At 37.9% G+C, this 72089-nt stretch overlaps 3 protein-coding genes across 3 annotated transcripts; 2 read left to right on the forward strand and 1 right to left on the reverse strand.

Moving 5' to 3' along the window:
* Window positions 1–16118: 16118 nt before the first annotated feature.
* LOC115921044 (protein shortage in chiasmata 1 ortholog-like) lies at window positions 16119–18850 on the forward strand. Its single transcript, XM_030978063.1, has 4 exons — window positions 16119–16391; window positions 16818–16964; window positions 18345–18805; window positions 18847–18850. The coding sequence occupies exons 1-4, from the start codon at window positions 16257–16259 to the stop codon at window positions 18848–18850; spliced, it is 747 nt and encodes a 248-aa protein (XP_030833923.1). The 5' UTR covers window positions 16119–16256.
* On the forward strand, window positions 18794–20694 carry LOC115921048. The gene is made up of 3 exons (XM_030978067.1): window positions 18794–19227; window positions 19605–19840; window positions 20146–20694. Exons 1-3 carry the CDS (start codon window positions 18855–18857, stop codon window positions 20422–20424), a joined length of 888 nt encoding a protein of 295 aa, XP_030833927.1. The 5' UTR covers window positions 18794–18854; the 3' UTR covers window positions 20425–20694.
* A 2497-nt stretch (window positions 20695–23191) lies between these two features.
* LOC584338 (splicing regulatory glutamine/lysine-rich protein 1) lies at window positions 23192–39486 on the reverse strand. The gene is given in 12 exon segments (XM_030978074.1): window positions 23192–24344; window positions 25033–25266; window positions 26252–26323; window positions 27516–27831; window positions 29517–29549; window positions 31205–31335; window positions 32212–32390; window positions 34051–34215; window positions 36002–36064; window positions 36067–36155; window positions 36861–36994; window positions 39217–39486. Coding segments are annotated over 12 exon segments (1911 nt in total). The 5' UTR covers window positions 39363–39486; the 3' UTR covers window positions 23192–23995.
* Window positions 39487–72089: the final 32603 nt, after the last annotated feature.

Here is a 72089-nt window from a genome sequence, read left to right on the forward strand (position 1 = left end):
TAGTTTCCCCACAATGAATGTCCATATATGCCATTAGATGGATCTTGACCCCCATATCCCTTTGAAAGGGGCGTAGGGGCAAATATTGTGATAATTTGAATTATCACAACTTTCGTGCCGAAATTGTAAGGGCCGGGGTGGTTCAGCATTTTGGAGGAAAATATTATTTTTTTTGAATAGGTTAGTTTCCCCACAATGACTGTCCATACATGCCATTAGATAGATCTTGACCCCAATATCCCTATGAAAGGGGCTTTGGGGCAAATATTGTGATAATTTGAATTATCACAACTTTCGTGCCGAAATTGTAAGGGCCGGGGTGGTTCAGCATTTTGGAGGAAAATATTATTTTTTTTTAATAGGCTAGTTTCCCCACAATGAATGTACATAAATGCAATTAGATGGATCCTGACCCCCATATCCCTTTGAAAGGGGCGTAGGGGCAAATATTGTAAAAATTTGAATTATCACAACTTTCAGGCCGAAATTAGAAGGTCCGGGGTGGTTCAGCATTTTGGAGGAAAATATTTTTTGTTGTTGTTGATAGGTTAGTTTCCCCACAATGAATGTCCATACTTGCCATTAGTTGGGTCTTGACCCCCATATCCCTTTGAAAGGGGCGTAGGGGCAAATATTGTGATAATTTGAATAAACACCAATTTCAGGCCGAAATGGTAAGGGCCGGGGTGGTTCAGGATTTTGGAGGAAAATATATATATTTTTTAATAGGCTAGTTTCCCCACAATGATTGTACCTACATGCAATTAAATCGATTCTGACCCCCATATCCCTTTGAAAGGGGCGTAGTGGCAAATATTGTAAAAATTTGAATTATCACAACTCTCGTGCCGAAATTGTAAGGGCCGGGGTGGTTCAGCATTTTGGAGGAAAATATTATTTTTTTTTAATAGGCTAGTTTCCCCACAATGAATGTACATTCATGCCATTAGATGGATCCTGACCCCCATATCCCTTTGAAAGGGGCGTAGGGGCAAATATTGTGATAATTTGAATAAACACTAATTTCAGCCGAAATGGTAAGGTCCGGGGTGGTTCAGGATTTTGGAGGAAAATATATATTTTTTTTAATACGCTAGTTTCCCCACAATGATTGTACCTTCATGCAATTAAATCGATTCTGACCCCCATATCCCTTTGAAAGGGGCGTAGTGGCAAATATTGTAAAAATTTGAATTATCACAACTTTCGGGCCGAAATTGTAAGGGCCGGGGTGGTTCAGCATTTTGAAGGAAAAATTATATTTTTTGATTAGGCTAGTTACCCCACAATGAATGTAGATACATGCCATTAGATGGATCCTGACCCCCATATCCCTTTGAAAGGGGCGTAGGGGCAAATATTGTGATAATTTGAATAAACACCAATTTCAGGCCGAAATGGTAAGGGCCGGGGTGGTTCAGCATTTTGGAGGGAAATATTATTTTTTTTGAATACGTTAGTTTCCCCACAATGAATGTACATACATGCCATTAGATGGATCCTGACCCCTAATCTCTGTGAAAGGGGCGTAGGGGCAAATATTGTGATAATTTGAATAAACACCAAATTCAGGCCAAAATGGTAAGGGCCGGGGTGGTTCAGCATTTTAGAGGAAAATATTATATTTTTTGATTAGGCTAGTTTCCCCACAATGAATGTACATAAATGCAATTAGATGGATCCTGACCCCCATATCCCTTTGAAAGGGGCGTAGGGGCAAATATTGTAAAAATTTGAATTATCACAACTTTCAGGCCGAAATTAGAAGGTCCGGGGTGGTTCAGCATTTTGGAGGAAAATATATATATTTTTTTTTTGATAGGTTAGTTTCCCCACAATGAATGTCCATACTTGCCATTAGATGGGTCTTGACCCCCATATCCCTTTGAAAGGGGCGTAGGGGCAAATATTGTGATAATTTGAATAAACACCAATTTCAGGCCGAAATGGTAAGGGCCGGGGTGGTTCAGGATTTTGGAGGAAAATATATATATTTTTTAATAGGCTAGTTTCCCCACAATGATTGTACCTACATGCAATTAAATCGATTCTGACCCCCATATCCCTTTGAAAGGGGCGTAGTGGCAAATATTGTAAAAATTTGAATTATCACAACTTTTGGGCCGAAATATTAAGGGCCGGGGTGGTTCAGCATTTTGAAGGAAAAAATTATATTTTTTTAATTGGCTAGTTACCCCACAATGAATGTAGATACATGCCATTAGATGGATCCTGACCCCCATATCCCTTTGAAAGGGGCGTAGGGGCAAATATTGTAAAAATTTGAATTATCACAACTTGGGCCGAAATGGTAAGGGCCGGGTGGTTCAGCATTTTAGAGGGAAATATTATTTTTTTTGAATAGGTTAGTTTCCCCACATTGAATGTACATACATGCCATTAGATGGATCCTGACCCCTAATCTCTGTGAAAGGGGCGTAGGGGCAAATATTGTGATAATTTGAATAAACACCAATTTCAGGCCGAAATGGTAAGGGCCAGGGTGGTTCAGGATTTTGGAGGAAAATATATATTTTTTTTAATAGGCTAGTTTCCCCACAATGATTGTACCTACATGCAATTAAATCGATTCTGACCCCCATATCCCTTTGAAAGGGGCGTAGTGGCAAATATTGTAAAATTTGAATTATCACAACTTTCGGGCCGAAATTGTAAGGGCCGGGGTGGTTCAGCATTTTGAAGGAAAAAATTATATTTTTTGATTAGGCTAGTTACCCCACATTGAATGTACATACATGCCATTAGATGGATCCTGACCCCCATATCCCTTTGAAAGGGGCGTAGGGGCAAATATTGTAAAAATTTGAATTATCACAACTTTCGGGCCGAAATGGTAAGGGCCGGGGTGGTTCAGCATTTTGGAGGAAAATATTATTTTTTTTGAATAGGTTAGTTTCCCCACAATGACTGTCCATACATGCCATTAGATAGATCTTGACCCCAATATCCCTATGAAAGGGGCTTTGGGGCAAATATTGTGATAATTTGAATTATCACAACTTTCGTGCCGAAATTGTAAGGGCCGGGGTGGTTCAGCATTTTGGAGGAAAATATTTTTTTTTTTTAATAGGCTAGTTTCCCCACAATGAATGTACATAAATGCAATTAGATGGATCCTGACCCCCATATCCCTTTGAAAGGGGCGTAGGGGCAAATATTGTAAAAATTTGAATTATCACAACTTTCAGGCCGAAATTAGAAGGTCCGGGGTGGTTCAGCATTTTGGAGGAAAATATTTTTTTTTTTTTGTTGATAGGTTAGTTTCCCCACAATGAATGTCCATACTTGCCATTAGTTGGGTCTTGACCCCCATATCCCTTTGAAAGGGGCGTAGGGGCAAATATTGTGATAATTTGAATAAACACCAATTTCAGGCCGAAATGGTAAGGGCCGGGGTGGTTCAGGATTTTGGAGGAAAATATATATATTTTTTAATAGGCTAGTTTCCCCACAATGATTGTACCTACATGCAATTAAATCGATTCTGACCCCCATATCCCTTTGAAAGGGGCGTAGGGGCAAATATTGTAAAAATTTGAATTATCACAACTTTCGGGCCGAAATTGTAAGGGCCGGGGTGGTTCAGCATTTTGGAGGAAAATATTATTTTTTTTGAATAGGTTAGTTTCCCCACAATGAATGTCCATACATGCCATTAGATGGATCCTGACCCCTAATCTCTGTGAAAGGGGCGTAGGGGCAAATATTGTGATAATTTGAATAAACACTAATTTCAGGCCGAAATGGTAAGGTCCGGGGTGGTTCAGGATTTTGGAGGAAAATATATATTTTTTTAATACGCTAGTTTCCCCACAATGATTGTACCTTCATGCAATTAAATCGATTCTGACCCCCATATCCCTTTGAAAGGGGCGTAGTGGCAAATATTGTAAAAATTTGAATTATCACAACTTTCGGGCCGAAATTGTAAGGGCCGGGGTGGTTCAGCATTTTGAAGGAAAAATTATATTTTTTGATTAGGCTAGTTACCCCACAATGAATGTAGATACATGCCATTAGATGGATCCTGACCCCCATATCCCTTTGAAAGGGGCGTAGGGGCAAATATTGTGATAATTTGAATAAACACCAATTTCAGGCCGAAATGGTAAGGTCCGGGGTGGTCCAGGATTTTGGAGGAAAATATATATTTTTTTTAATACGCTAGTTTCCCCACAATGATTGTACCTACATGCAATTAAATCGATTCTGACCCCCATATCCCTTTGAAAGGGGCGTAGTGGCAAATATTGTAAAAATTTGAATTATCACAACTTTCGGGCCGAAATTGTAAGGGCCGGGGTGGTTCAGCATTTTGAAGGAAAAATTATATTTTTTGATTAGGCTAGTTACCCCACAATGAATGTAGATACATGCCATTAGATGGATCCTGACCCCCATATCCCTTTGAAAGGGGCGTAGGGGCAAATATTGTGATAATTTGAATTATCACAACTTTCGTGCCGAAATTGTAAGGGCCGGGGTGGTTCAGCATTTTGGAGGAAAATATTATTTTTTTTGAATAGGCTAGTTTCCCCACAATGAATGTACATAAATGCAATTAGATGGATCCTGACCCCCATATCCCTTTGAAAGGGGCGTAGGGGCAAATATTGTAAAAATTTGAATTATCACAACTTTCAGGCCGAAATTAGAAGGTCCGGGGTGGTTCAGCATTTTGGAGGAAAATTTTTTTTTTTTTTTTGGATAGGTTAGTTTCCCCACAATGAATGTCCATACTTGCCATTAGATGGGTCTTGACCCCCATATCCCTTTGAAAGGGGCGTAGGGGCAAATATTGTGATAATTTGAATAAACACCAATATCAGGCCGAAATGGTAAGGGCCGGGGTGGTTCAGGATTTTGGAGGAAAATATATATATTTTTTAATAGGCTAGTTTCCCCACAATGATTGTACCTACATGCAATTAAATCGATTCTGACCCCCATATCCCTTTGAAAGGGGCGTAGTGGCAAATATTGTAAAAATTTGAATTATCACAACTTTCGGGCCGAAATATTAAGGGCCGGGGTGGTTCAGCATTTTGAAGGAAAAAATTATATTTTTTTAATTGGCTAGTTACCCCACAATGAATGTAGATACATGCCATTAGATGGATCCTGACCCCCATATCCCTTTGAAAGGGGCGTAGGGGCAAATATTGTAAAAATTTGAATTATCACAACTTTCGGGCCGAAATGGTAAGGGCCGGGGTGGTTCAGCATTTTGGAGGGAAATATTATTTTTTTTGAATAGGTTAGTTTCCCCACAATGAATGTACATACTTGCCATTAGATGGATCCTGACCCCTAATCTCTGTGAAAGGGGCGTAGGGGCAAATATTGTGATAATTTGAATAAACACCAAATTCAGGCCAAAATGGTAAGGGCCGGGGTGGTTCAGCATTTTAGAGGAAAATATTATATTTTTTGATTAGGCTAGTTTCCCCACAATGAATGTACATAAATGCAATTAGATGGATCCTGACCCCCATATCCCTTTGAAAGGGGCGTAGGGGCAAATATTGTGATAATTTGAATAAACACCAATTTCAGGCCGAAATGGTAAGGTCCGGGGTGGTTCAGGATTTTGGAGGAAAATATTATTTTTTTTGAATAGGTTAGTTTCCCCACAATGAATGTCCATACATGCCATTAGATGGATCCTGACCCCTAATCTCTGTGAAAGGGGCGTAGGGGCAAATATTGTGATAATTTGAATAAACACCAATTTCAGGCCGAAATGGTAAGGGCCGGGGTGGTTCAGGATTTTGGAGGAAAATATATATTTTTTTAATAGGCTGGTCTCCCCACAATGAATGTACATACCTGCCATTAGATGGATCCTGACCCCCATATCCCTTTGGAAGGGGCGTAGGGGCAAATATTGTGATAATTTGAATAAACACCAATTTCAGGCCGAAATGGTAAGGGCCGGGGTGGTTCAGCATTTTGAAGTAAAATATATATTTTTTTTAATAGGCTAGTTTCCCCACAATGAATGTTCCTACATGCAATTAAATCGATTCTGACCCCCATATCCCTTTTGAAATGGGCGTAGTGGCAAATATTGTAAAAATTTGAATTATCACAACTTTCGTGCCGAAATTGTAAGGGCCGGGGTGGTTCAGCATTTTGGAGGAAAATATTTTTTTTTTTTATTAGGCTAGTTACCCCACAATGAATGTACATACATGCCATTAGATGAATCCTGACCCCCATATCCCTTTGAAAGGGGCGTAGGGGCAAATATTGTGATAATTTGAATAAACACCAATATCAGGCCGAAATGGTAAGGGCCGGGGTGGTTCAGGATTTTGGAGTAAAATATATATTTTTTTTAATAGGCTAGTTTCCCCACAATGAATGTTCCTAAATGCAATTAAATCGATTCTGACCCCCATATCCCTTTGAAAGGGGCGTAGTGGCAAATATTGTAAAAATTTGAATTATCACAACTTTTGGCCGAAATATTTTTTTAATTGGCTAGTTACCCCACAATGAATGTAGATACATGCCATTAGATGGATCCTGACCCCCATATCCCTTTGAAAGGGGCGTAAGGGCAAATATGGTAATGGTAAGGGCCGGGGTGGTTCAGCATTTTGGAGGAAAATATTATATATTTTTTTAATAGGCTAGTTTCCCCAAAATGAATGTACATAAATGCCATTAAATGGATCCTGACCCCCATATCCCTTTGAAAGGGGCGTAGGGGCAAATATTGTAAAAATTTGAATTATCACAACTTTCAGGCAGAAATTAGAAGGTCCGGGGTGGTTCAGCATTTTGGAGGAAAATTTTTCATTTTTTTAATAGGTTAGTTTCCCCACAATGAATGTCCATATATGCCATTAGATGGATCTTGACCCCCATATCCCTTTGAAAGGGGCGTAGGGGCAAATATTGTGATAATTTGAATTATCACAACTTTCGTGCCGAAATTGTAAGGGCCGGGGTGGTTCAGCATTTTGGAGGAAAATATTATTTTTTTTGAATAGGTTAGTTTCCCCACAATGACTGTCCATACATGCCATTAGATAGATCTTGACCCCAATATCCCTATGAAAGGGGCTTTGGGGCAAATATTGTGATAATTTGAATTATCACAACTTTCGTGCCGAAATTGTAAGGGCCGGGGTGGTTCAGCATTTTGGAGGAAAATATTATTTTTTTTTAATAGGCTAGTTTCCCCACAATGAATGTACATTCATGCCATTAGATGGATCCTGACCCCCATATCCCTTTGAAAGGGGCGTAGGGGCAAATATTGTAAAAATTTGAATTATCACAACTTTCGGGCCGAAATTGTAAGGGCCGGGGTGGTTCAGCATTTTGAAGGAAAAAATTATATTTTTTGATTAGGCTAGTTACCCCACAATGAATGTACATACATGCCATTAGATGGATCCTGACCCCCATATCCCTTTGAAAGGGGCGTAGGGGCAAATATTGTGATAATTTGAATAAACACCAATTTCAGGCCGAAATGGTAAGGTCCGGGGTGGTTCAGGATTTTGGAGGAAAATATATATTTTTTTTAATACGCTAGTTTCCCCACAATGAATGTACATAAATGCAATTAGATGGATCCTGACCCCCATATCCCTTTGGTATACCCCTTTGGTAGGGGCAAATATTGTAAAAATTTGAATTATCACAACTTTCAGGCCGAAATTAGAAGGGCCGGGGTGGTTCAGCATTTTGAAGGAAAAAATTATATTTTTTGATTAGGCTAGTTTCCCCACAATGATTGTACCTACATGCAATTAAATCGATTCTGACCCCCATATCCCTTTGAAAGGGGCGTAGTGGCAAATATTGTAAAAATTTGAATTATCACAACTTTCGGGCCGAAATTGTAAGGGCCGGGGTGGTTCAGCATTTTGAAGGAAAAAATTATATTTTTTGATTAGGCTAGTTACCCCACAATGAATGTAGATACATGCCATTAGATGGATCCTGACCCCCATATCCCTTTGAAAGGGGCGTAGGGGCAAATATTGTGATAATTTGAATAAACACCAATTTCAGGCCGAAATGGTAAGGTCCGGGGTGGTTCAAGATTTTGGAGGAAAATATATTTTTTTTAATACGCTAGTTTCCCCACAATGATTGTACCTACATGCAATTAAATCGATTCTGACCCCCATATCCCTTTGAAAGGGGCGTAGTGGCAAATATTGTAAAAATTTGAATTATCACAACTTTCGGGCCGAAATTGTAAGGGCCGGGGTGGTTCAGCATTTTGGAGGAAAATAATTTTTTTTTTAATAGGTTAGTTTCCCCACAATGAATGTCCATATATGCCATTAGATGGATCTTGACCCCCATATCCCTTTGAAAGGGGCGTAGGGGCAAATATTGTGATAATTTGAATTATCACAACTTTCGTGCCGAAATTGTAAGGGCCGGGGTGGTTCAGCATTTTGGAGGAAAATATTATTTTTTTTGAATAGGTTAGTTTCCCCACAATGACTGTCCATACATGCCATTAGATAGATCTTGACCCCAATATCCCTATGAAAGGGGCTTTGGGGCAAATATTGTGATAATTTGAATTATCACAACTTTCGTGCCGAAATTGTAAGGGCCGGGGTGGTTCAGCATTTTGGAGGAAAATATTATTTTTTTTTAATAGGCTAGTTTCCCCACAATGAATGTACATAAATGCAATTAGATGGATCCTGACCCCCATATCCCTTTGAAAGGGGCGTAGGGGCAAATATTGTAAAAATTTGAATTATCACAACTTTCAGGCCGAAATTAGAAGGTCCGGGGTGGTTCAGCATTTTGGAGGAAAATATTTTTTTTTGTTGTTGATAGGTTAGTTTCCCCACAATGAATGTCCATACTTGCCATTAGTTGGGTCTTGACCCCCATATCCCTTTGAAAGGGGCGTAGGGGCAAATATTGTGATAATTTGAATAAACACCAATTTCAGGCCGAAATGGTAAGGGCCGGGGTGGTTCAGGATTTTGGAGGAAAATATATATATTTTTTTAATAGGCTAGTTTCCCCACAATGATTGTACCTACATGCAATTAATCGATTCTGACCCCCATATCCCTTTGAAAGGGGCGTAGTGGCAAATATTGTAAAAATTTGAATTATCACAACTCTCGTGCCGAAATTGTAAGGGCCGGGGTGGTTCAGCATTTTGGAGGAAAATATTATTTTTTTTTAATAGGCTAGTTTCCCCACAATGAATGTACATTCATGCCATTAGATGGATCCTGACCCCCATATCCCTTTGAAAGGGGCGTAGGGGCAAATATTGTGATAATTTGAATAAACACTAATTTCAGGCCGAAATGGTAAGGTCCGGGGTGGTTCAGGATTTTGGAGGAAAATATATATTTTTTTTAATACGCTAGTTTCCCCACAATGATTGTACCTTCATGCAATTAAATCGATTCTGACCCCCATATCCCTTTGAAAGGGGCGTAGTGGCAAATATTGTAAAAATTTGAATTATCACAACTTTCGGGCCGAAATTGTAAGGGCCGGGGTGGTTCAGCATTTTGAAGGAAAAAATTATATTTTTTGATTAGGCTAGTTACCCCACAATGAATGTAGATCCATGCCATTAGATGGATCCTGACCCCCATATCCCTTTGAAAGGGGCGTAGGGGCAAATATTGTGATAATTTGAATAAACACCAATTTCAGGCCGAAATGGTAAGGGCCGGGGTGGTTCAGCATTTTGGAGGGAAATATTATTTTTTTTGAATACGTTAGTTTCCCCACAATGAATGTACATACATGCCATTAGATGGATCCTGACCCCTAATCTCTGTGAAAGGGGCGTAGGGGCAAATATTGTGATAATTTGAATAAACACCAAATTCAGGCCAAAATGGTAAGGGCCGGGGTGGTTCAGCATTTTAGAGGAAAATATTATATTTTTTGATTAGGCTAGTTTCCCCACAATGAATGTACATAAATGCAATTAGATGGATCCTGACCCCCATATCCCTTTGAAAGGGGCGTAGGGGCAAATATTGTAAAAATTTGAATTATCACAACTTTCAGGCCGAAATTAGAAGGTCCGGGGTGGTTCAGCATTTTGGAGGAAAATATATATATTTTTTTTTGATAGGTTAGTTTCCCCACAATGAATGTCCATACTTGCCATTAGATGGGTCTTGACCCCCATATCCCTTTGAAAGGGGCGTAGGGGCAAATATTGTGATAATTTGAATAAACACCAATTTCAGGCCGAAATGGTAAGGGCCGGGGTGGTTCAGGATTTTGGAGGAAAATATATATATTTTTTAATAGGCTAGTTTCCCCACAATGATTGTACCTACATGCAATTAAATCGATTCTGACCCCCATATCCCTTTGAAAGGGGCGTAGTGGCAAATATTGTAAAAATTTGAATTATCACAACTTTTGGGCCGAAATATTAAGGGCCGGGGTGGTTCAGCATTTTGAAGGAAAAAATTATATTTTTTTAATTGGCTAGTTACCCCACAATGAATGTAGATACATGCCATTAGATGGATCCTGACCCCCATATCCCTTTGAAAGGGGCGTAGGGGCAAATATTGTAAAAATTTGAATTATCACAACTTGGGCCGAAATGGTAAGGGCCGGGGTGGTTCAGCATTTTAGAGGGAAATATTATTTTTTTTGAATAGGTTAGTTTCCCCACATTGAATGTACATACATGCCATTAGATGGATCCTGACCCCTAATCTCTGTGAAAGGGGCGTAGGGGCAAATATTGTGATAATTTGAATAAACACCAATTTCAGGCCGAAATGGTAAGGGCCAGGGTGGTTCAGGATTTTGGAGGAAAATATATATTTTTTTTAATAGGCTAGTTTCCCCACAATGATTGTACCTACATGCAATTAATCGATTCTGACCCCCATATCCCTTTGAAAGGGGCGTAGTGGCAAATATTGTAAAAATTTGAATTATCACAACTTTCGGGCCGAAATTGTAAGGGCCGGGGTGGTTCAGCATTTTGAAGGAAAAAATTATATTTTTTGATTAGGCTAGTTACCCCACATTGAATGTACATACATGCCATTAGATGGATCCTGACCCCCATATCCCTTTGAAAGGGGCGTAGGGGCAAATATTGTAAAAATTTGAATTATCACAACTTTCGGGCCGAAATGGTAAGGGCCGGGGTGGTTCAGCATTTTGGAGGAAAATATTATTTTTTTTGAATAGGTTAGTTTCCCCACAATGAATGTCCATACATGCCATTAGATGGATCCTGACCCCTAATCTCTGTGAAAGGGGCGTAGGGGCAAATATTGTGATAATTTGAATAAACACTAATTTCAGGCCGAAATGGTAAGGTCCGGGGTGGTTCAGGATTTTGGAGGAAAATATATATATTTTTTAATAGGCTAGTTGCCCCACAATGATTGTACCTACATACAACTAAATCGATTCTGACCCCCATATCCCTTTGAAAGGGGCGTAGTGGCAAATATTGTAAAAATTTGAATTATCACAACTTACGGGCCGAAATTGTAAGGGCCGGGGTGGTTCAGCATTTTGAAGGAAAAATTATATTTTTTGATTAGGCTAGTTACCCCACATTGAATGTACATACATGCCATTAGATGGATCCTGACCCCCATATCCCTTTGAAAGGGGCGTAGGGGCAAATATTGTGATAATTTGAATAAACACCAAATTCAGGCCAAAATGGTAAGGGCCGGGGTGGTTAAGCATTTTAGAGGAAAATATTATATTTTTTGATTAGGCTAGTTTCCCCACAATGAATATACATACATGCCATTAGATGGATCTTGACCCCCATATCCCTTTGAAAGGGGCGTAGGGGCAAATATTGTGATAATTTGAATAAACACCATTTTCAGGCCGAAATTGTAAGGGCCGGGGTGGTTCAGCATTTTGGAGGAAAATATTATATTTTTTTAATAGGTGAGTTTCCCCACAATGAATGTCCATACGTGCCATTAGATGGATCTTGACCCCCATATCCCTTTGAAAGGGGCGTAGGGGCAAATATTGTGATAATTTGAATTATCACAACTTTCGTGCCGAAATTGTAAGGGCCGGGGTGGTTCAGCATTTTGGAGGAAAATATTTTTTTTTTGAATAGGTTAGTTTCCCCACAATGAATGTCCATACTTGCCATTAGATGGATCCTGACCCCTAATCCCTTTGAAAGGGGCGTAGGGGCAAATATTGTAAAATTTGAATTATCACAACTTTCGGGCCGAAATGGTAAGGGCCGGGGTGGTTCAGCATTTTGGAGGGAAATATTATTTTTTTTGAATAGGTTAGTTTCCCCACAATGAATGTCCATACATGCCATTAGATGGATCCTGACCCCTAATCTCTGCGAAAGGGGCGTAGGGGCAAATATTGTGATAATTTGAATAAACACCAATTTCAGGCCAAAATGGTAAGGGCCGGGGTGGTTCAGCATTTTAGAGGAAAATATTATATTTTTTTTAATAGGCTAGTTTCCCCACAATGATTGTACGTACATGCAATTAAATCGATTCTGACCCCCATATCCCTTTGAAAGGGGCGTAGTGGCAAATATTGTAAAAATTTGAATTATCACAACTTTCGGGCCGAAATATTAAGGGCCGGGGTGGTTCAGCATTTTGAAGGAAAAAGTTATATATTTTTAATTGGCTAGTTACTCCACAATGAATGTCCATACATGCCATTAGATGGATCCTGACCCCCATATCCCTTTGAAAGGGGCGTAGGGGCAAATATTGTAAAAATTTGAATTATCACAACTTTCGGGCCGAAATTAGAAGGTCCGAGGTGGTTCAGCATTTTGGAGGAAAATATATATTTTTTTTTAATAGGCTAGTTTCCCCGCAATGAATGTACATACGTGCCATTAGATGGATCCTGACCCCCATATCCCTTTGAAAGGGGCGTAGGGGCAAATATTGTAAAAATTTGAATTATCACAACTTTCGGGCCGAAATTGTAAGGGCCGGGGTGGTTCAGCATTTTTAAGGAAAAAATTATATTTTTTGATTAGGCTAGTTACCACACATTGAATGTACATACATGCCATTAGATAAATCCTGACCCCCCATATCCCTTTGAAAGGGGTGTAGGGGCAAATATTGTGATAATTTGAATAAACACCAATTTCAGGCCGAAATGGTAAGGGCCGGGGTGGTTCAGCATTTTGGAGAAAAATATTATATTTTTTTAATAGGCTAGTTTCCCCACAATGAATGTACATAAATGTCATTAGATGGATCCTAACCCCCATATCCCTTTGAAAGGGGCGTAGGGGCAAATATTGTGATAATTTGAAGAAACACCAATTTCAGGCCGAAATGGTAAGGGCCGGGGTGGTTCAGCATTTTGGAGGAAAATATTATATTTTTTTAATAGGCTAGTTTCCCCACAATGAATGTACATACATGCCATTAGATGGATCCTGACCCCCATATCCCTTTGAAAGGGGCGTAGGGGCAAATATTGTAAAAATTTGAATTATCACAACTTTCGGGCTGAAATTAGAAGGTCCGGGGTGGTTCAGCATTTTGGAGGAAAATATATATTTTTTTTAATAGGTTAATTCCCCACAATGAATGTCCATACATGCCATGAGATGGATCTTGACCCCTATATCCCTTTGATAGGGGCGTAGGGGCAAATATTGTGATAATTTGAATAAACACCAATTTCAGGCCGAAATATTAAGGGCCGGGGTGGTTCAGGAATTTGGAGGAACATATATTTTCATGCCTAGTATTTATCACCATAGGAAGACGATCTAATTAGATTTTGGAGTACGTAGGTCAAAGGTCACAGGTCACAGAGGTCAACTTATGAAATTCCTTGTATTGAGTTTGTTAGCGCGATATCTCAAGAACCACTTGAGATTTAAACTTCAAACTTAGTGATAGTGTGTATCACTATAGGTAAACAATCTGATTACATTTTGGAGCACGTAGGTCAAAGGTCAAGGGTCATAGAGGTCAACTTATGAAATTCCATACATTGAGATTGTTATCATGATATCTCAAGAACCACTGGAGATGTAAAAACTTCAAACTTAAGGATAGTATGTATCACCATAGGAAGACGATCTGAGTAGATTTTGGAGCACGTAGGTCAAAGGTCAAGGGTCACAGAGGTCAACTTATGAAATTCCATACATTGAGATTGTTATCATAATATCTCAAGAACCACTGGAGATTTAAACTTCAAACTTAATGATAGTGTGTATCACCATAGGAAGACAATCTGATTAGATTTTGGAGCACGTAGGTCAAAGGTCAAGGGTCACAGAGGTCAACTTATGAAATTCCATACATTGAGATCGTTATCGCGATATCTCAAGAACCACTGGAGAATTTTCACTTCAAACTTAATGATAGTATGTATCACCATATCATAATATCTCAAGAACCACTGGAGATTTAAACTTCAAACTTAATGATAGTGTGTATATCACCATAGGAAGACAATCTGATTAGATTTTGGAGCACGTAGGTCAAAGGTCAAGGGTCACAGAGGTCAACTTATGAAATTCCATACATTGAGATCGTTATCGTGATATCTCAAGAACCACTGGAGAATTTTCACTTCAAACTTAATGATAGTATGTATCACCATATCATAATATCTCAAGAACCACTGGAGATTTAAACTTCAAACTTAATGATAGTGTGTATCACCATAGGAAGACAATCTGATTAGATTTTGGAGCACGTAGGTCAAAGGTCAAGGGTCACAGAGGTCAACTTATGAAATTCCATACATTGAGATTGTTATCATGATATCTCAAGAACCACTGGAGATTTAAACTCCAAACTTGTTTAAATTGCTCTATGGCGGAGGCATCATTTTCGACTGCGCGCAGTCAAAATTCTATCTAGTTTTTATTATGCACCAACTCGAGTTCTACTTTTTTCATTATTGAACTATTATATGCCGTAGTACATTCTATATCTTTATTTCTTATTTTTTCCCCCTGTTTTAGTGTAAATATGACAATATTAGACTCTGAACTCTTGCCATGTTTGTATTTGTATTTGTATTTGTATTTATTAACATTTATTTCCTTCTTAACAGCACATTATAAAACACAATGTATGTATACATGATATATGTAACAATTATTTCAACATACCGGTAGAGTATACAGTAAATAATTCAGATACGGAAGGAGGCGAAAACCCGGAAAGCATAGCTTGAGTTGGGAACGCCCATAATAAATTAACACAGTTACCGAAAGAACATTATAGATATTATTATGAAAATTACATTGTATATAACAGAACGTTGATAGGAAAGAAAAAATAGTGAAAGGAAGAGAGGAGAGAATTAAGTATAGGAAGGCATGTTCACTTATAAAGAGAAAGTTACATCAATTGGGCTGTACATGTGTCTGCGATTACATCATAAAGATAACGAAGTACAATTGTAAAATAGACAGCGGGTACATATCATTAAAAACAAGCAAAATCATCAAACAGACAACAGCTTTATCCGACAGCATTGTCCTGGGAATATACAGATGGTACTAGCAACAAGTTATCAAAATAAATAAATAATCGGTTTGTGTATCTGAATTGAGAATCTTGTTTCTCATTTCCTCAATTTGTGTTCATTGTGGTTTTTTTTGGCAGATATGCTCTTGGCGGTCATGTGGTAGTAAATACTTGCAAGCTACAGGCAGCCCTATCACAATTCACAGCCAAGTCACATGATTTTGGAGTGAAGGTAACAAATACACTTTCCTAATTAAAGCAATGCTTAAATGTAGTTGTATTATACTATGTGTCGTTTTGATGAAGCCAGGGATGAAGAAGAGAGTCTTGAATACATGTTTGAGAGGGGGGAGAGAGAATGAGAGAGACATATATAAAGGGAATATAAAAGGAAAGAGAGCGAGGGAGGGGTAGAGAGAGAGAGATGGAGAGAGAGAGAGAGATTGTGATGATGATGATGTTGATACAGTTGATTGAAAAAGTTTCTTTGATTAAAGGAAGACATAGCCATACCAACCAACAAACATTAAAGATATACAGTAGAACCCAATTAATTGTTTTCTAACTCTTCTGTACATTCTATTCCTAGTATCTTAGAAGGCATCAGCAAAAGTGTGACACCATAATGACTGGCTCACCAGGCCCAGACTTTCTCTTAATTTGACAAACTCACTGTAGCAAGGTTAATATACCCACATTTGTCCACTGAATTGATATTTGACTGTGCCCTAGCTATGCAATTTTTCTTTACAGGTGATGTATTCTAATGACAGTATCTGCACAGCCTCTACCATCAACGGGATATGTGACATTTCTAGGAAGGCCTCTGAATCAGTATGGCACAATGATGACTGGCTCACTAGGCCTTGGCTGACCGAGAGACTGAGCAAGGTTGGTGACATGATTCATATTTGTCAGCTTACGTTTATACCAAAATAATTCTCTTGAGCTTGAATTGAAGACCATCATGTGGAAAGTAAAATTCTCAATCTGTTGAATATTGTCATTGTTAATAAGAGGTTTTTACTCATGCAATCATCTTCTACTATTGATCAGCTGCAGGAAGATAATTGATTTGTTTATAGGGGATTGTAATTGAGGTGTTTTTTACCTGTTATTATTATGAGTCATAATGCTCTAGTCTATTTTAGAAGCTTGCTAGTATCTTTGCTGATTTATAACTTGATATACTGTGTGGAACCAGGAAGGGTTAACCTGTAAACTGGCGTTACCTCCCCAAAATGTCTCCATATTAGTAAATTCTTTCAGTTACAAAATTTGTTGCCAATGTTTTAAAAATACTAAACTTTCTTTCAGCATGAGAAATTCTTGACGGGATTTCCATGTGTGAACTCCTTCAGTGCTCAAGTCATGCTCACAGCTGCTCCTCTACCAGTGCTGCTTTCAGCTCCGCTCACATATCTCTCAAAGCTCTGTCCATGGATTCCAACACGAATCATCGCGGTAAGATGCTAACTAACAAAGACTGTCTGACAAATGCAGTGGCACTTTCAATAGCATTACATGGTATTTTAACGATTCTGTTTAGGAGATGATGTACTTTCCACAGAATTTGCCTTTTTATGCCTCCGTTACGAAGTAGCTGGAGGCATTATGTTTTCGGGTTGTCCGTCCGTCCGTACGTCCCATTCTCGTGATTGCGTTATCTGAAGAACCGATTGATGGATTCCTGCCAAACTTTGGTCATGTATGTATCTTGCAGAGCCAATGAACTGATTAGATTTTGGGGTCACGAGGTCAAAGGTCAAAGGTCACAGGGCTCATTATGTATGCAAAAACAGCTCGTGATCGCGTTATCTCAAGAACCGATCGATGGATTCCTGCCAAACTTTGGTCATGTATGTATCTTGCAGAGCCGATGAACCGATTAGATTTTGGGGTCATGAGGTCAAATGTCAAAGGTCACAGGGCTTATTATGTATGCAAAAACAGCTCGTGATCGCGTTATCTCAAGAACCAATTGATGGATTCCTGCCAAACTTAGGTCATGTATGTTACTTGCAGAGCCGATGAACTGATTAGATTTTGGGGTCTTGGTCAAGGTCAAAGGTCATGCTGCTCATTATGTATGCAAAAAATAGCTTGTGATCGCATTATCATTAGAACAGATTGAAGGATTCCTGCCAAACTTAGATCATGTATGTATCTTGCAGAGCCAATGAACTGAGTAGATTCTTGGGTCATGAGGTCAAAGGTCAAATGTCATGGGCTCATTATGTATGCAAAAATAGCTTGTGAACGCATTCTCATTAGAACTGACAAATGGATTACTATTTGACTCAGGACATCTTGCAGAGCCAATGAACTGAGTACATTTTAGGGTCATGAGGTCAAAGATCAAAGGGTCATATATGTATATGAGAAATTGCTTTTTGGTTTGTAAACTTGCTCTATGACAGAGGCATCATTTTCGACTGCGCGCAGTCGAAGTTCCATCTAGTTTGTGGGGTGACAGGATCACTACATTATATTTTACTACCATATCTTTTGCTAAATCGTCAAAATAATGATCATGTCTTTATAATCAAAATGCTGGGATTATGATGAATGTTTATGCAACAATCATATATTCTTTGAATGTTTTAGTGCACGCATGATATTTGTACTGAACTGTACTAATAAATTGAACTTCATGCTAACCTCACTTAGAATTGCAATTCATTCCTATGGTACCTTTTGTTGCTTGCTTCTAAAATATGTTTATTTCATTCAAGATGTAAAGAAACCTTCATTCTAGAACAAAAGTCTATGAGCCATGAAAAAAAGGTTTTGTCATGAAGAGAGTATAACCTTGTGTCTCCCTGTTTCCATCCCTGCCCATAGCATTTCCACAAGCTTGTTCATGATGAGAGTCCTTTGTGCGATCGTCCTTCTAAAGTCCACCTGACACAGAAGAGAGAAGAGTCAAGGCCTAACCAAGCCGAGTCCATCTCGCGGAACAGATCTGTGATTGATGAAGGAAGCAGGAAGGCCATTGCAGATGAAGGAGCAACAAGAGCTCAGGAAGATGCATATGATACGGGATCCTCCGACTTGTACCCTCAACAGCGTGGGAGAAGAAACAAGTGGAGCATGCTGCAGAGTGAACGTGAGAACATAGACAAAGATGAACAGAGGCAGCTGCGTCAGGATCTTCCTGTTACGATCAAATCTGAACCGGTGGATGATTACCCTGTCTATGACCTTGACGGCGAAGAGTTATATCCTCTAGAACGTTGCATTCCTGATGACCTGAAGACACCACTGGAACTGCTTGCATCAGGGGACTCTATCAGGAAGAACCAGCCTGGCTTATCAAGGTATCATTCAGAGGAGTTTGATGCAGATGATGCAATGGCTACCAATGTGGATCACCATCCTACAAGAGATCTCTTACTCCACTTTGACAAGAATAGATCAGGTCGAAGGGACCTTTCCGACCTCCTGTCGTATTCATTCACAGGCAAGTCTGGTAGCGCCCCATTGCCGGCAAGAGACTGGACCATGGAGGAAGCAATGCAACCAAGGCAGCATTCCAGCATTAGGGCTAGTGCCAGACAGGCCTACTCAGGCATAGATGCTCTTCTTCCAAGTCAGCTTCAAGATCTTCGGCGTCAGGAGTGGGATGTAGAGCAGCGTTTGACCAACAAAGAAATGAAAAGTGATTATTCTAAGAAGGAACAAATTCGTCTCTCTGGTCAGTCAGCAAGTGTACCAGCACAAAGAAGTAAGTTCTCTACATGTTGAAGCTCATAATAGACCTAGACATTTTCTCTCTTTGATACGTCGGGGAAATGCATTCAAGCCTCCATACAAATTATTTGATGAACATTGATATTCTTAATCAACTTACTTTATTTTTGTTTTGTTAATCTTTCAATTCCTACAATAGCTTTTCTTATCATATAAATCTATTTTTAAGCTCTTCACAGTTAGCTGTGATTGAAGCCATACTTAAGCTTTATAGTCTTCCATTGCATTTCATTCTTAAGACCCCAATGAGTGAGTTCTTAGTGCTTCATTTTCAGCACAATTCTTTGATTTTGTAGTACTCACCAATCATCTCTTTATTCATGGTTCTCTTGTTTCAATCTTAAAATCCAGCAAACACAAGAACACATGGAATCGATCAAATTCCTTGTACACAAAGGGGAGCTCCAAGGAAATACATAGGTATAGCACAACCCTGTCCCCGGGCTGGTGCCGGTAATCCATTGCAGATGACCATTCCCAAGGGTTCTTTAAGCAACAAGACTTCAAGGCGTGGTGAGTTTGGTACCCTTGCAACATCAGGTCTACCGGCGAGAAGAGGAACAGCTTCAAGTCAGAACCAGAATCAGGTATGAATATAGTCAAGTAACAAAGGCACACAAATATATGAAGAATGATAAATATTTGTTTTCTGAAAGAGGATCTGTGTTCTCAATGTGTATAATTTAATGAAAATTTGTGTAGTGTGTCATTCATTTTTTAGTAATCCATCTGCATTGTGCTTTTTGGATGGCTTTAATGTTCCTTTACTCATCTACCCTATTCAACTTCTTTAGTTCATTTCTTCTTGTTTTTGTTTTCCTATTCCAAAATGGTAAACTATATGCCACATGGATTGATTTACTTTATAAAATGATATTGCTTCATTTCATAGGGATACTTTCCAGGGCAGAGGCATCCCCAGGAATATCCCAGTCAACAAGAACAGCATCGTCGAAGACCACCTGATCACTACCAGGGTCAAGGACAAGAGGCCCTACACAGCAGGGATGACCACTGGGTTGGTGGAAAGGACGCAATGATGCTCTCAAGACCAGGGTGGCTGGAGGGAAAAGCTTCATCATACCAGCATCAAAGAAGCGATGCCTTCCTTGATATCGGTGAGTCTGATATCTACTACTGGCAGGTCAGGGAGGAGCTGTTGCGTAGTTGAAGCCCTGTTTTTATTAAATGCAATTCTGTGCTAAAGATATAGAAGTCTGTCGCTGTGCAATTGACTAGGGAAGTTGCAGCCACTTTGAATCGATCAATAGGGTGGGGCCTTGGGCATTCATATTAAGAGTTGCGAATGATCTGAATCAGTTGTAACTAAACTTGAATTTAACACCAGTCACAACTCTATAAGAAATGCAAAGGTCCCGAGTTAGGGTAACAGTCATTTTGCTTTAGGTATCGGGGTCCAGACCAAGACTAGTCTTACGCAATGGAAGCCAGATTGTCATTTTCACATGTTTGACATCTTTCGTGTCATGATTCCAATGGTATTTGATGCAAAAAGTTTGTTCAATTCCTCAGGCAGACTGAGCTGCATGGGAGATATCTACACTGATGGCCCCACAAAGAGAAGAAGACTGACCTACGAGAGAGTGCCAGGATCTAAGGGAGGACAGACCAAGCTTGCTTTTAGGTAGACATGTGACAACACGTAATGGCTGTCAAGGTCACCTTAACATTTTGACCCTAAATAAGGTCGCTTCATTTTACTGGTGTCACAGCTAGGGAGGTTTGGATTTGATCTGTCTGCTAACCTCCTTCCTTGAGGGACAACATTTTTTAACCTAGCATGTACATTTACAAATTTTAGTGGCGTTTACATCGACGAGGACTTTTAAAAAGCCCATCAAATTTTGAATTAGTACGTCAAACTGCTTTTGGAATTTATATTAACCAACAATTCATGAATTGATGTGACACAATTGTTTAGTGTGTACATTAGATAAGAGGAAATGCAGCAATTGCAGCTGATTGCCCAGTGATGGGTTGTCGAAGTTTTATGAATAAATAAACGTATGAAATAGATAGGAATCATTTAGCCGTCGCGTTGCAAACATGTATGAAGTGACTGTCAGTTTCATATTGTTAACTTTAAAAATCGTTGCAGTTTTTGTCAGTCCCCCTCCCCCCCCCCCCCCCAAGCAAACAATAGGCTTTCTTCTTCTTTTTTCCTCCTCCTACTCTCCTTCTCCTCCTCTTCCATCTCCTTTTTCTTCTTCTTGATTAGTGCATTCCGTCCATTATCTGCTGTACCTTCACATTTATACCACATAACAACACTCATTTCTTCATTTTGGTGTTATAATTCTATTTTTTAATTGCATAGGTGAATTGTTGATGCAGTATTGGTATATGAAAGCAAAGCATGGGTTGAAGCATAACCTGGAGGTAACAATTGATTTTAAAATATAATTAAATATATTTCATATCCTATTTCTTCCATATGCAATCGTTATTCCAATGCACATTTAAATCAATGATACTAATTGCTACACAGGGTACACTTACAGTGACTCATGTCAGGATTTAACATTTATTTAAGCATAATCCGAATGCATCATCTTGTATTCTGGTAAAATTTATCTCCCAGCCCCATAAATATCAGTATAATTGGTGTCTGTATTGCAGAAAGTTGATAGAATGTATAATAATTGATTCCTTAAACGATCCTTACATTATGTAAGGATTGTCCGAACACATCATTTTGTATTTCCTGTTTATTTTGCATTCTAGTAAAATATCATTACACTTGGTGTCTGCATTGCAAGAGGTTGATAAAATCTGAAACCTAGACGGATTCATGAAATGATGATTTTTAAATTTTATTTGAATTGTGTACATATTGTATATATGTATGTATTTGTATTGATATTAAATGATGTAATCTGGCATCAAAAAACTTCTAAACAACATTTGTATGGGTGTGCTTGACTAAGTAGTGGAAAATGCTGGATTACTTTTCATTTCTATGCATTATTTTATGTGCATTCTGTGTATTTATTATGATCAATAGTCACATGGACATGTTTTTTTATGTTCCCTTTTCTCTTCTTTTTGGTCATCTTTTGTGATGTAATGACATGCAAACCGGATAGATTGAAATATATGACCGCAGCTTGCTAATAAAAAGATCTTTCACATATTTTGAATTTTAGCAAGCCAGGGCAAAGTACACACCCTTCAAACATCAGTGCATGTCTTCCCTGGTAAATAAGATCCAAAAAAAGGGAAAGATGAAATTGGTCAGGTGTGTTAAGATCACTCAGTTATGTCACTATCTCTCAAATACCCTCTTATTCACACACCCCCCCCCCCCCCTTCTTTTTCTCTCTCTGTGACTTGTCCCGTTTCTCAGATCTTATCTTGAATCACACAATACTATCACTTTTAGGTGATTTTCAGTTGAATGTTTTTCCAGTTGTGGAAAATGTACAACTAGTACAACCCTGCATTTTAATGGCTTGAAATATATCGAAGCTTGTAAAACGGTCTGGAAACCACCAAATATGCAACCCATATATATACCTACATTATTGTGATAAATCAGGAAATTGGGACATATTTACAGAAAATTGCATTTGATACATAGTATGTCAATATATGAGCTCCTTGCTTCAATTCAGGATATCATATTGCAATAAGGCTTCTGTGAGAGTCGGCATTGCCGGATATTTCACACTTTCAATGCATAATAGGAAGAAAAAAATGGTCAGAATGTCCCTAATAATTTGTAGTCCCCAAACCAAATGCTACATTAAGTGCATTCATACATCTTTAACCCATGGACTAGTGAATTCTTTGATTCCCATAGACTTTAATACAGGACGGCTTCCCGTAGGCAACATGTACATTTTAGGCTAGGTTTATTGGGTAAACTAAGAATTTCAGTTGGACACATAAAAAACAAAGTTCAACACTAATGAAAATTGTTGCTTTTCTTCAGCAGTTTATTGTTTGGAAAAAAAAATGCATAACTTAAACTATATCACCAGTTTTAAGAACAAACTTAAATGACAAAATTAAAACAAGATTTCTACTTCTAAGCCTAGTGCTACCAACATACATGATGAGAGCATAATTACGTAAAGACTGCAGGTTTTATACAACTGCTTATTTTTTTAAATAATTAAAAAGGAGAAAGTATTGTATGTCAGCTGGTGGATGATCATCCCTCTGTTCTTTTCCTTAGTAAAAAATGAAAAGTACTAGCTTAAGTTCTTTCTTCTTTTGTACATTGTGTCCTATAGAAATGTTTTGTTTGAGACAGGTTCAATTAAGTTAATCAACCATTTTGGCAAAGGTATCCCTCATTACTGAAAAAGATGCAAGGTCTGATAGAGTTGCGCAGGTCAAATGGGCCTTCGAAATGCCATGCCAAATAAATTGCATGAAAATACAAGCAACAACATCGCAGCTTAAGTACACAGTATCTAGAACTAGCGAGCAAATCGCGAGTCGAAATGCAGTAATTATCTTTCACTTTGACCCCCCCCCCCTCCCACATCCCTTTGTACTTTTTAAAGCTTCTAACAGACTTTACCCAAAGATTTACATATGCTTCACCTAAAATTCTCCCGATTACAAATGGTTTATCTTCATGCCTAAAGAATTCTTAGTAACATCAACCTTCAAATGTGAAGCCACATCCATTCATCTCCTCACTTTACATCATCAACACTGACTCAGGTATCCACCTTAAATTGACCTTTCCGTCAATTTGGATTGCACTCCTAATCCGAGTCCACGTCCATGTCTACATTCTGTATGTCTGCATCCCCTTCTCCATCTGCGAACCCTTTCCCCTTGCCTTCCCCTCCCGCACCGCCCCCCTCGCCCCCCTCCTCCTTATCACTGATGAACCCCTTCTCTTCCTCATCGTAATCCCGCTTCACCTTGGAGGACTTGCCTCCCTTGGAGGAGGGCTCGTCGTCCTTGCTCTTCCTCTCGGAGGACCGGTCGCGCTCCTTGTCCTTCTCTTTCTCCCTCTCCTTATCCTTATCTTTGTCCTTCTTGTGCTTGCGGCTGCTGCTGCTGCGCTCCTTGCTGCGGCTGCGACGGTTCTTCTTCTCTTTCCTGTGCCTGGTGAGGGAAAGAGACGGGGTAAGTAAAATGTGATGAGAAAGTGTCATGTAAAGATAAAATTGACAGTTGCTGTGCAAAAGTTTTTTTGTTTTTTTTAATCCGAAGCGAGGTGCCGAACTCCCGAATTCAAGCAAGTCAAGAAAAAAATGGCACCTCACCCCCCCCCCCCCCCCCCCTAATTTTTAAGCGGATTTACATCAACTCCTGGAATTATCCCTTTTGGGAGAAAAAAAATCATTCAGAAAAAATTGAATTAAAAAGATAAACAAAATCAACTAAATCGGGAAACCGATTTAATTTGGGAAATTATCAGGCTTGAACAGTCAATCCGTCTGAACATGTTCAAAATAAGAAGGCTTGAAATGAAACCCCCCCCCCCCCTAACAAAAAAAATGGATTTTCATATTGAATACTTTTCAGAATGTCAAGAATTATTTAAATTTTCAAATCTAGCCCTAAAGGCAATTTCTTCCGACGTATGGTCAAATCTTGTCGTAAAGTTTGTGCGAAAATGTGAAAACTGTTATTATGTTGATTTTAAATGGGAAAGTAAAATATGAAAGAAAAAAAGCTGCAATAATCAGTTGTCAATAATCTCATGTTGAGAGTTAAAAATAGTTTTTTAAAAAAACCTATAAACCACATCAAATCCAACCTCTATTTCACTCCAAATTCACCCACTTACTTTCTTGGTGGTGACCTTGAGCCTGACCTTGACTTTCTCTTGGGTGGAGGGGAGAGCGACCTGCTAGGAGAGTGACGCCGTCTGAGGGGTGGGGGTGACCTGGTACGACTACGGCGCTTGGACCTGGGCGGTGGAGATCTGGTCCGACTGCGTCGACGCGGAGGAGGAGGAGGGGGAGGGGACCTGCTGGGGCTGCGCCGTCTGTGTGGCGGTGATCGTGTGCGACTACGTTCACTGTGTGATAGGATAAATTGTCAAATGAAAATGATAATCCTTCATCCACACTTAAAGCATTGCATTTATCATGCTTGTGGGCAGCAGGATGCAAGTCCTGCCTTGAAAAAGAATTTGACTGATATTATGTAATCATTGGGCAAAGAACCAGCTAATTTTCCCATCTCAAAGATAGTGTTGAGTTCTGGGGGGTGTTTCATAAAGCCGTTCGTAAGTTACGCACGACTTTACGCACGACTGGTGATATGTTCTTGTGCTACATGTAAATGATTGAGAATCTGATTAGCACCCAAGAACATGTTCCAGTCGTGCATAAAGTCGTGCGTAACTTACGAACATCTTTATGAAACACCCCCTAGGTCATGCGATTTAATTGTGAAAGAAACAGTGTGGAATCGAACAGAAAAAGGTGATCATGAAGCAAGGTTCTGGAGTCATCAAAATGATTAGAAATTTGGCCTAGTCTTGGGAAAGTAACAAGCACTGTACACAGAAAGATGTATATGGGACTCCACAAACAAGTGGTATAAAAATCGGGCCTCATTTTTAAGCTGTTGTCATATTTCGAATATAAAGCCATTTGAAGAACCATGTGTCACAGTGTCAGGAAACATTTTTTCTCACGTTCTTCCACACTTGCATAACCACAATTATAATGCTCACACATTATTTTTCACCTCTCCCCAGAACACAACCTTCTCTTTAAGCCCTGTCCACTCTTATGCTACATGCGGCAGTTACCTGGAAATACAAGTGCTAAAGTGGCAGTTAATCTGATTTTCATGAGAGTCCTAAGTGGTGAAAACATCGCTATCATATGGCTACAAAAGAAACCACGTTTGAAGCCCTGTAAAAAACAAACCAAAAAACTGTGCCTACGCGGCCTTACAGGTAGGTTTTACCCGATAGTGTAACCGCAAGATAACTGGCAGAAGACTAGATACAATTACAGAATACTGATCGATTACTAGATACGATTACTCACCGGCTCTTACTCTTGCTTCGTCGACGTGAACTGTAGCTCCTGGGAGGAGTCCTAGACCTTTTGCGTCTGTCCCTGTAAGAAATCAAGAAAATTCAAGCTATTATTATATATCATTAAGTATTTGGCGTCACCTGTGCCTGGGAAGCGAAAAGCGAGCTGCATCACTGTAACCCTTGGGTCTCTCCTCCCGGTATAACTGATTGGGGGTGTGTAGGTGGACCACTACACCGGGGTTTCCCCCTACTCATGTACGAAAAGTGCAGTGGGTTCTTAACGTGCAAAGGTGGTGACTCTCCTCTCCATTTAACGTCCTATCCGAGTTCGATGAGGGTGGGATTTGCCGCAAAGGCTACAAGCACCTAGCATGATGTTAAGTATTGGTTATCGTGAAATTGAATGAAAACTTATCAAAAGAATCAATGGATGTCTCAGAAATACTTGAGAAGCTAAGACCCCTGAGAAAAGAAAATGGCCAAGGGAAAAAATTGTTGGGGTTAAATTCAGATCACTTGAAAATGAACAGTGGAATTGACATCTAAAGTTAATCAACCTCATGTACCTGCTTCTTTCTTTTTTCTTGTCTTTGATTCCAAATTAAGCACTCTTTCATATAATATACAAGTGCTAGGTAAATGGAAATTTTGTCTCGTTTTAAAATAACCATTTGGGTAGTTCAATCGGAAATAATTGGCATCTGGCAATTTTCATAGCATGCCTTAATTGCATTTTCTTTCCAAATCTGGTCATAACCTAGATGCAAGATGTGGTACTATGTCCCATTTGCAGGTCAAAAAATGAAAGGTGTAATTCCAACGACATTTGAAAGAATTTTCATAAGTGATTGCAATCACCTAAGTAATAGTCTGATTTTAATACCCTTGTACTGAATGGTCGTGCGTTTTGTGCTGCACAACGATTCAATCAGTTTAGTTTTCGCAATTACAAGTAGTGGGTTATTGATGTAAACAAATGCTCATGTATCCTTTACAGCTCATTTTATGTATGTTATTACCAAAGAAAAAAAAAGATGTCAGTCAGTCACTCAATAGTGTCTGACAGTGAAGTCTAGAAGGTAAGCAGGTTTCCTTGCATGATTTGAATTTTAGGACACTGCTAATTTTTAAATTTCACAGATAGGACATACACATGACATACCGGTATACATAATTCCTGCAAATTTCTACAGAATTTGATGTTGGCTGCAAAAGGGACATAGTATCTTTAATGCCATCAAAAGCAGAATGGTCTGCTCAGTGAAGTTTACCTTGACTTTTCTCTGCTCTTTGACCTTGTCCTTCTACGTCTTGGTGGTGGCGGTGGTGACCTTGTCCGTGACCTTCGTCTCCGAGGTGGCGTCCGTGATCGTCTAGGCGGTGTCCTCGATCTCCTTCTCCGTGGGGAGCGTGATCTGCGACGAGGGGGAGGGGACCATGAACGTGAGCGCCGTCTGGATCGGGAACGCCCAGGCGACCGTGACCGCGATCGTCTCCGAGAGCGAGATCGGGATCGTCTCCGCCGGCAGGGGGAGGGGCTACGTTTCTTGTCTTTCTTATCATCCTTTACCTCAGCTGCGACGTCAGCTAGAAATAAGTTCGAGAAATAAAGAAGAACTTCATTATAAAGAACACAACACTGTTACATCATACCCTAATCATGAACAAGTTATTTGACCAGGCTCACCTTGTTTGTATTCTTTTCTTATTGTGCTCTTGTACAACAAGCTGATTTTCCAAGGAGTCATTTATAACAACGTTTCACTGTAATAGTAACTTACCTAAGTCCAATTAAACCAAAATATAGACATGTAATTGATATTCTCTCTCTTTTGTGGCAATGTAATCTAAATCAGCTAACTTTTCAGTGACTATTCCAGGTTTTCAAAAAAAATGACAAGAAAATCATTTCCCAGCCATTCACTCCATTGCCTGACATTTATACATGATAACTAGATACAACTGTAACACATTTTAAAATAAACTAGATGGAACTTCGCGCGCAGTCGAAAATGATGCCTCCGCCATAGAGTGATTTTACAAACCAAAACAGAGCAATTTTTTCAAATTCAAGTTTGATTGTAATTCATTAACAGGTTCTCAGAATATCGTGATTACAAGTTTTTTTTTTGTATGACCCTTTGATTGTCGACCTTATGACCTTAAAATCTAATCAGTTCATTGGCTTTGCAAGATACATACATGTACTAAGTTTGATAGTAATCCTTCCGTCAGTTCTAATGAGAATGCGTTGACAAGCTATTTTTGCATACATAATGAGCCCCCATGACCCCCACAATCTAATCAGTACACTGACTCTGCAAGATACATACATGTCTTGAGTTTGATGGTAATCCGCCCATCGTTTCTAATTATAATGCGATCACAAGCTATTTTTGCATATATATAATGAGCCCTGTGATCTTTGACCTTGTGATCCCAAAATGTGATCAATTCATTAGCTCTGCAAGATGCATACATGACTTAAGTTTGGTAGCTTAGTAGGAATCCATCAATCAGTTCTTGAGAACGCGATCACAACCTATTTTTGCATACATAATGAGCCCTGTGACCTTTGACCCTGTGACCCCAAAGTCTGATCAATTCATCAGCTCTGCAAGATACATACATGACCCAAGTTTGGCAAGAATCCATCAAACGGTTCTTGAGATAATGTGATCACGAGAACGGGACGTACAGACCGAAAACAATGCCTCCAGCTACTTTGTAACAGAGGCATAAAAATTGTTTAATCAATGACATTGAAAACATGCCACCTGGTTTTAATTCCATCCACATGGTGTTAATATTCATTGCTTTGAAGGCCGAGAGTTGAAAATATCCTGTCTTGACCGGTTAAACATCTATGCTATTAAATTTATGGGAAGTTCCAGCACATCTGAATGGTCAAAACAGGTTACAGAGGACAATAAGAAATGTTATACAGGATATAAACTTATCTATCAGAAAGTCATCATCCACATTCTATGAACACAAGGTGCATTTGAATATGAATCACCTTGTTAGAAGTGTAGAAAACGCCTTTTTGTTTGCGAAAGCTCTTTTAGGATTTGGTGATGTGTAAGTGCGATTTTATGTATTTTCATGTTTTCCTCCTTTTTTAGTTTACAAGAGATCTTTTCGAACTTTCAAGTGCTAAATTGCTCACTGCTCCCACGTATTTTTTTCGCTGCTTGAAAGTTAGATGGCTTATTTTTTCCTTCTTCCTGTATACATGTATCTGGTCACTGGCTTAAAATGGCATAGTTTACCTTTAAGTTTGTCTTTTACTTCAGGTTGTAATGCTGAAAAGAAAGAGAATGTGATCAATTCCACCTGCCCATCTTTTCATTCTTCACACTTGCCAAATTTAATATTCTATCTTCGACACACAATTAAATGCAACTATTGTCTTAATCAATTATAATGTAGAATAATCCAACTTTAACACACAGAAATACTTTTTTTAAGCGCTACTTTTCAGCCAACAATTGACCAGTCATTTTGATCATTTGGGTTGTGCACCAAGGACTTCCCTTAAAGAGAAGGTTGAGTTCTGGAAAGAGGTGAAAAATAATTTGTAGGCATTATTATTGTATTATGCCAGCGTAGTAGAACAACAGTACAAAAATGTTCCCTGAAAAGCATGGCTCTTAAAATGCCTTAATATTTCAAATATGGCATATAATATCATAAAAATCGGGACAGATTTTTATGCCACATGTTTGTGTACCGTAAATCTCCGCGTATAAGGCGCACTTTTTTTACCGTCGGGGAAAAATCAAAAGTCGGGGTGCGCCGTATACACAGGTACAGAATATTTTGAGTCCTCAAAATGCAACTTTTTAGTGGTTTTCAAAAATCTCTGTGTCTCAACATGAATTTCATAATGAAAATAAAGAATAGAATCTACTATATGAAGTAAAACTACGTTCCTAATTTGAAGGGAAGAGATTTTTTTTTTTTTTTTTTTTTTTTCAGTCTCGATAAATTATGCCCTTCACAAAGCACTTTGCCGGCCAAAGCTCTCCCATGTCTTCAGCTCACTCACCTGTATCAAGCAGCTCAATTACACGGGGGCAGATTTGGTATCCTACCACGATGTGCGGTGTAATACGGAATTGCGATTTTAACCTGCGCAGTTGCGTTGCGTTGCGCGGCAGCTAGCTTCGTAAGAAACGATCTTTCACGTCCCTTCTTTTACTTTTTGGCAATATGGCACGGATTTAGATCTAAATCTACCGGCAGATTTTATTAGAAAAATAAGTTATGCAGTTTATTTTCGTCTTCATATCAACAATGCAACATAAAATTGTCGGTAAGTTGTGTGGAGTTATTCTAGAAATGTCCTGTACCATTGTAGATCTATAGTCATTGTAGGCCTAGTCCCATATGTTCAAATGGACGTGCTGTTTTGACTGCTGGATTTTGTTGTTGTTGTGCAAAGGTCTAACTTAGTTCACAAGCACTTCAACTGTGCCTTATAATAAAATGAAAGTATTTCCGAACTCTGAAATAAGACAGGATCTGATCTGGTTTTAGCAAAAAAAAAACAAATAAAAGCAAAAAGAATTTCCTGATTTTTTTTCTTTCCGACTTTTTTTTTTTTTGATTTTTTTTTTTTTATAATTTTTTTAAAGTCTTAAAAATAGGGGTGCGCCTTATACACAGGTGCGCCTTATACACGGAGATTTACGGTAGTCGCGTATACATCTTTCTGCATACAGTGGTTGTAACTTTACCAAGACTGGTCCAAATTTCTCATCATTTTGTAGATTCCAGAACCTTGCAGTACACACCAATACTTATATTCTAGATGATCAACCTTTTCTGATCGATTCCACAACATTTCTTTCACAATGCAATTGCATGACCAGAACTCAACTTTATCTTTAAGAGTTTTTAGGGGCAAACTGCCATTGGGCCCCCCCATCTACATTTCCTCACAGAGTATAATTACCTGGATCTATGGCTGCTTGGATGAGAGCCTGAGCATCTCGGACTTGCTTCATGGTCACGGCGAGCTCCCTCTGGATGTTTTCTTGAGTCTTGCCAGGAGGCTTCACTATAGCATTGTTGGAATGGTTGATCCTACACAAAAACAGAGGAGATGGCCACCACAAAAAGTTAACACGTGACAGCCTTGTATTTCTCAAATTGATGTTCATGTTAGGGGCTACTTCAGCAAAGTGCAAGTGGAAAGTCTTGTGGCAGCAGACAGCAAGAAACGGTGTGAATAAACTTTTCGCTTGAGAAAGTCCACAGGAGTAAAGGAAAGCTTTCCTACTAAATGTTAAGGTTGATAGAAGCTTAAACTACATGTTATGATTACCCCAAGCAATGCAAGTTTTCTTATTAATAATAAGGTTTTGAAGTACATGAATGTATCTAACAGGAATCGTTTCTGAAGTCTGGGGGTTGTAAATTTGGTGAAATTTGCATTGCTATGTTAAACAACTTTATAGTCAATACAGCATAAACCAAGCTGTCATACACATTGCAAAAGTAAACGGTGTGACTTAAACAGAACATGACAGAACCTTACCCCCACGGTTAACTCATAATTTGGCTTAGAAAACGGTCACATAGAAGCAAGTTATTTATGTGCGAGTGAAGATGATCACTGACAACACATCAATTTTCAATACTGGGTTATTACTTTATTAAAATGTAGATCTCTTGTCACCAAGATGTTTCTCGGAACTCACTTGATAGGACGACCTGCAAACATGACCCCATTTTGGGTCAGCCCTTTGGCCACCGAGGCTTGGTCCGAGAACTCTACAGAACATGACAGAACCTTGCCCCAACGGTTAACTCGTAATTTGGCTTAGAAAGTGGTCATATAGAAGCGAGTTATTTCTGTGCGAGTGAAGATGATCACTGAAAACACATCATTTTTAATACTGGGTTATTACTATATTACAATGTAGATCTCTTGTCACCAAGATGTGTCTATGAACTCACTTGATAGGACGACCTGCAAACATGACCCCGTTGTGGGTCAGCCCTTTGGCCACTGAGGCTTGGTCAGTGAACTCTACAAAGGCAAACCTGGTCGGTTGGGTCTCGTCTCCGGCCATTCGGACATACTTGACCTCTCCCACCTGCTGGAAGAAGGTCAACAGCTGGTCTGCCAGGACAGTCTGAAAAGAGTACAGAATGGTAAAAAAGATGCTAATCATATTTCGAGATATTATCGGGGGGGGGGGGGGGGGGGGGGGTGAGGATGTTTCACAAAGACTAAGATCAACTCATCTTTTTAAAGTCCACTCCAAATTTAATTAAGTTAAACCGAAAATGGAAATTCTTTTTGCCCAATTGATCGTAAGACCCAAACAAGGTAGCAGCAACTCACCATTATGATCTTTAGATAATATTTTTTCTTTCAATATTAAATTATCAAAAAATGTAAACCAATGCCGGTAAAATGTGAGAGCTAACAGTGGCATGAACAGCCTGCCATAGTTAAGTCCAACTTAAAGTCGATCTTAGTCTTTGTGAAACAATCCCCAGGTAAGATAATGTACCGGTAGTCGTAAAAGATGGAGATTACCAGGGGCCTGTTTCATAAAACTAGTTATTCATATTTCATAACATCCAGATCTACGACAAATCTGCCCGTAGCCAATCAAATGTAAGGATTTCAGTAGCATATAATAGTTATTGTATCATGTCGTCGCTGTTTTCACGAAGTGACGGTAGTGAAAAAAAATTGCATTCACTTTGCGTTACGATTTTCCTCACTACCGTCACTTCGTGAAAATAGGGACGATGTTATTGATAACAAGTTTTATGAAACAGGGCCCAGATACATAGTTTTTGTTTTACCCGATGCTAAGAAAGCATATGTATGCTTGTAAGTAAGCAACTAGGTGGCTGATGGCTTCAAGTCCTCTCCGGGGAATAGGTAGTGAGAATAAATGCTTTAGCAAAGGGCACTAGCGCATCTACATGGTTTCAAACCTGGGAGATCCTGGTTACGAGACCAGTGCTCTACCACTGAGCCATTGCGTCTCCTCATACATGTAGATGTTATGACTTCAAACTAATGAAATCTTGAAAGAGTGATGACACTGGACTATCCTATCATGTTTAATACAGGGCAAGATGTACATGACTTACACTTTTTTTCCATCTTTTCCAGAAAAGAACTTACCAATGAATCATGTTTCATTAGGCATTAAAAACGATGTTGTATTGCCCTTTGCGACCGACTCATTATGTATTATGCTGCATTATTGTAGAGCACTTAGAGACTTCTGATAAAGTAAGTGTTAGGCGCTATATTATAAGCAAATATAATTATTATTATTATTAAAGCATTCATAAGTGAGAAATAACAGCCCAAAGAGGGAGAAAAAAAAAAACGTTACTGACCGACCGACCATGTTCTGGCACCTAAAGGGCAATACAACATCTTTTTTTGTAAAACCTTATTGTAGTACTAAGTAATACTGAAGCAAGTTCATATTATTTTTATTGTTAATTTGTCTTGATGTCTTGTATGACTCATATACTAACTGCACTTGTGGTAGAGTCAAAGAGAAACAAGAAAAATGAAATAATAAATCAATTTCGGATACATTGCAAACTCTGTTTAATACACAAACCCAGCAAATATCTAAGAATAAGAGGCAACATTGAACTGTCCTTCATTCTATAATTACATTTTTGTGTGTAGAATGGATGATATAATTGTTGCATTATGTACAGATTCATCACTTTTCATACAGAAAAGGGGGAGGGTTGACCAACGTTCACCCCCTTTGCCCCTCAATTCTCCACCTCTTCTCGAATACTCACGGCCGAATCCAAGTTGCCGACATATATGGTCCTCCTGATCTCCTCCACCTTGGATGGGTCCACGTTGTTGAGCGGGGGTGGCTGAGGGACTCCTAGGGCAGAGAAACTGTCTCCGAGGAGGGAGAGGCTGTCCCCTGCTCCAGCACCGGCCAGGGCTGCAGGTGGCTGGAGAGTGAAAGAAAGAATGGGACAAAATCCATTATAACAATAATAATAATAGCTAGTTCTTATATAGCGCTTTTCAGGACCGCAGGCCCTCTCAAACTGCTTTACAGATATATATTATTACCCCTGTCATCGGATTCAGGCTTACCCACACACAATGGATGCACATTCTCCACTCCTGGGGAGCATTCCAGCCAGGCGTCATTTTTACAAGTGCACACTTGCTAATCTAAGCACATTAGCTTTCGCATCCTATTGGGTACCCATTTAACACCTGGGTGGAGAGTGGCAAATGAAGATCAATGTCATGCCAAAGGACATTAGTGCCGCGGCAGGACTTGAACCGTGGACCTTGTGATCCACAGTCCGGTGACATATCCACTCGACCACGGCACCGTTAGATTTTCCTCAGGACAACTCAAACATCCCACAGCCATTCTATTGTGAAGTTGGTCAGATCCAGTACTATAAGGCACTACATTAATCATACATGACTTGATGCATTAATTTGCTACAGCAAATTACCATCATAAAATATTTCACAGAAAGAAAAAGCTTGGTGGACCAATTTACCTTTAGCTTTCAGGTGTATGATACAGCACACCATTTAATTTACATGTAAATATACAGTATTCATATACAAAAATAAATACAACTTCACTTCCCCTTCTCCCTTAGAAAAAGAGGCAGAATGCTCACATTATCAGGAAATCACAGTACCATATTTGCCGGCGATTAGGCCGCACCGCCACTTTTGACATTTCAAAGAGAGAAAAAAAAAAAAAAAACCACCGGACAAAACAAAATACCCCGGTAGTCGTAATTTTCTCGTAAAACACTATTTTTTTTTTTTTACAAACTGAAATCAAACCAAATTCATCAATATTCTTATAATTTACCGGAAGTTTAGCTCAAAAAGTGATCGCGAGCAGATTTGGTGTCCGATGTACATGTACCCCTACCACAATGTACGGTGTAATGCGAAACTGCATGAAATGGAAAAACAAAATGGCGACTTCGGATGGATGGTCCCTTCCTTTACTTTTGCAATGCATTGGCACTAACTTAGATCAAGATCTATCGGCAAATATTGGTTTAGCAATTTATTTTCGTATTCATGTCAACAATGCAAGATAAAATTGTCGGTAAGATGTGTTGAAATGTCCTGTACCATAGTGGTATAAATATTGTACCGTTAGTAGTCCCATATGTGCAAATTTGTGCTGGTTTTGACTTGATTTTTTTAAAAATTTCTTTTTTTACTCTTTCGCCGTAAAGGCCGCACCCCGACTTTTTGATATTTTCTCTTCCAAAAATACTGCGGCCTTTACGCCGGCAAATACGGTATGCAGAATTTCGATATATCAAAGGCAGAAGTGTGAATGTTCTCATTTTATATATCACAGGCAGTTTCCTATGATTTCATAAAGGCATTCCTATACTGTAAAAGCTGGGGGGTGTTTCACAAAGATTTTAAGTCAAAGTTAACTCTTAAGTTGGACTTGAATATTTTGGAGAGCCATTTGTAGCCTTATAATGAAATACATTCAAAAACAAAATGCAAGTATTTTAGACTTTTCATAATTCCATATCAAGAACATGAAATCTCCCCAAATAATAGAAAATATAAATGATTTAAATCAACATTTTATGCCTTTTAAGATAATGTTTACAAAATATTTTCAATGATGCTAACGGCTTTCCATAATTGTTACATGTAAGTCCAACTTAGGATCTTTGTGAAACACCCCCCAGGATATAGATAAAGCAGACTGGCCAATCTTACCTGCGTGATCTGGGACATAAGAGGTTGGGGCGGGGTGGGTAGGAGTCCAGCCCCTGTCGAGGGGGGTTGGACACCAAACTTGCCATGGATCCCCCGATACCACCTGTCAGACTAGCAACCATCTGCAGAGCCTTGCTCTCCTCTGGCATAGCACCTATGTCAGGATTGTAAAGAGACATTGCATTTATCCATTATCAAAACGCTTTAAGTTACAATGAATCATTGCATCACGATTGAGATTTGAGAGTTGTATACATTATGTGAATGGGGCAAAGACATGTAAACAGTAAAACCTTATCTATTTGTTAGTTGCCTACCTTCAATATAACTATCATGAAGTTAAACAATAATATATCATACAAAAAGAAGGCACCAGTACTCTAATTGGAAATAGTACTAATCATATCATAATAATTGAAAAATTCTAAAAGAATGTGTACATTACAAATGGGAGAAGCGGAGGGAGGGATTGAAAGTACAGAAAGTGTAGACAGGTAAAATGAGAGTAGAATTGTGAAGCAAATAAGATAATAGTGCCAATGATGACAGCAAAGCTAAGAATTACAATAAACTTACACTTAAATAAGTGAATGTTAAAGCCCCACTGCATTACTTATAGCTACTTGCGCCCTATATAGCAAACAATGCCTAATCGGTGCCTGTTGGTCCCCCATTATCCTCTTTTTCTTATTTTAATCGAGAGTTGATTTGATGAGATAACCACCTGTCAGTGACCTTGCAGGGAGGTCTTATCCCCCCTGACCAAACTAGTGCGATGGGGCTTTAACAACTTCCTGTGAACATAATAATTTCCCATTAGCTCGTAATTCTTGTAGTGGATACAAGCGTGGAAACATACCTTCAGCGTAAGGTGTGACTTGCAGTGGCCTGTCGATGAAGACAGTGTTGGTGAGGTGCTGGGCCATGCCGACGCTGGTCGGATCCTCGAACAGAATAAAACATATCCGGGCTGTAACTGGCAGGACAGAGTCCCTGTTATATATGAAGTAAAGGATAGAAAAGAAGGATTAACAAAAATGTCATTGATGCCTCCAGAGTAACTGTTCGACCACTAGTGTCTTCCAGCTGTGAATTTTGTTATGGTGCCCACAAGATGGCCTTAGCTTAATTCCTTGTCATCCTTGAACCTTGCTGAGGTAATCCCTGAAGCAGCTTTTCCTAGGATGGGACATGCTGTGACAGCAGATGATGGTGCAGACAATAAGAGAAAGGTGTACAATTTCTATTTACAATAACATTGTACGTACAGTCAGTGTACATATCCAGTGAAATAGTCCTCGCCTAAGTTACAATGCGTGCGCGCCCTAAGGCTGCGATGCTAACTCGAATACAGGCTGACGCTAACCCGTGCCCGGAAGAGCGCCGGCATGGTATCGTAGGTAAAAATGTTTCCCAGCTCAATTACTGTCAATAGGAGGCGCGATAGCTCAGTCAGTAGAGCAGTGGTTTTGTAATCGGGTGACCCGGGTTCCAAACCAAGGTGATGCGCTAGTGCCCTTTGGTAAGGCATTAATATTCATTACCAGGTCCCTAGGAGAGGACCTAAAGCCGTCAGCTGTCTGGTTGCTTACACGTACTTTCAAGCATTTATGCTTTCTTAGCAGTCAGGTAAAATAACCAACACCACCAACTCACCACTCAGAAACTGGGACCAAATGTCCAGATTTCTGTTTGGACTCAGGGGAAAATAAGTTTTTCATCTTTGGTTTTAAAAAACAGCATTGTTACTATTATTAGGGTGTCTGGACGATTTTTCAATTTTCCCTTTTGGATCGTTTGTCACCATTATGGTTGGATATTTGGAAAAATCATTTACTTAGAACTACACATTACAAATTTCAAGACTCACCGATATTTCTATCAAAAGATACAGCCCCCCCCCCCCAAAAAAAAAATCTAGTCAATATTCATAGCATTTTGGTCAGAATGGACGAAAAAGTGGTACACGCCGAGTTATAATTTTTGCTCAAAAGCTGCACAGCACGATATGCAAAGCGTGGAGTAGGGTATTTTCGAACTGTAACTGCTTGTGATCTCTTGGGACTAGAGAAAAAATAAGCGCATGGATTCCTTACAGCTGGCCCAACTTATCCCTCGGGGCTCACTTTGTGAATTTGGTAAATCTTCAAGTTACCATGAAAACAATGTTTAAACCGCTGTTTTGATCAAGATAATTTTAGAATTTTGGGGGTGAGCCCCTTTGGGAAATATGGAGAAAAACCTGCTCGTTCATATGACACCTCACTTATTGAGTGTCACCTTCAGGATCACGAACAGTATTGGTTTGAATCTCATTTTGGTAATAAAAACATTGACCAATTTTGCAATGCACATGGACTGAATAGGGATTGTGTGCAATCTCTATGGGAAGGATTTTAGCACACAAAACTGAGTGCGCGATCAGACACCCTACTATTATTATTAAATCGGCGCCTGCAACTGCAACTCTTGAGTAAAATCCTGTGAGTTTTCGGAGACGGACCTGGGATACTTACCGTAGAATGGTTTTTACTTTTTATTTTTTTTATAAACATGGCGTCCGAGTATTCGCCTGTAAGCCTGGCCTGGTGGGAGTGTACTCGAGTACCCGTTATGCACAGCCCTAGTAGCATGAGTAGAAAGAACTTGATAATGATCCGATAACATAACGATATCATACCGATAGCGAATCTTTGTCGGTTGCTACGGTGCCATCGAACAGCTGTGCGCATGCGTCGCTGAACGAGGCATGACGTCGCGCAATTGGAACCAAGGCCATGCCCATGGCTAAGCAAACCATACTACATGTAGATCTACTTGCATGTGCAGCCCTCAAATCAAAGCTAGCTCTTGATCTTCTGATCGACCGCACTCTCAATTTACCTTTTTTTTTTCTCTCTCTCTCTCTCTCTCTTGTCAGTTGTCAGTCTCGACTCCGTCACAGTTCGCAAGACTGTGCCCTGTGTGTGCAGTATTAAACTATTTATTTCAATCATGACATCTTGACATAATTCATCATCATATTCATGACATGGTCATTGTCAAGCTAACTTTTAAGAATCTTAACATTACCCTTCCCATGCTTCCTGACTATATATCATCATATAATTAACAATAGTTTATTCTCATTATTATATTATAGATTACAGGGTGTAGGTAGAATCTACTCAAGGATCTAAGTTAGATTAGGCCTAGAGACTTCGGATTTCACTCACTCTTTTGGAAAAAGTCGAATGTCCTCAATCTTGCCCAGAAAGCTGAAGAGCGACCGCACCTGTTCCAATGTTGCAGCTGAGGAAACATTATTCACTTGGGCACATTTCGTCACCTCCATTTTGGAGCCTCCGTTCACAACAACCATGAGCCTAAAAAGTGTTTTTTGCGAACACTTTAGTCAAACATATTAAGCATTATTTTAAGATTGATTCTCACTACCTTCGCCAACGTTAATCAAACGTGGGTTTACAAACAATGAACTAAGGTGAACGATGAGGTCGTAATATCACGAACACGTGCATGTAGAGTCGTCCCAAATTCATGTCAACCAATACAAAACTGTCCAAAAGAAGAAAGAACAACCAAAACAAAATCTTTCTCCTTTTCTGTATGTATACTATTATGTCTGACTTTTTAATCTTTTGTTGTTGTTGTTGTATTATTCATATGTTTATTCATTTATTTATGTATGTAAATATATTGATGATTGAACATGTATTTTTTTTTAATTATTTATTAATTTTTGTCTTTCCTTTTTTTTTTTGCTTTCTTCGACCCTTTTCTTTATTTTTTATTCGGGCTTCATTTTATTTTCTGTTCCCCTAGCTAGCTGTCTTTCTATTTCTCTCATCTTTCATCCTAGCTTTGCGAGTTCCATTGTCTTCAATTTCGATTGACTTTCATTCGAACCTTATTCCATGTGCATATCGCTCCTTCTTGGCCGCCGCCTCTCTCTTTTTTTTACTATTACTATTCAGAAGGAAAAAAAGCAAAGCAAGTGATACAAAGCATACACAATTTCACATAACACAATATCTGTGAATAAATAGGCTTGGCCTGATGTAATTAGCATGGCAGCCATCTTGGAAAAAATTGCAAAACTAAATAGTAAAGCCCGCCTGCCTCCTCCTTTTTTTTTAAGGTCCGGACGAGAAACACGTCAGTTTTGTTATTTGGCCTTAGGCCTACTGTTGAATCAAGTCAATTAGGCAGATATAAAATATATGAACTTTCCTTTTAATTCGGTAATTATGCAAAAGAAAATATAAAACTACAGTGTTATGAAACTAATTTGACCGCAAATTACTTGAATTCACATTCGGGCTTACAATTATAAAAGGGCGTATATTACCGGTAGGCTATTTGTCATATTCCTAAATTTGGTGGGCACCCCCCCCCCCCCCCCCGCTTCTGGGTTATAAAGTCTTGCCTTGCGTAATGACCGCGGGTGTGAATGAAAGCTCTAATTTTGTATTATTTTAATTTAAAACAAAGCGTCGCCGGCTTAATAATTTAATTTGTAGAGCGGTAGAAAAGCAGGCCATGGTAATAAAATTATTGTATACATTTGTTCCCCCCTTCTCCAGTCTGTCTGCCGGTATGTCTCTCATTCGTTAGCCCAGGCGCGTACGCAGGGGGGGGGGGGGTTTTGGGGGTTAAACCCCCCCCCTTTGGAAATTTTTTGTGTGTAAACCCCCATAAAAAAAACTAAAACCCCCCCTTTTGGATTTTTTTTTTTTTTTTTTTTTTTTTTTTTAAATTATTAAAAAAAAAAATTATTCCCATGGCCGACCTAAAAAAGGTGACCTTACCCCCCCCCCAACGGAGCAAAATGTCAAATTTCCAAATTTCGAGACCAAAAAAAAAAAAAAAAGTGTCCTCTTACCCCCCCCCCCCCCCCCCCCCCCCCCCCCCCCCCCCCCCCGCTTATTCAGCGGTCGGCTGAGTCGTTGCGATTTTTTTGGGACCAAAAAAAAAAAAAAATGTGTCCTCTTACCCCCCCCCCCCCCCCCCCCCCCCCCCCGCTTATTCAGCGGCTGGCTGAGTCGTTGCGAAATTTTCGGACCGATTTATAATTGTTAAAACCCCCCCCTTGAAAAAATCCTGCGTACGCGCCTGCGTTAGCCTATCCTTCTCTCTCTCTCTCTCTCTCTCTCTCTCTCTCGCTAAAAAGGACCCGCTCTTTCTCTCTCTCCCCCTTAAAAAAATCCGGGATAAAAATCCTTTTCTGCTTAATGAAGAGCTAGCTATCATAATGCTTTGTGTCTTTTGTTGATGATTAGTGTTGATTCGTAGAATCAGATATGGGTGATTCCATCAATATGCACATAATGTAGAGTAGGCTCATTATTGATGAAAAAATGAATTACAAAGCTATGAACAATATATTGTTTTATTTGTATAGACACAATGGAAATAAAATTCCTTGCATGAAAAGCTTAATTCGTGTAAAAAAAAAAACGTTATTAATTTTGTCATCATTAACCTCTCACAACTTTTTATATCAGTTGAACAAGTCGTCAAACTGATTAAAACGTTTAGCTTTAGAGATTTGTTTGCCAGAATTAGGTCAACTCAGCGAAAGATTATCCGTGCCCGATCAGCCAGACCGCTGCATGGCCGAGGCAAAATCATCGCAATATGATAATGATCATTATCTTGGTATCTCTCGTATAATCCTAATTAAGGTTTGACATTGGGCTTGTCAAACCATCGTCTATTAAGCCACTTACCATATCAATCAATCACGATTAAAGTCTTAATGCTCGATAAAACTTGTCCATTAAATCACCCAGTTAATAACAATCATGCGCCTATAATGCCACATTACTGTCCCCGTTTTTCGTTGATCATTCATCTCCCATTTGTGGTAAACAAAAATGAGGATAGAAATTAAATAAATTTGCTATTAACCTTTTCGATAACCATCGTTCACTGGATCTATTATTTCTATTTTCGGGAAAGCGTCAGGAAAATGTTCGAGTGTCATTTTCATGGTTTGCATAGGGAATGGTTTACAAAAAATGCTTGCATGAATCGCCTGTGATGGGCATCTCTGTATTTTCGGTATGCTTTTTGTGATATAAATGTAGATATTTATATGCCAAACCGTAAGCTTATATACCTATCACTATTTGTGAACAGTGAACCTATATACCTATTACTCAATATATATTTATATTCCCCATTTATTCGTGAAAATAATGTAAATCTCAATATATATTTTCTTATTTTTTGTAGTGTATTGATTAAAAGATTGTTACATACATTCAAATTCGCCTAGAAACAAAAAAATCCTTAAAAAGTAATGAGGCCTACATGATTGTTTCAAACAACAAGCTAAGGCCTATGCATATCACTGAAGTGAAATTGTACTAATATAGAAACAGATAAATGATGTTAGTATAATGCAGGAATTATGTCAATAAATTATCAGAACCCCATTCAGATGCATCACTAAAGCACTGAACGTGATTTGCACATTTTATTTATTTTATAGATCCAAAACAAACCAAAGCAAACAGCTTCAGAAGAAGAAAAAAAATACTCAGTATTGGTGAGGACGGGGGTGTGCCGCTCAAGCTTCGAAACTCCTACTCGTGTTTAACGATCATTTGGGGGATTTTTTTCTCGAAGTACAGCCCATTCTTCACAATTGCTATGCAAACACCCGTAATTTTGACGAAACGGACCCACGTTTAGGTATATTTTGTTAAAAATGGGACCCATTTTTAGGGATTTTTGTGTGAAAAAGTGACCCATTAGAGCGGCACACCCCGTATGTCTTAATAACTGAGTACCCCCCCCCCCCCGGACCACCCACCTCATTCTCAGTGGCTTCTTGTACCCGCGCCATATACACCAATATATCTGTACGACCCAGGGTAACAAAACAAATGAAAATAAGATAACACAGCAGTTCAAGAATATTCCGGGAAAACATCATTAATATGCCATTTAAAAATATTTTTAATGTTTGCAATGCTTTTTACCTAATATCATTATGTATTGTAAATGTTGTATATATTTTTTTGTTTTCTATCTTTGACTTTCTCTTTTGTTGCCCCTTTCTTATTTTACTTCTCTTCACTTTTACTGGTACCTAGTCATATCTCTATCTGTCTTTGCTTCTGCTATATTATGTAATCATTCATTTATATGTAATGTCTTATGTTTTGAAATATTTGTGTATTGTATTTTTCCAGTGTATGGTAATTTGTTGTCTAATTCATTTGTGTAATACCTTACACATGGATATACTGAAAATAGCCCTTTTGGCTGAAAGTGTTTTTTTTTTACCGTTTCTAAATAAAATATAAAACAACAACAACAAAACTGACAGTATAGTTTACATTATCGTAGCAATTAATCGAATTGGGATGATATTGATGATTCCATTTGATAAAATTGTAATTTCAAAAATTTCTAATTTGAAAATTTACATGAGCGCTTGACAGTGGGGTAGAGATAAACTTTTCAAGAAAATGCGGGGAGGGAAGGGGGGGGGGGGAGCAACACTTCAAATCAATAACTGAAATAAAGTCCATAGTTTTGGATTATGATATCAACTCATCCTAAAGGCCCTTTTTTGTGGGTGTGTGTCGGGGTTCACTCCAATGCACATGCCCCCCTCCCCCTCCCTGTCTTAATGGAGCGTCTCTTCTGGCACATGCTGGACCATATCGTCCTCGTCCTCGTCCTCGCAAGTTTTGACAATCCGAGAACGGAAACTTGGAGATGATATAGCAACAATTCTCACAATCCAATAATACGATTGACCGATTGTACTATAAGATAACATGAGTACATTTGCATAGCAAAACAAACAATTAAAACCATGAAATCAGGATAAATCGGATGGGAGAATGACATAGTGATAACAGAACTCCCGTTGTTTTTTAATTTGATAACAATCGATCATCTGAGGCGCCTACAGGCAATATCCTAGCAAATACGACTCAATGATAGCTCGGTAGCACTAATTAAGAAAAGTTGCCCTACATTTCAATCATTTCAAGCTCAGAATGGGATAATACCCGGGGTTAAACGGATTTATTTTCTCGTCCTTTTCAAGGATATCACTGATTCACATGCTATGGTCATGTCAGAGTAGGACAGATCGTTCCAGTTATTACTTCTGCCTCATAAATCATCAGTAAATGATATAAAGTCAAGTGACTGTTCAGATAAATATGTTAAAGGTTATCATAAAATAAATGTACTAAAGAAATATATAGAAAAAAGAAGAAGAAGATGAAAAAGAAAGAAGAGAAGAAAAGAAGAAGAAGAGGAACATCTTCGCAAGATATCTTTTGTAAACCTCTTTGAACGGGGATCATGAGCATCAACATTTTAAACCAAATAAAATCGATTACGTAAGATTGGGGTAGTCCTCCCGAGCATTACTATTTTAAAAGCAAATGGAACAGATTTAGTAAGATCTTTCTAAACCTTTCAAATAACAATAAAGAAGATATAAAAACATATGTAAAATCTTGATTCATGTTTTTAAAAAACACATCCCACCTGGACCTTAAAATAAATAGTTGTTCAAGAAACGTCTCCGCATGTAAATGCCTTCCCAGCCTTTTTTTCTTGGATAAGTATTCCTTTCCGAAGCGCTCTCGAATGCACAATGCAACAACCAAAAAGAAATATGGGATAGTTGACTGAAATTACATGACCCTTTGATTTATATTAATAGCAAATAGATTCTAGATTAATTTTAGGCCAATACCGAGCCAACAGCACGCAAAGAGTTAATTAATGAACAAACAAAAAATATTCGTTAGGCCACCAAAGTCAGCGTAGGCTACCTATTAGTTCATAGCACCCATTTTCTCTTCCCTCTCTCTACTCTCGCTCACTCTCTCCTTTCCTCGTTCTATTTTCTTTTCTCCCATTTCCCTTAATTTCTAGTTTCCACTTTCAACCCCCGGTTCGTATTTCGTTTCTTTTTCTCTTTCTCCTCCATCGATCTCTCTAACACACACACTCTCTCTCTCTCTCTCTATGCTTGTATGTCTCTGTATTTATGTCTGTCTTTCTCTCTCTTATTAATCAGTCCCTCCATTGGCCTACCTTTGAAATCAATCCAGACCTCTTAGTAAGGTTATTCCCATCCATTTGTTATCTCCGACTGGCTTAATGGACAGACCACCTTTCGTGTGACATATACCCAAATCATTGCAAATGAACACTCAATTAGGGATATTTCATCGGCTCAAGCTTTCGGTATAGTCAATGCAGACTTCAGGACTGTGCTGTCTTGTGGGCGATTAACATTTACCGGTAAAAGTATTTTATTCAGTATATCAATTACATTGTAGACACATGATTTTTCACGAACAGTGTAAATGCTATGCACTACAATATAGGTTGGCATGATTATTTGAAAGTAACGAATCTGAATCAGAATTAGGGGTAGGATAGCAGCTATATCAAGAAGAAAACAAAAACAATTATTTTTTTAGTTCCTATAGTTTTCGTTCAGACTTGACGAAATTTAAAATTTAATAAAAATAATAATAATAAAACAACGGTGCTTATAAAGCGCTTACCACCAAATTCTCTAATCGCTATAAATAGATTTAAAAAAAAAAAACGTTTGTCAACATTAAGGGCGTAGAGGCGCTAAGGGTTGGCTAAATCGTTTTTGCCTCTTTATGCAAGCCCACAAATTTGCAGTATAGCGATTATTTTTCGAGAGTGCTGCATAAAATGTTTAGTTTCAACTAACAAGAATATCTCATTTTGTATGTTTGCAGTAAGCGATTTTGACGTCTCTCAGTGTAGAGGGAAATTAAATGCAAAGTTTCAACATTCCATACATAATTTTCTCATTCGGTCGTTACGCTACCTCGCAAATTAATGAATGTAGTTTTCTTGTACTCTACAAACCCTCGGTCACAAGGTTCCGAATGGTTGGGGGGGGGGGGGTGGGGTGAGCAGGTGTTTAGTTCTATAAAAAGAGAGGGCCATCAGTATTCCCATCTCCTATAGCAACAACACAGGCGGCGCTCCGGGGAGGGGGGGGGGGGGTGGCACCGAATCCGATAAGATACAATAATCTCAAATACGACCAGAATTTCTAATCTTGTTAATTTAAGATCTTGTGACACACTTTTAAGCAATCAATGAACAAGAATATATAAATGACGTATATAAATTTAAATGCTTACACAATTTACAGTATTTGCGGTGGATTTCAAAATTCGGTACGAATGACCTTTATATACTCATGCGCAGATTGGACAATCGATCGACCTTTTGTCACGATGTCCTTGACCTAAAACAGGTGTGAGCAAATAGTTCGCGGTCACTGCCAAAACTTCACCGCAGTTCTAATGACCGGTCTTACCAGTTTGTTTAAGGTTATAATGCACCAAGTAGCATTCTACAATAGGGACTTTTAGAATGAGTGGACGAGAACACGACGAACGCCGACTGATCATACGTGTCAACGTACTTAACTGCCCATGTTGACTACAATTAGAAATCTATTAGATTGCACTCGACGATATACATGCATGCAGGAAGTAACATTATGAACATCACGGACAAAGAAAGAGGACAAAATATACAGTTCCTCATTCTACCCTCAACAAAAGAACATCCCTTTACTGCTATTATGTGAAAATGTGTAGAACAGGTGAATATGCATGTGACACCTGTTCTACACATTTTTACATAATCAGGGAAGGGATGTTTCGGCTTTGTCTGCCTGAGGAACTGTATATTGTATGCGCACGCGGCATACTAGTACCTTGAGCATGTAAAGGCGCTATATAAATATCAATATGTATGTATGTACTAGATTTAGGAAAATCAAGGTTGACGCATTCTCGATCGCCGACTGAGACGTCGTAACGCATGCGCAGTGCCTTAAAATGACGTCACACGTTGCAGTCAAAGCTGACAACGTGCAAATCTAAAAGTCTCTAATGACGCAGGTCCTGGCCCTACACTCTCATGGAACATGTTCAATTAGAGCCCCACCTGCAACTTGCACCTGCAACTTGCACCGGCCACCTGCACCCGATCAGCTAGGAATTTGCGTTACCACATTCCAGTAGTTTGTGCACAGCGCACTCCACAGAAAACCGTCTGCGCATCGTATTGACTGTCAGAAAGGAGCTGAGCCGAGCTGAGCCTTCTGAATCAAGGTCGGATCAAGATCCAATGAACAAGTAAGTCCTCTAACGTTTACGTTTTTTGAAGCAGATTAATTTATTGATTAATTGATTGATTAATTGATTGATTAATTGATTGATTAATTGATTGATTAATTGATTGTGATAATGGGGGGGGGGGGAGCCCGTTCCAGATCCGGTATAACGGGAAAATGGGACTATACACGTTGCGACCACTTCTCTTCTTTTCTTACACTCTTCAGTTCACACTATCGATATTGTTCAATAGATAATTTTCCTCATGTAATCAAATATAATGCACAAATCTTTGTTAATTGCCTCATTACAAATTATTGCATATATCCGTCCTGACTCCTGAATAATTTTATTTCAATAGTCAGAATGCAAATTGCATATATTACGTGGACAAACAATTATTCGTAACAGGTGAATGAAATAATTTGTAACGAGGCCCTTATATTAAAGACGTGTGCCTTACATTTTTATAACATTACGAGAATGGTCTATTACGATACAGCGCTTTGCGTATGTGTGATACTTTCTTAATGATAGGCCCTATTTTATATTTTACGATCCGCACATCTTAACAAGTTTGAATTGAATGTGTTTTGATTTTTTAAACTAATTATTATGATAAAGGATAGGTCTATCTGAAATAACTGTCTAAAGATCTACGTTAGACTAATGGGCAGAGGCGGCCCTCCCGGGGGGGGGGGGCAGGGGGGGGGGCACAGTGCCCCCCACTTTTTCAGATACCCCCAAAATGCCCCTTTTTACATAGGAAAAGTGCCCCTTTTATTTTGTAAGAAGTGCCCCTTTTACATAGGAAAGGTGCCCCTTTTACTTTGACAAGTGCCCCTATTAGTAAAAGTGCCCCTTTCCCCTTTTCACCTCTGACGAGTGCCCTTTTTATTTTTGACACGTGCCCCTTTTCCTTCGACATGTTCCCATTTGCCTTTGCAATAAATGTTCATTTTCCATTCTCATGAATCTTGAAATTATCTTGAATAAGTGCCCATTTTAATCTCTAGTAAGTGCCTCTTTTCAGGTACGAGAAGTGCTCCTTTTCACTTTTAATAAGTGCCCCCTTCACCTCTGATGATTGCCCTATTCAAAACTGAAAGGTGCTCTTTTTACTTTGACAACTTCCCCTTTTTTCCTTTGTAAGAAGTGCCCCTTCTCCTTTTAATAACTACCCCTTTTTTAAACTCGGATGAGCGCACCTTTCATTTTAACATGTGCCCCTCTTATTTTCTAATAAGTGCCCCTTTTCCTTATGATAAGTGCCCCCATTAAAAAGAGAGAGCTCCTTCCCCTTCTCATAACTTCCCCTTTCCCTTTCTAATAAGTGCCCCTTTTCCTTATGATAAGTGCCCCCATTAAAAAGAGAGAGCTCCTTCCCCTTCTCATAACTTCCCCTTCCCCTTCTCATAACTGCCCCTTTTAAACATCTGAACGGTGCCCCCTTTTCATTCAACAAATGCACATTTTCCTTTATTATAAGTGCCCCTTTTACATTTTCATAAGTGCCCCTTTGCAACTCTGACAATTCCCCTTTTAATAATGATACGTGCCCCTTTTCCTTTCTAATAAGGGACCTATCCCCTTTTTACCTTATAAATGACCCTATTAAAATCTGATGGGTGCCCCTTTTCCGTCAACAAATGCCTATTTCCCATTTTCGTAAACGCCTCCTTTTCATCACTGGTGAGTGCCTCTTTTCAAGTGAAAAAATGCCTCATTTTCACCTCTTATAATTATCCTTTGTACTTATACACGTGCTCCTTTTCTTTTCTAATAAGTGTCTTATCCCTTTCGATAATTGTCCCCTTTTCATGTAATCATTAAACGTGCCCCTTATTTAAAGCGACTAAGAGCAGTTTCCCCCAAAGTTCGCTAGCTGCGCTCGCTCGCATTTAAAGATTATATAATTATGTTACTTATCAAAGGTCTTTTCAGTCTTCCGTTATGAGAATGTGCTTATAACCCCATCACGATTGGCTTTTTTCCTCTTTATAAGATGTAATTTTTCGCACTGCGACCTCACAGATCTTTAAAAATTTTCTCGCTCGCTTCGCTCGCTCGTAAATGCATATTCAGACATGCACCCAACTGTAAAGTTTGATGCTTAAGCGATATCTTGTATGATGTATGAAGAGAAACAAATATTGAAATCATCTCTGATAATGTAATCACAATGTAGGGGTATATACCAATGTCTAAAAATTGTATATTTTCGCTTTGAGATTTCCCACTGAAGGTGCCCTTTTTTCCAGAAAGTGCCCTTTTTTGTTGGTGCTCCCCACTTTGAAAGTCGCTCGGCCGCCCCTGCTAATGGGGTTAGACTATTACTCCTTATTCTTCATTTTCATAACTAACTCGTGTATGAAAAGTTAATTATCTTCCTCATTATTAACGAATATGAATAAAATAAACGAACCGCCGAAATATCAAAGACACGTACTTTCATAATTGATCCAAAGAGCTTTTATTTCACAATCATACCTTTAAAAAAAAAAAAACTTAATAAGACCGTGGGTGGGGGAGGCTGGGGGCCATAATGCCCCCCCCCCCTGTCGAATTTTTGCCGCTGCATCAAAACCCCTGAATCTTTGGCGCTGAAATTTCATGAGCTTTTCCCCTCATTTCTCTTGCACATTTTGATACCAAATTTGTTATGGGCGGACCTATGGTTCGGGTGTTAAGTGACAAAATATCATCACATGTCATTAAAAATATGTAATTCTCCCTAATGTGCGTGTGTAAGTATATTGCAGTTATATGATCTTTATCAAAATCAATATCAAGAGTGATTTATTTCATGTTATGCAGTCATACATTCATGATTATACTTGTTTAGTATTGGCCCAGCATTTTTTATTCACACAATATAGTGATGTAGTGACATTTGACCTCTGTTTTGTTTTACTGCCAGCCTCGTCAAGGGTTATCTTTAGGTAACCAATTCCCTGGATTTGCACATGGCCACTTTCAACTGTACCACCCTTTAACTTTTGTGTTATTGCGTACCATGTGCAGCTCACTGTGGTAATATGTATGCAGCCATGCACTGTACTGGCACTGATTTTTTTGTTGACATAATTGACTCCTGTGCTGTGTTGTGATGTTTTGATGCTGTATATTCACTAGCCTAGCCACAGATTATTTCCGTCATCTTGATCACCTTATTCTTGGAATTGAGAAACCGTTACCATGCCTCCTGCTAAAAATACCCCTGCAGAGATTGCTCGCCATGTTATGAGCGAGCTTGGAAATAGTGATTTGTTGGCAAATATCGTGGAAAAGGCAGTGAAAAAAGCAGTCACAGAAGCGGTCGCTGGCCTAGTCACCCGTCTCGAGGATCAGGAGGGGAGAGTTCTGGAGCTAGAGGGGCAGGTTCGGGCTCATGCGGAGGAAATTAATTTTTTTATATTTGCACTATGGTGTGCTAGCTTGGGGCAACTCTATATCTCAAATGGATAAATTACTACTGGTACAGAAACGAGTAATACGAATTGTTTGTAATACTCACTATCTCTTTGCATATATGTTCTGTTTTTTAATAGTGGTGTTTTGAAAGTTGAAGATATTTATCATTTAGGCCTACAACTATAGGAGCTCTAATGTATGAATTGAATGCAGGTCTACTGCCAGTAGCCTTGGCTGGAATATTTAAGAAAAATAATCAAGTTCATAGTTATTCCACACGACAGGCGCAAGCATATCACTTACCTCTTGTTAGAACGCAATTTGCCCTTACTACTTTGGGGTCCACTGGACCTAGGTTTTGGAATTCCCTTGAACCAAGAATAGCACAATCGGTCAGTATTTATGTATTTAAGCGCAAACTGAAGTTACTGTATTTGAGTCGATATCGTCTAGATTTACAGTTGTGATCAATATTTAAGAAAACTATTTGCTATATAGGTCAGCATAATTCTACTCCCGTTTTTCACATCAAATCTTCTGTCTGTCTTGTTTAGTTTTTGTCTGTGTTTTCAGTCCTGTTGCTCGTAGTATATTCCTGTTCCTGTTTATAGCCATTATTTAGTAGTCAGTAGATTTCATTGTACTTATTTATTTTTAATATTTTCTCAGTTGTTTAGTTAGTTTAGTTTTGTAAGCATTTAAATGTATGCATTATTTTTTATTTGACGAGTTTTGTTCTTTTAGGACATACTCTTAAACTACCAAGATCACCTCATCTTTCTATTGTGACGCCATATTCTGTTCATTCCTTTATATTCATGTCATATTTATAATGTGTGTTATGAAAGAAAGATAAATAAACTTGAAACTTGAAACTTGAAACTTAAAACATAAGAAATTAAAAACAATAGAATACATAAGAAATTGGTAGTTATAAATACAAATGAAACTGACGCTTTTCACCCGCAAAATGTTGTACAAACTATAATTTCATATGGAAACAACAAGTAGCAAACATATTTGTACCTGTGTGTGTGTGTGTTTATTTGTATGTTTGTATTAGAAACTATTATATTTCAATTGATAAATGTTATTTTGAATCAAATCTGCCCATGCATTGTTCAAAATCACGCATTATTGACACTTTCCAAAAAAATTGCATATTGTCATAAACATATTTATAAAATAAAGACATTACCAGCATCTTATTCAATATACTTCAATCTATCACCATGCTAATTTTCACATTAATTGAACCTTCCTAGGCCGGGATCTTAGAGGGGGGCATAATGCCCCCCCCCCCCCCCCGGCCGCATTAAGACCTCAAATAGCCCGGCCTTTTTTAAAGGCATTATTAAAACCAAGTTTAAGAAGAAAAAAACTTCCATATATAATCAGAAAGCAAATTGATAGCTTCCTGTCTTCATATCCTGATTTATATTTACATAATAGAAAGAGAGACACACACAAAAAATAGTATAATTTAAGATTTTTTATTTTTTTAAAATCAGTGTTATATAGCAAATTAGCCGTTTTTTTGTAATAGAATGAATTCTTATTATTAAGTGCTCTGTAGCTGTTATAACACACTTGTCATAACAAGGTAATTTATCAGGACCCAATTCTTTTTTTCTTCTTTTTTAAGTGTGTTTTATTGAAACAATGAAATACAATCACAATATTTACAAGTATTTATAAAAAGATTACAAAAAAAGCAGTACAGCATAGATCAAAACCTCACGAAAAGTAAATTTACCTCTCTTTAGAAATCAAGCCAACTGATTGTTCGAAATTGCAGTCGTGGTTTAGCCATGCATTGACGAACAATGCCAGTAATCAAGGGTGTCGATTTGTATTCGTGGTTGGGGGGGGGGGGGGGGGGGGGGGGATGATAGGTGCCAAAATATTTTCGGCAATGGATCAAAGCAACCAAGGTGTGGCAGGTTGCACCCCTTCCCAAGCGCGTAGCCAGGATTTCATTCTGTGGGGGGGGGGGGGGGGGGGGGGCGGTAGTGAGCACGCGAAGTGCGCTTCTTAAGGGGTTGGGTGCTTTGACGTTTCATTAAATTATTAGAGAAAGAAGACGATTCGTTGGACCGTTCTCGACTCTTAATCCTTGTTTGAATCAAGTTCTCCTTCCTCCGCGCGTAGCGCAGAAGCTCTGACGTTTCATTAGCCTTATTAAAGAAAGAAGACGATTCGATGTACCATTCTCGACTCTTAATCCTTGTTTGAATCAAGTTCTCCTTTCTCCGCGCATAGCGCGGAAGCTCTGACGTTTCATCAGATTATTCAAGAAAGAAGACGATTCGATGAACCATTCTCGACTCTTAATCCTTAATGTTTGAATCAAGTTTCCCTCTCCCCCTTCCTACGCGCGTAGCGCGGAAGCTCTGACGCTTCATTAGATTATTAAAGAAAGATGACGATTCGATGTACCATGCTCGACTCTTAATCATTGTCTGAATTCATTTCCCCCCACCCGCACTTCGCGCGGAAGCTTTCACGTTTCATTAAAGTATTAGAGAAAGAAGACGATTCGTTGCATCGTGTAATTTGTCTGAATTCCGTTTTCCCGCGCGGAAGCTATGCATTTCAATAAATTATTACTCCTTGTCTGTATTCATTTTCGCCCATCCCGCGCAAAGCGCGGCAGCTTTACCGTTTCATTAAATTGTAAGAGAAGGAAGACGATTCGTTGTATCGTGTCCTTGTCTGAATTCCCCCCCCCCCCCTCCCGCGCGAAGCGCGGAAGCTTTGACGTTTCATTTGACTATTACTCTTAATCCATGTCTGAAATCATTTTCGCCCATCCCTCGCGTAGCGCGGAAGCTTTCACGTTTCATTAAATTATTAGAAACGGCCACTAATTAGGCCCATTAGTGACTATACAAAATATATACTCTTCCTGGCTATTTGGGAATGTTTCAGTTTGCAACAGAAATGGAGAAACGCGAATTTTGTTGAAAATCATGTCATATCACGAACATTTATAAATCACTTGTATGAAATTGAAAATAAGTCACGGTTGGATTTTATTGGGGGGGGGGGGGCTAGCGCCCCCAAGCCCCCCCCCCCCACCAGTACGCCAGTGACATAGGCCTACATCAGCTTTTAGATAAAACAAAAATAAGTTGTGACAAAATAATCTTTCTCCAAAAAGGAAAAACGTTTTAAGCAAATATCAGGAAATAAAATAATTGAAAAAAATAAAATAAAGATACAATGACGTGAAATTTTAAAAAGGTGAACGTAAACAACATAATAACTAGTGAAATATCTTTTAAGTAATACTAATGTCCGAAAACCTTTCTTCTTGTCTCCGATCTCATCTCGAATTCGTAACAGAGTTCATCTTCGTCTGATGTGCATTGCAGATTGCTACTTTTGCGCTTCGCGCTTAACATTTAGCTCGTTGCTTTTGATGCTGCGTCTTTGCATTTGGCGCACTGCATTTCTATGATGCTGTTGATTGAACATATTGAATAAATTCATCAATTTCTGATGAAGCCGTATGAGCGAGAATTCAATTTATTCTTGTCTCATATACGGTTGTCTTATTTACTTCGCATATATGTATGTATTATGAAAATGAGATAGCCAAAATGTGTATATTGATGGTCATCTTGCGAGTAATAACCATAAACTACTCTCATCATTAATTTTTCTCTTCATTTTTTTTTTGATGGGGAATTATTGGGGGGGGGGATGATTGTACAGGCCACCCCCCCACCTGAAATATTGGGGGGGGGGGGGATATATCCCCCCCCATCCCCCCCGGGATCGACACCCATGCCAGTAATGGTCAATAGTTCATGAGTGATATTCCCGCAAAATTCCGGGTACCACGAAAATAGTAACATTTTGCTGCGATCTCCATTCATGAGTGATATTCCCGCAAAATTCCGGGTACCACGAAAATAGTAACATTTTGCTGCGATCTCCATTCATGAGTGATATTCCCGCAAGATTCCGGGTACCAGGAAAACAGTTGCGATCCCCATTGGTTTACGTGTTAAAACTTAGTTTGTGCGCAGCGCGGCTACCCTACAGTTTTTGTGCGATACATTTTGGTCAGCGTTACATTTTGACGACCGCCGATCTCGATAGGCCGACTTGTAATCTCCGATTTTTTAGTTTCTAAAATTTATTTTATGTCCAAAGAAGGTAAAAATGGCTGAAAAGACTCTTCCTAGATTTGAACTTCTTGATGATGATCAATTACAAGACTTGATTAATTCTGCGGACAGCAGAACACCAAAAGTGCCGTGAAATTCTCTGTAAAAATATTCGAAGACTAGGCCTAGATCTACCTGCAAGTTATCAACACATTGGAGTGGGGAGTGGGAATGGGGGGTGCTTTTGTCAAAGTGCACTTTATGTTTTTTCAGGGTTCTGGCTCTCACTTCCCGATAGGATTTAATAAAATGTATATTATACTAATGTTTATTAACATCGTCAGCAGTATCATCATCTTTATCACCCATAAAGTCATCAACGTCATCATGATCACCATCATCATCAAAGTCAGGCTAAACATGATGAAGATATAGCCACAACACGATTGTAATCTAAATATATCATCATCATCATCATCAACATCTTCAACTTCAAACCAAACCACTACCACTCTACCATACTCGCAACAAATATGACACCACCAGACCGTTTTCAGTTCTTAAAATAGAAATGTTAGATATATTTTACACCTCGTTCAAGATTACGACTGAGATACAGTCACTTTGAAATAAATACAATTCAATTTTGAGCACACTTCTCAAATATTTTGTGCAAGAACAATGTACAAGTTAGAGATCATTGAAAGTATTCGTACAACGTCCGTTGAAAGCCAGAAGGGCCCAACGCCAATGTTAACGCTATTGGTTAATGCCCTTCTGGCACTCAGGAAAAACAGTCTTACATAGACAGATAGATGTGCAAGAGTCGACATTAATCAAAGCTAGTTGCAATGAACGACTTTCGCTGAACACCATATTGCAATAACCGACAGTCATTGTTCAGAGTTGTGAAGTTATAAACAGTTTTATGTACAAAAATATGGGCATTCATCACTTTATATCAATTCTATATATCAAATCAAATTTATCTCTGATGTGTAAGTTCAGAATACACTCTACATGAGTGTCGAGAATTGTTATCATTAAAAAAAAAAAATATGAACAGACTGAGGAATGACAGCATTTACGTAATATATCTCACAGTTGTAATCTGAATATTTAGATATTAGGCCTACATTGAATTTCCCCCAAACTTGATTGTGAAGTCAAATATTTAAACGGACCGAGGAGTTGAAAAGGCGCTTTCGAACTTGTGTTTACTCACGCTAGGTTGAAACCTGATTGTCATATCTGTTTAAAAAAAATTGAAGCGCGCTCATCCTCGGCCCCCCTTTTTAGGTATACTTCAGAGACTCTTCTGATAAAAACTGCTGTAAGGTGCAGTTGGTCTAGCGGTCGGTACTTTTGTGATTAACGTGTGTTTGAATCCTTGTTGAGAATTCCAGTTAGCAATATATCATGCAATCCCATCCCATATACTCTTTGCAATGAGTAATTTTGTAAGTATAAGAGCTTCAAATTTGGGCACAGATTTGAATTAAATCGATTGAATTTGATAGTTGGATTGATATAAAAGGTTTAAATCGCGGTTCTATTGCAAACCCTGATAATGAACACATATCTACACAGTTTACATTATAAAAACACGATAGTACACTCTTGGAGAGAAGAAACTAGACTGGTTAAACGATTTTAGTTTCAGAGGTACGTAGGATTTTCAAAACCCTACCTCCTTAAATCCTCATTTTTAATACATACATATATATTATTTGGGGGAGGGGGTTGCTTGTAAACTTTCACTAACATGGTATGCAGAGATGCAAGTAGAACCATGGAATCAGCACTTTTTAGTTTAATGTATTAGGTGCACCTTTAAAAAGTTGTAAATACCACCATCTGCGATGCAATACCATATCAACTGATACATTCATACTCGCTTGTCAAAATTAAATCATGATTTTAACGAGCCTTTCCACATTAAATGTAATTGTGTGAAATGTGGAGCGTGCCGTTGTTGCAACCGAGGCCAGAATTTAGGTCGTGACATGAATTAAAGTTTCTTGCATTTAATTTAGACTGCTTCCTAAAAGCTTTGACCTTCATCTTTTAACAACATGCCCTAGCTTTAAGAGAACATTATCTTTTAAATAAATTTTTCGTTGAAAATGACTAATCTTGATAAAGAAAGAAAGAAAACAGGGAAGGAGGGTAGAGAGAGATAGAGAGAAATGAAGGGGGCGTGGTGTTATTACATACAGATGAGGGGCATCATTATGTATCGTGATGGGGTTTTCTTTTGATTTAAAATGTTCATGTGTACCCTTCGTGAGTAAAATTCGTCCAGTTCGTGAACAAGTCAGTGTTGGCGAAAGTGGAGGGGTGGGTGGGTAATACTTAACACCATTAAGGGCGTACATTTATCAAATTCGTCTGCTTTATGTCAACAGGAAAGAAAAAAGTACTTCCTGTTCCAATTATGTCATTTTCGTATAATTAGTGTATAGTAATATAATAGTAATATAATATGAAAGTGGCTTTTGTTTAGTACCGTCAGACGTGAATACATTATGTCCAATTCGTCTGGTTCAAGAACGCAATAAATATAGTCTTGTTGTCAGAGGAAAGATATACACGAATGCCGCCTATAAAGATATTAAAGCGTTCTTGCTTGTCAGGTGGATGGTCAGTGGTTACTTGTCGGACGAATTGTCAAGTTTATACCCGCGGCGAGAAATCTTGATTCATGCTACTGTCAGTAGAATGGTTGTTGGTTGTTATTTTTTACCTGACTGCTAAGAAAGCATAAATGCTTGTAAGTAAGCGACCAGACGGCCGACGGCTTTAGGTCCTCTCCGAGGGACCTGGTAATGAGGAGTAATGCCTTACCAAAGGGCACTAACGCATCGACTTAGTTTCGAACCCGGGTCACCGGATTACGAGACCACTGCTCTATCGCTATCGCGCCTCCTCGAGTAGAGTTAGTCCAACTGACGTCGCATTTTTTACCTGCATGCTCTGGTCTGGTTTATAGAGAAACCGAACTCTATACGCAAAGGCCGATCGGGGATTGTCTAAAGGGCCGCATGCAAAATCTTGTTTTAAAGTCGATATTCCCTCAAAGAGTGGCAGGCCCCAGGAAATCATGCTCGCAAGATTAAAATGTCAAAAATGATAGGTGAAGCGGTTTAAAGGCACAATTAATAAAACAAACTTTATAATAGGCAATATACATAGTGCTTGACAGATTTATTTTGGAGGAAAATTTTTGATAATTTGTTTTTTCATGCGAAAAAGTCAACGATAGTAGGTCGATTTTTTTTAATCGTCACTTGTTATATATTTCATTTACAAATGTTTAAGGATATTAACGGTCATGAAAAATTCACTGTTTACCTACAATTGTGATGTGTCGTTTAATTGTGTATTCATGCGTCGTCGCGTCGTCCAGTCAAAGTCGTTGTTGTAGTTTGTCGTCATAATGGTGCGTGGTGATGTTATGATACCTTCTTCAAGAGGGATACAGAATTAAAAGAGAGAGACAGATGGAGAGAGAGAGAGAGAGAGAGAGTAGGGGCGAGCGGGTCAAACTTCATTACAACTAGTCAAGCATTCTCGATATATTGATGCATGTAATGTCAGTTTTCTTCATCCTACATCTTACTATTTTTTTTAACTTTTATCTTAATATATGTCGTAAAATATCCCTTTCTTTCAGTTTACAACGGTGAACTACTTCAAATGTAATCCGTGTCAGTCACTCTCGTGATATGAAAATATTAAACATATACAAATTACTATTTCTATCACACTGATGATGCTACTCAACTGCTCATTTTAACCAATAAAACAGATATTAAAGTACATACACAAAATAAAACGCTAAATATTGCGAACTCTTTGATCACTTTCTTATCCACAGACCAACATAGCCTATAGTGCTGTCAGGGAAAAAGATGTTTTTGGAGAGCAGCATAATGTCCTTCACTAGAGACTTTTAGATTTGCACGACGAGAACGTGGACTGCTCGTGTGACGTCCTTTAAAGGCAATGTGACGTCACTGCCAGTCCCTTAAAAGGACGTCACATTGCCTTAAAAGGATTTTCGCAGTCCACGTTCTCGTCGTGCAAATCTAAAAGTCCATAATAACGTGACGACGTGACAACGTGACTGCTGCATGAGTGGACACGTCGGATCTTAGAGCCAGGATGCAAATTGGTTTAGTACTGCTACATGAACAATCATCGTTTTATGTTGTAAAAAAGAAATTGCGATGCAATTTTCGCAATACAAAAAATATTGAGATAAAAACGATGCTTTAAAATAATAATACTACGTTAAGGATATAATCAAGTTTGAGTAATTTGAAGAACAAAAGCCGGATTGTTTTCATGCCCGGAACCATTACTATGAGAAACTCTGATTCACATGTTCTTATATCCCTGCCAAAGAGGATGTTCTTAAATAGTCGCATGTCTATGTATCATAACATAATCGTAAAAAACGCCATAAAAATGTATTTCAATAATTCTCTCACACATATTAAGTACAAGTGTGAACATGCTGACAAACAACATTCCGAATGAAGGAAAAAGCATACAACCCCACAGTTTCGTCTTTGCTTTTGAATAGCACTGCTTTTCCTAATAATTTTAGATGAAACACGTAATCGTCGCACCAAACAAAATAACACACATTGTAGTAATAAATATTTACAACTCGCTGCGTGCAGCAGTGATTTGAAAGACACTTAGAATGCAAAACATTTATTTACATCAGGAATACTTATATCTCAATAAATAAATCAATTACGATAAATTAGGAAATATACAGACCACATCATTTTTTTCACTGTGTTCACATGTTATACTTTAGAGAATTGTAAGTTGGATAAAAGAATGAAGTGAACTGTCATATTACACGATTTTTTTAAAAATAGATGCTACTAAATCTAATTCTCTAAAACATGCCGAAAGGCGCAAAAAGGGTAGTGTTTATTGACTAAAGGAGGAAAATACTTATTTTGGTAAAATTAGAAATCAAAATTCTCCGTGAGGAACCATTTGATTATAATATCTGTGGTTTAAATAGTTTTATGGTTAATTCAATGAAAAGCAAATGACGAGAACGAAGTTGTGACTATGCCCGTTTAGAGTCCTCGAATCATTTTCCCAAACAGTCAAGGTATTGCAAAGTTCATTTTTCCAGAGATAATAATTACTCAGAGCGACTTCAAACGATGTCCAAAATCGAGTCCTTCTGTTGGCTACCACAGTTCAAGCCTTTCCTGAAGCATTAGTGGACATTGTTGTTACGGAGGTATATATACCCATTCGGGTTTGCTCCGTTAGTGCGTTTCACCGAGTCTGCGTTATTGATGGACCGCATCGAGTACTGTGTCATTTGCGTCGAGTTAGAGAGACTCGAACCGCGGTCACGCGTCGACGTGAAGCGGTAATTTCGCAGCGGTAAACGCGGCGTCGGGATGCGGGTGCAGCACATGGTGAAGGCGGTCTTGATGACTTTTCTGAAGCTTCGGGACATGAGGGCGTAGACCACCGGATTTATAGCGCTGTTGGACATGGCGAGAAGGTGGAAGGCGAGAGAGAGCAAGATCTTGGCCTTGTGACTGAATGTCACGTGGAGACTGATGATGTGCATGAACATCAGAGGGCCCCAAAGGAACGCGTAGGTAACAACCAAGATGCCGAGGAGAACCATGACCTATTCGAAGATAAATAGATGGAGAGAGAAAGAGAGAGAGAGAGAGAGAGAGAAATTGAGAGAAATCGAGAGAGAGAGAGAGAGAGAGAGAGAAAGGAGGGGTGTGGTTGAGACAAATTATTTCATTAAATCCAAGTTAACTGATGTGGATTCTTTTTGTGTACTAGTGTATTGGTTTATTGAGATTTTTTTTTTAAATCATCGGACATGCAGCTATAAACTAAAAGCTGAGATTGTTCAATTTACAGAGTAAAAAGTACATGGCATAACAGTACATTGATAACACATTAAAATATATAACACTTAACAAATATTGTGTTTATTTAAATACGATTTACAATTTCCATTGATAATATAAAATTGCCATAATTTTACATAAAATAGAAATTCGATAATTAGTAATTTACAGGTTTAATGCAACAATGACATGAAGGTGGAAAAAAAACGTTAGATGTTTATACAGATAAAATACGATACAAATGAAGATATTAAAGCTATCATTCAATATTGGTTAAACAAGGTGATGTTCCTGAACTCAACGAAATTGGCAAATTAATCTTACATCAGAAAGTACAAAGTGAAGAATCCTTGAATGCATTGAGTATAGTGATGATAAAGAAAGGACAGATCTAGGGGAGAGGGCTTAGGGGGCTTAACCCCCCCCCCCCTTGAGCTGGCAAAAAGAAAGGAAAAAAGGATTTTTTTTTTTTTTTTTTTTTTAAATGTCGGGGGCCAATTGATTTTTTTTTGTAGTGCTTCCCCCCCCCCCCACACGATATATTGGTCGGCAATTTTTTGAAATTCGGGGGGCAAAATGAAGGAAAAAAATGTAGTACTCACTACCCCGCCCTCCCCCCCCCCCCCCCTAACTTAAAAAACGTAGTTTGGAACTGAAACTTTCTGTATCTTATCTCTTTCCTCGATTGCATCTTGGTCCAATTCTTCTCTCGAAAATGTCAGTCTCTCTCATTTCTCTCTCTCTCTCTCTCTCCCCTGGCTCTCTCTGTTTGCTTCCGTGTATATACCTTCCTCTCCCCCCCCCCTCCCCACGGCACTTCTTTCAAATTTTTAAAAATGTGTCTTATCCCCGATTTCTGTAAAATTTAAACGTCTAATTATTTGGGTATTTTCCTCTGACCGCCCCTTTCATATTTCTTTAGTATAAGTTAGATGGGAACCATATAAATCTGTCTTTCATTCTCTTCGTCTTAACCTCTTGCCATCTCCTTTTTGCCGTATCACGCTTTAGCTTCCAGTAAGAGACTTACTCCTCTCTAGGAATCCTTAATATTTTGTGTGGCAGCTATGTCCATACTAACTCTGTCGAGAGCCTTTTGGGCGTCGATCCTTTTATAAACTTACCGCCCTTCTACATTTTATAACTGCGAAACCGTTGCAGGTATATACGCTCAACTCTCATTTTCTCACTTTCTCTCTCTTGTTCCTTTACATTATGTGATGTTTAGATATCTGTAGTGTTGAACACTATACAGTGACAGTTAATAGCGATCACTAGAACCAAGCAACACAAAGCGATATAATCTGGTGTAACGACAGATACGGTTCCCTTGGCGGATTCGGTTCCGTCATAACATCCACTCGGTGTATCCGGTGGTCTTGACGAAATAATCGTCACCGATGTCAGTACACTAACCGCATATGAAGCAACCGCTGCAGGGATGCCGGTTGTATTTCGGTTGTACTCATAGTCCCCCCGCAGAGGCAGACCCAGGATTTTGTAAAAGAGGGGGTCATAATCTGAATTTCTGACAAGCATGACATTTAAAAGACCCCACCCCTCACCCCTCGCCCCCCCAAAAAAAAATAACATTAATAAATCAGCACTAAAACAGAAAAAGAAAAGAAGGGGCATTCCTGGAGTTGCCACTTGGGTGTCAAAAGGGGGGGGGGGGGCACGAGCCGGCTGTGTCTCTACCAGCAGCATAGATGTCTCTATATCATTAGAGTTGGGTTGCGTTGATCACATTTGGGCTACTTGTTACGCCTGACCAGGACAAATTGACATGGCTTCTCAAGCCAAATGTTAAGAAATTGGATTGGTAGTTTTAGTGGATCTGGCGGAAGTCACAAAGGAACCTCTACGGCCGATAATGACTTTGAAGGACGAAATTTAAAAAAAAGTGTATTTAGGAGAGACTGATTGAGGGAGAGTGAACTAAATAACGTTTGAGATTTACAGAAGTCACAATTGGGGCTGAAGATAGGAAAATGACTTCGATAGAGAATATTCAGTGAAGAAAAAGAGACAAAAGAAACAAAAGGGAAGAGACAGAAAGAGAGAGAGAGAGAGAGGGGGGAGGGTGTGACACAGTCACAATTATAAGTTCCAAAAAGAGTTTATAATTTTGCATTTGATATTAGGTCTTTAAATAAAAATATTGATAATCTTAGATTGTTGTATGAAGAATGCATCAAATCTCAATTTCATTTAATTGGGTTTTCTGAAGTTTGGAATGCATCATGTGCAGATGTTCTAGGGATGGAAGGTTATCCTATAGGAATTTAATGCCCTTTCTTCTTTAAAATATTTATATACAATTTTATTTGGTAAGATACTGTACTTTATAGGTTTCGGACATGATTAGCATTTTATGCTATTTTCTGGTCTCGTTTATCCATTCAAGGACTTTGTTAAACATGCATTTGTTATTGTTATTATTGTTCTATTAATGTATTTTAACGTTTGGATAATAAAACCTCAAACAACGGTGGAGAAAGGAGGTACAGAGACGGAGAGAGAAAAACAGTCAGACAAACAGACAAGGATTAAACAAAAAACGGGGAAATGGGCAAAGAGAGCATGCAGAGGGAAAGACGGATGGTTTAAATCCCTTTATACTGTACAAAGGCGTAGCCTGGAATCGAACCGGGTACATTTGCATTGTGAAGCGATGTCTTATCCACAAGACCACTTTGCCTCATTGCTTTTATTTGGGTCGCTTTAAGTTGTTAACACTATAGGGGGAAGAAAAATGAATAAAAATAAGACGGGAAGGCGTAGCCGGGATCGAACCGAGTACATTTGCATTGTGAAGCGATGTCTTATCCACAAGACCACTTTGCTCCACTGCAAAATAACAGGTTCGCTTCGAGTTGTCAATTACACTTTCTGATGTTAATTGCTTTACAAAATATGATGATTAACTGCTTTTAATCCTTTGTTGAGGAGGAAGGGATGTCCCCCTAAAAAAAAAGAGATGGACAAGTCAAAATGAAGAAAAAAAATTATGAAAATAATACGAGCTATAAAGGCGTAGCCGGGAATCTAACCGAGTACATGTGCATTGTTAAGCGATGTCTTATCCACATGACCACTTTGCCTCACTGCTACTATCTGGGTCGCTTAAAATTATTAACACTATACGGGGAAGAAAAATTAATAAAACCAAGACGGGAAGGCGTAGCCGGGATCGAACCGAGTACATTTGCATTGTGAAGCGATGTCTTATCCACAAGACCACTTTGCTTCACTGCAAAATAACAGGTTCGCTTCGAGTTGTTAACACTTTCTGATGTTAATTGCTTTACAAAATATGATGATTAACTGCTTTTAATCCTTTTTTGAGGAGGAGGGGTGTCCCCTTAAAAAAAGAGATGTACAAGTCAATATGATGAAAATATGATAACAATAATACGAGGTATAAAGGCGTAGCCAGGAATCGAACCGAGTACATGTGCATTGTAAAGTGGTGTCTTGTCCACAAGACCACTTTGTTTCACTGCTATTAACAGGTTCGCTTCGAGTTGTTAACACTTTCTGATGTTAATGGCTTTACAAAATATGATGATTAACTGCTTTTAATCCTTATTTGAGGAGGAGGGGGTGTCCCCCTAAAAACAAAGAGATGGACAAGTCAATAGTAGAGAAAAAAATGATGAAAATAATACGAGGTATAAAGGCGTAGCCGGGAATCGAACCGAGTACATGTGCATTGTGAAGCGATGTCTTGTCCACATGACCACTTTGCCTCACTGCTATTATGTGAGTCGCTTTAAGTTGTTAACACTATACAGTACCTTGAAAGCAAAATGATGTTCTATCGATGTTGTGCCCTTTCAACACAATACTAATGGCTACGCCCACTATAAACACTATACAAGCCATTTAAAACATGCGGGCCGAATTATGCCAACGGTCGCACTCATTTGGGTACTACTTAGGAATGAATACTTGAAGGACAACCGTCAACAATTACAATGTCCCATATTTTCTTTGATTTAATTTAATTCGATGTACATACCTTAATCATGTAAATCGAATCTTCAGATCATTTATGCCTCTTGGCTTTTAGCTTCTAATGATGTAAAACATTTCCAACAGATTATGTTCTTAAAAGAAAAGGCCTTATGTTCGATTAATAAGATTCCAAGGACTAATACCATGATTCCCGTGTTGGAATCTGCTTTATCATTTTTGAAGCTGCCTTATAGATTCGATGAACTCAATTTTAAAAAGAAAACAAAAAAGTCAATGCAGCTTTGATTTTATGGAATGTTTTTAAATCAGATGTCCTACATTTTACTGGTTTCACAAACATATTAATGAACGGTAGCACAATGTTCATTAATACACGAAGTTAAATGTCACCAGACTGGGTGGCGAAATTAAATCCACCATTATTGTGCGATGCTAAGTGCATGAACCCGTTGGCTGTAAAATGCTACATGTAAGTGTTTTCAGTGATGTGTATTAAACATCGAGTGCGAGGTCGAAACTCCCGCTGGAGATACACGATTTTGTTAACTTGGTCTTTTTGAAGCGTATAATAGGCGGTGAAGTTAAATTAAAGTTGATCAAACGGAGAGTTAATAATGTGGTATGCAGGAAATAAGTGTAATAATAAGATTGCAATGGCAAAATATACCTTGTTCTTCAAAGTGACATATATCAATGCATTTAAAGATTAAGATAATAGATTGAAAATCATATCATGATTATACGTATACGAAATATAAGTATATCATACGGTGTTTATGACAGAATATCATCAAAATTGGGCTACGTGTTTCACCATTTTTTAACCATCCGCTTATTGATTCATAAATGCATTTATATCGTTAAGGCCGCTGAAAAATATCCATGTACTCGATTAATATTTAATGATCTTTAGAATGTATAAATAATTTCAATACTTGATATTCCGCGACGTTTGAAAATGTAAGCGCGCGTGTGGTGTACTTTCTGTTCTTTCGGAACTTAATGCTACCCCTCCAATGTGAAACATGTACCCTCCTCGTGCCTCTGGCGTTTAAGGTGTGCCTCTACCCCTCTTGATTTCAAGCACCCTGGGTCATTCTACCCCTCTAGTTGGATCCACTTCATTCAAATTTGACCCTTCTGTCAATCGGCGATGGTAAACCGTCGACCAAACTATCCCACCATAAAGCTCAAGATACTCGCATTCGCTTCGATTCTTTCCAACATGCTATCCTCATATTTCCGCCATAGTATCCGAAAAGAAAGTGCACCTTAGGTGAAAAAGATGTAATTCGTCACTGTTCGCCCTTTTATCTCAACGGAAAAGTTCGATTGAATCCAGCCTTTTTACATTTCAGGTGATAAAATAATGTTTATTCGCTTATTTCCTACGTTTATTTCCTGCGCCCCTTGATATTGCCTCGGGGTAGCAGCATTAATACCAGCCCAGCTAACACAAAAACATTATAAGAACATCATGATAATGTTTGGCTAAACGTTTGGGAAATGTTTTGTTCAAATGTTAAAATCATATGAAAATGTATGGTCTTGTGATTATCAAGAAAACATATTTATAACATTAAACACCAACATCAAAAAAACATTTTAAAAATGTTTGTTTAACATTAAGCTTAAACATTATAACAATATCAATTTGATATTATCAAAAATGTTGATATAACATATTAATGATATTTTTCAAACATTTGAAGAAAATGTTATAAAAATGTGAGCCATCTATTTCTAAGACCATACATTTTGATATCATTTTAACATTTCATAGAAACATTACAACATTGTTATTCTTAAATGTTTTTAATATGTTATTTTAGAAATGTTAATTAAATGTTGTAATGATATCTTATTAATGTTTGAAGGAAATGTTTTTAAAATGTGAGCCATCTATTTCTAAGACCATACATTTTGATATCATTTAAACATTTAATAGAAACATTTGAATGATAAAATCCCAAAATGTTTTTAAAATATTAACTTAGAAATGTTAATTAAATGTTGTAATGATATCTTATTAATGTTTGAAGGAAATGTTTTTAAAATGTGAGCCATCTATTTCTAAGACCATACATTTTGATATCATTTAAATATTTAATAGAAACATTTGAATGATGATATCTCAAAATGTTTTTAAAATATTAACTTAGAAATGTTAATTAAATGTTGTAATGATATCTTATAAATGGTTGAAGGAAATGTTTTTAAAATGTGAGCCATCATTTCTAAGACCATACATTTTGATATCATTATAACATTTTAAAGAAACATTACAATATTGTTATTCTTAAATGTTTTTAATATGTTATTTTAGAAATGTTAATTAAATGTTGTAATGATATCTTATTAATGTTTGGAGGAAATGTTTTTAAAATGTGAGCCATCTATTTTTAAGACCATACATTTTGATATCATTTAAACATTTAATAGAAACATTTGAATGATAAAATCTCAAAATGTTTTTAAAATATTAACTTAGAAATGTTAATTAAATGTTGTAATGATATCTTATAAATGTTTGGAGGAAATGTTTTTAAAATGTGAGCCATCATTTCTAAGACCATACATTTTGATATCATTATAACATTTCAAAGAAACATTACAATATTGTTATTCTTAAATGTTTTTAATATGTTATTTTAGAAATGTTAATTAAATGTTGTAATGATATCTTATTAATGTTTGAAGGAAATGTTTTTAAAATGTGAGCCACCTTTTTCTAAGACCATACATTTTGATATCATTATAACATTTCAAAGAAACATTACAATATTGTTATTCTTAAATGTTTTTAATATGTTATTTTAGAAATGTTAATTAAATGTTGTAATGATATCTTATTAATGTTTGAAGGAAATGTTTTTAAAATGTGAGCCATCTATTTCTAAGACCATACATTTTGATATCATTTAAACATTTAATAGAAACATTTGAATGATAAAATCCCAAAATGTTTTAAAAATATTAACTTAGAAATGTTAATTAAATGTTGTAATGATATCTTATTAATGTTTGGAGGAAATGTTTTTAAAATGTGAGCCATCTATTTTTAAGACCATACATTTTGATATCATTTAAACATTTAATAGAAACATTTGAATGATAAAATCCCAAAATGTTTTTAAAATATTAACTTAGAAATGTTAATTAAATGTTGTAATGATATCTTATTAATGTTTGGAGGAAATGTTTTTAAAATGTGAGCCATCATTTCTAAGACCATACATTTTGATATCATTTAAACATTTAATAGAAACATTTGAATGATGATATCCCCAAATGACTTAAAAATATTATCTTAGAAATGTTGATAAGATGTTGTAATGATATCTTACAGATGTTTGAATGAAATGTTATAAAAATGCAACCCATCTATTTTTAAGACCATATTTTGATATAATTTAAACATTTAATAGAAACATTGCAATGTTGTTTTGTGTAACGTTCTTTAAATGTTATTTTAGAAATGTTCATCAAATGTTGCAATGACATTGAACAATTACATTTTTATAACATTTCTGCATTCATACATCTTCCAAATGCATACAATTGTGTTTCTAATATTACATAAAACAAAAAGTGAAAAAAGGAGTATTTAAATGCTTTAGTTAAAATAACATCATCAAAATATTTTAATCATGACAAAATGTTGAAAACAATTTGAGTAATGAACAAGAATCATTCAAACGTAATGAAATCCCTTAAATGACGGAAGTAGGTAACCTTATATTCTAAGATACACATACAAGGGAAGATTTACCGTTAACAATTATTTCTGTAATTAGTAGAAATAAGTACATGTAGATCCCACATTGTTGGTTGATTTGTTGTCACAGAACAAGTAATGAAATCAAAGTGAAAGCACTTGTGTTCAGCATGCACCAAGGTAATGCCAATCATTTATAGTCCCATGTATTAGGGAAAACCGGGGAGAAATGGAACATTTTTCTTCACTTTAAAAATATTACCAACTGTAACTAAGCAAATATTTGGACGAAACCAAGTACATGTATGTTTGTATATTAAAAGACTATACAATGTATCCCAAGAAAAAAAAACTGGATTTCATGGCAATTTTGTTTATGTCATGATAATAATTTTTGTAATGAGATGTACATGTGTGGAAAGCTCGGTTTCTTATTTGATGCATAATCTATTATTCATATTTCATGCATGATTGAATTTAACAAATTGAAAGTAGTGGTATTAAAATTTCATTTGCACAAACAAATTGCAATTTTGAGTTAGTTTATAGGGTAGTAAAGATACTTATTTTGGAAAAAGAAAAAGATCACACACAAATTAATATTTTTCTTTTTTATATGACACTTCATGCATATAAAATGAAAAGATCATGATTTCTCCCAAATTAGTAGATTTTGATTAAGAAGCCATTCAGCTTTCTTAATCTAGCAGCTGACAATGAACCAAATGCTTGAGTGAATTTACCCATCACAATACAGCGTTTAAGTAGCCATGTTCAGGGGCTCTTTTAATGCTGTCTTGGGAAGGATGTGAACAGAAGGTTTGTGTGAATTCACTTAAGCATTACATGTAGATCCAATGTCAGCTGCTAAATCAGGAAAGCTAAAATGGCTTCTTACCCAATTGTAAGAAATCTAGCATATTTTCATTTTACTTCTTCTCAAGTGTACTTAATTGATTTTTAATGCAAAAGGTGTCATGTACGAGAGAAAATAATGATTTTTTTTCAATGTAATGTCTCTTTTTTTCAAAAAAAATTATATTTATTATCCTACTAACTCGAAGTTGCAATTGCTTTGTGCAAATTAAATTTTGGAACCCCCACTTTTTATTGGTTTAATGCAATCGTGCGTGAAATATGAATAATATGTTATGCAATCAAATAAAAGTAGAGCTTTTCATAAATGTATATCTCATTGATGGAATTATTATTATGACAGAAAATTTCTGCCCTGAAATATGGTTTCCTTTTTTCTAGGATGCATAATAGTTACATAGGTAAATATGGCAATTATAGATTGAATTCTCACAGCTTGACTTTTCATGTAATCATAAATTTTGCAAACCCTTAGTTTGGGGGTTAATTGAGCCACCTCGGGGTAAACTGGGAGACCCATATAGGCGTACAATCAGACACAAAAAAAGGATACCGATATTGCTCATTGCATTACTTATGTCTCAGTTTACCCCAGATATTAAAAACAACTGAAATTGATGGCCATCAAAAAATCTTGTATTAAATCATTTAATCACCTCAGAGGATAATCACTATCACAAGGGGTATCCACTTGGTTGGGAGATTCTATGACATTTGTTCTGGCTACACTTGCTCCAATGGAAAGTCTGCATATTAAGCCAATCATGGACCCTAAACCCAAACCTAACACTAACCTTAATCCTTATCCTCCTATTATTCTGAACCAAGAAACCTATCACAACCAGAACCATAACCCTATACCTTTGAAGAAAATAAGGCGAGCAAATACAATTGTCGCAGGAGCAAATGTCAGATCACCCGTTCGGAACCGCAAAAACAAATCTGAATAAATGTTTAAAATCAGTAATAAAAGTAGTGAAAATAAGGCGCTTATCCTGTACTTGTGTGAAAAAGTTTACAGTGGTTTTTGGCATATTTTTAAATGGCATTGAGTGAAGCCTTTTGACTGATGTAAATGAATTTAACATTGTCTTCATATTTATTAAGATAATGGAGTGTCCCACTGAACTTCCAGTCTCCCCTACACATGTTATATTATTATTATCATGGGTTTTCAATTTACAGCAAGGTAACATGAGGAACCGCTCTTAATGAGGTACCACTGAAAGCCTGATAACAAGGTGAAGATCTTGTAATAAGGTTACCCTGTAGGCCCTATAAACTATATAACAAGCATACATAATTTATGTACATGTATATGATTACAAAGATAATATATCAAAAATGATTGCATATAAAGAGCCAAAGTACTACAGCTGCACCTCTAGCATCAGCATTACATTTTCCATCTACATGTACATACCATCTTAACAGTAAAAGGCCCATCGTTTCACGCAACATGCCTGCAACGCAGTAGACACAGTGTGTATTGACTTTTTCTTTTGAGTCTTGCACAATTTTTTTGTCCAAATTCGCGACGTCCACACATGTGGTTTTGAAGTTGCGCACCTCAGACCAAACATTGCTCAAAAACATGGCTTCATGTACAATTCCAATACAAAAAAAATTTTCAGCCAAAATTCATAAATGTATATTATTCTTGCCTTTACTGATTAAAACCAATCGATTCCATGCTGTTTATGATCGTAAATGTGTCATTGACAAATTCCATCTAAAAAAACAATAAAAAAAAATTTGTAAAACAAAGAAAATAGTAAGAAAAAAAAAAATAATAATAATAAAAAACATAAGAAAAACTTTTGATACCAAATTTTTAAAAGAACATTTGATCAGAGTCTTACAGAGAGTGTCTATACACAAAATTGGCAGTTTTGAAGCTTAGTTTGATTAGAGCAAAGTTCAGAACTCGCATAAATCAGCATAATCAATTGATTATTGAATTAATGAAATTGACCACCGGTAAACAGTTTTGAACATTAATTTGTGGGTGACGTGCATGCAGACTTTTGTGGCGAACGCGTGGTTGACCATCGAGGTCTTATGGTGGAGATCCACCCCCCCCCCCTTAGCTGTGAGATGGATTCATAAGACTCAGCTTTTTTAGGGTTGTTAGTTGAATACCAACAACTAATTCTTGTAACTATGGCTTTGATAATAGTAGATGTAACAATGGCATATAATGGATTATAACTTTAAAAATAAATGACAAATTATCACAATGCATTCTGCAATATAATTTTTACTATTACATGTGTTATTATTATTATTATCATAACACTTGATGGCTAATAATAATAACAATAATAATAAAAATAATATGTTGCATTTAATGAACATATTGCAAATTATGAAAGTAATCAAATGTTTTGTCTATTTTTTCCACAGCTTATCCACTTGACTGCTATTGGCTTAAAACGCGTTCATACCCCCTGTGCTACAGCATTTTTGTACTGTACAAAAACCTGACAAAAACTGTACACTGTACACATCAAAACCATATTTTTTTGGAAGAGCGCCATCTACTGTTCAAGACCTGTATAACATCATAGCAGTGTTAATTACACAGCAGGGCTTGGCATTATGCAGTGCTATGGTCTTGAAAGTGCACTGCCCTAAGCACGTACATGTACGTGGTAAGCACGCACATGTACGTGGTAAGCACAGGCATACAAGAGCGAGAACACATATGGGTAGCAGTCAAGTGGTTAATAACTACAAAACAGTAATTAATAAGTACATTTCTAATCTTACTAAGAATGGTTCAAGTTGAGCTAATTAAAAATACTATTCTAGCCAAGGGCGTAGGTGCAATAAAGTGTTAACCCCCAAGTGTGTCTTTTGACAATATTTTTTGGAAGTTTTGGAAAATGACAT

This window comes from Strongylocentrotus purpuratus, unplaced genomic scaffold (assembly GCF_000002235.5).
Source record: "Strongylocentrotus purpuratus isolate Spur 01 unplaced genomic scaffold, Spur_5.0 spur5_contig_811, whole genome shotgun sequence".
Taxonomy (NCBI): domain Eukaryota; kingdom Metazoa; phylum Echinodermata; class Echinoidea; order Camarodonta; family Strongylocentrotidae; genus Strongylocentrotus; species Strongylocentrotus purpuratus.

Excerpts from the sequence above, each read along its gene's own strand:
- LOC115921048 (XM_030978067.1), top strand. The coding sequence starts at position 18,855 with ATGGCTACCAATGTGGATCACCATCCTACAAGAGATCTCTTACTCCAC. Across the intron at positions 19,228-19,604 it reads AAGTGTACCAGCACAAAGAA|CAAACACAAGAACACATGGA; the intron begins GTAAGTTCTCTA and ends CTTAAAATCCAG. Across the intron at positions 19,841-20,145 it reads CAAGTCAGAACCAGAATCAG|GGATACTTTCCAGGGCAGAG; the intron begins GTATGAATATAG and ends TTCATTTCATAG.
- LOC115921044 (XM_030978063.1), top strand. The coding sequence starts at position 16,257 with ATGTATTCTAATGACAGTATCTGCACAGCCTCTACCATCAACGGGATA. Across the intron at positions 16,392-16,817 it reads TGACCGAGAGACTGAGCAAG|CATGAGAAATTCTTGACGGG; the intron begins GTTGGTGACATG and ends ACTTTCTTTCAG. Across the intron at positions 16,965-18,344 it reads TTCCAACACGAATCATCGCG|CATTTCCACAAGCTTGTTCA; the intron begins GTAAGATGCTAA and ends CCCTGCCCATAG.